The sequence below is a fragment of the Ceratotherium simum genome, chromosome 16, assembly GCF_057802395.1.
Source record: "Ceratotherium simum simum isolate JZ-2026a chromosome 16, ASM5780239v1, whole genome shotgun sequence".
Lineage (NCBI taxonomy): Eukaryota > Metazoa > Chordata > Mammalia > Perissodactyla > Rhinocerotidae > Ceratotherium > Ceratotherium simum.
In genome coordinates, this window is record NC_141915.1 from 37186287 (window position 1) to 37256397 (window position 70111).

At 45.8% G+C, this 70111-nt stretch overlaps 4 protein-coding genes across 10 annotated transcripts; 2 read left to right on the forward strand and 2 right to left on the reverse strand.

Annotated features, from left to right (window-relative positions):
* The first annotated feature begins 428 nt into the window (after window positions 1-428).
* GIP (gastric inhibitory polypeptide) lies at window positions 429-5486 on the forward strand. The gene is made up of 5 exons (XM_004434643.2): window positions 429-514; window positions 2020-2166; window positions 2773-2862; window positions 3586-3687; window positions 5477-5486. The coding sequence occupies exons 1-5, from the start codon at window positions 429-431 to the stop codon at window positions 5484-5486; spliced, it is 435 nt and encodes a 144-aa protein (XP_004434700.1).
* A 6034-nt stretch (window positions 5487-11520) lies between these two features.
* Window positions 11521-24199, forward strand: SNF8 (SNF8 subunit of ESCRT-II). Of its 2 annotated transcripts, none has more exons than XM_004434642.3 (8): window positions 11521-11674; window positions 12043-12093; window positions 14739-14877; window positions 16255-16359; window positions 17205-17277; window positions 18461-18602; window positions 20094-20168; window positions 21231-24199. In XM_004434642.3, the coding sequence occupies exons 1-8, from the start codon at window positions 11621-11623 to the stop codon at window positions 21366-21368; spliced, it is 777 nt and encodes a 258-aa protein (XP_004434699.1). In that variant the 5' UTR covers window positions 11521-11620; the 3' UTR covers window positions 21369-24199. The 2 variants fall into 2 exon arrangements, with proteins under 2 accessions (XP_004434699.1, XP_087297151.1); XM_087441025.1 differs by lacking the exon at window positions 11521-11674 and adding an exon at window positions 11685-11835.
* Window positions 23070-39245, reverse strand: UBE2Z (ubiquitin conjugating enzyme E2 Z). The gene is made up of 7 exons (XM_004434641.3): window positions 38835-39245; window positions 36775-36847; window positions 34666-34853; window positions 32196-32307; window positions 28913-29025; window positions 27608-27698; window positions 23070-25143 (listed from the first exon to the last, which is right to left on the reverse strand). The coding sequence occupies exons 1-7, from the start codon at window positions 39155-39157 to the stop codon at window positions 24973-24975; spliced, it is 1071 nt and encodes a 356-aa protein (XP_004434698.1). The 5' UTR covers window positions 39158-39245; the 3' UTR covers window positions 23070-24972.
* An 8078-nt stretch (window positions 39246-47323) lies between these two features.
* On the reverse strand, window positions 47324-50439 carry ATP5MC1 (ATP synthase membrane subunit c locus 1). Of its 6 annotated transcripts, none has more exons than XM_004434640.3 (5): window positions 50310-50439; window positions 49688-49735; window positions 48472-48549; window positions 47900-48078; window positions 47324-47541 (listed from the first exon to the last, which is right to left on the reverse strand). In XM_004434640.3, the coding sequence occupies exons 2-5, from the start codon at window positions 49724-49726 to the stop codon at window positions 47427-47429; spliced, it is 411 nt and encodes a 136-aa protein (XP_004434697.1). In that variant the 5' UTR covers window positions 49727-49735; window positions 50310-50439; the 3' UTR covers window positions 47324-47426. The 6 variants fall into 6 exon arrangements, with proteins under 6 accessions (XP_004434697.1, XP_014646273.1, XP_004434696.1 ...); XM_014790787.2 differs by having other exon boundaries at window positions 47900-48081; window positions 50310-50435; XM_004434639.3 differs by having other exon boundaries at window positions 50240-50316.
* Between the last annotated feature and the right edge of the window lie 19672 nt (window positions 50440-70111).

Sequence of the window (70111 nt, forward strand, 5' to 3'; positions counted from 1 at the left end):
GGGCTCTGAGGGGAGAATCTTGCCAAACCACATGCCTGTGATGTCTCGCCACTAGAGCTGGGAAGGGGGCTGTCCAGGCACACAGGTTTTTGTTGCTTTCTTCTGCCTGGATCTCTCCCCCACTGCCCCCCTCCTGCCCCACTCAGACTCTACTTCAAAACAAAACAAAAGCAGGGTCACCTCTTGGCCAGGCTCTATGTCCCTTCTAGACACTAATTCTAATGCCAGCACCTCCCACCCTTCCCAAGGTGTTGCTCCAGCCTCTTAGAAAAGCTCCAACCTCCAGGGCTCAGTGCCCCCAGCTTTCAGGACCTGCACAGGCTCTGAGGCGCCAGCAGTGCGCTGCCATACTGGCTGCTCCCTCCGCACAGTATCTCCACCTCAGCCTAGTCCCTTTCTTTCTCAGCTCACAAAATAACTGCTGGAAGATGGTGGCCATGAAGACCCTCTCTCTGCTGCTGGTGTCCCTGCTCCTGGCAGTGGTACTGGGAGAGAAGGAAGAGGGTCACTCCAGGTAGGGGTGAGAAGGGAGGGATCAGGTGCAGGGGACGGGACTGGGGAGATGACTGGGTTCTGATTTTCAAGAAGGAGGTGAGATGTGGCCAGCCCCGTGGCATAGTGTTCAGTGTGCTCTGCTTTGGTGGCCTGGGTTCACAGATTCGTGGGTTCACGGGTTTGGATCCTGGACACAGACCTACATCACTCGTCACCCATGCTGTGGCGGCAACCCTTATACAAAATAGAGGAAGATGGACACAGATGTTAGCTCAGGGCTAATCTTCCTCAGCCAAAAAAAAAAAAAAAAAGGAGGAGGTGAGAAAGGGAGGAATCCCAAGCCAAGAGGAAAGAAGCTTAAGGGAAAAACCTGCCAGCAGTCTGAGTGCAGAGTGAGGACAGAACCAGAGGGTATTTATTATGAGCTACTCTTGCAGCAGTAGAGGCTGTGGTTAGATCTCTGGAAGGACTTCTCAGTGGTTAAGTGTCTGAAATAGATGACAGCATCTTTCTTCCTAATGAAAGCCTTTCTTCCTAATGAAAGCCTTAACCACTCATTTATGCACGCGTTTGATCAAATTTTATGGAGGGCCCCTGCGTGTCAGGTACAGGCGATATTTGCGAAGAGTGGTCCGTGAATGTCTCCTGCCCTCATGGAGCATCTAGGCCCAAGGGGAAAACAGACAAAGAACCACGTAGGCGAGTTGCAAACTGTCATGAGTACTGTCGTGAGGAAAAGCAAGGACTAATAATAGTGAATATAGCAGGGGACTCTGTTTGTGTTTTGAGGGACCAAGAGAGACCTGAGTAAAGAGATGGGCTTTCTCAGATGCAAGGCTAAGCCATACGCCCGTGTGAATTCGGCTATGTAGATTTGAGGCACGGCTGTCAGAGCCACGTGCAAGGAGAGACAACATCATGTAGACGTTGAGAACGTACAGCTGGGCCCAGACTGCCTGGGGGTAAATCCGGGACCTGCCACCTACACTGTGTGCTAAATTAATCTCTCTGCACCTTGGTTTCCTCATTCACAAAAAAGGGATATAAATAGCGTCTACCTCCTAGAGGTGTTGTGAGGATTAAATGGGTTTATGTATTAAAGGGCTTAGAGAGGACCTGCGTCATCGTTAAGTGCTGTTGTATAAGAACTGCTATTGTTCCTACTGACTGGGAACCAAAGAAATGAGTCAGGTAGGGCCAGGGCAAGAGGAGTAAAGGAGGGAACCGTGATTCTGTCCTTTGGGATGAAGGAGACCCCTGATCCCTCTCTGCCCAGAAGCCAGAGCCACACACACTGAGGAACCAGGAAGCGGGCCCTTGAGCTGAGGATAAAGTCCTAGGGGCTTGATGCATAGACAAGAGGATGTCTCCATAAAAACTAACTCCCAAGAAACGAACTGGTGCATTTTCAAATGTCAGCCTCTTGTCAGGGACAATCATTTATCCCAGCATTGTGATTCCTCGCACCCCCTGCCCCTTTCATGGCCTCCTGGTTTCTATCTCTCTCCCCTTCCTGCCCCTCAGATTCCACACTAAGGTCAGTGGCTCCAGACCTCGAGGCCCCAGGTACGCTGAGGGAACTTTCATCAGTGACTACAGTATCGCCATGGACAAGATCCGCCAACAAGACTTTGTGAACTGGCTGCTGGCACAGAAGGGGAAGAAGAACGAGTGAGTCATGCACCCCCTTCCAATTCCCCATACTCTGGCTCTATCTTCCCACATTCAGAGCAGGCACCACATGTGGCCACATGGACCATGTGATGCACAACTCCAGGTGGTGCCTTTCACTTAGGTGATGATGGTAAGCTTGACAACATAGTGGCCCTGGCCAGGACCCTGACTCGGGCAGCAGTCCAGTCTGGGGGCAGGACTAGGGCAATTTTCTAATCTTTTTCTTCTAAGAAGAGGGGTCGGGAAAGATGTGGGGGGCTTACAGAGGATCCCCAGGGGGCTGGGGATGAAGGCAGAGAGAGCTGAGCTGCTGCCAATGACTATTTGATGTTGGCCCCTTCAGACTTTAGAAACAGGATAAACTGCCTTCATCCTTCTTCCTTCTCTTTGCCAAGTCTCTTTCCCTGCCCTTGCTGTTTGGTTAGCGTGGTAGATTCCAGAAAGCTGTTCACTAGCAGCTGAAGACAAGCAGTGGGGAGGTTGGGGGGAGAAGGAGGTACCCTCTGCTCCTTGGGTTGAGGTACCAAAAGACTAGAGGTCTTTGGACTGGAGAATTTCTGGTCTCCCTCAGCCTCACCCACTCCCTAATCTTTATCTTACCAGCTGGAAACACAACATCACCCAGAGGGAGGCCCGGGCCCTAGAGATGGCCCATCAATCCAACAGGAAGGAGGAGGAGAAGGAGCAGCAGGGGTGAGTCAGCCCACAGGGGAAGGGGCAAGGGTGGGGCCTCCTGATCTGCCCCCACCTCACTGTTCCTTTTCCCAGACTCCAGAGCAGGGCAAGGCCCTGAGATAAGCATCCCTTTCCACTCAGAGTTCAAAGAGGGGTCTTTATCGAACTCCTGGAGGTCAGCCCAAGATTAAGGGAGAAGCCTGGGAAGAATGGGGGGTGCGGGCGATGGGGCCCTGGGAGGGGTCTTGGGGCCAGAGTTTCTAAGATTGATGACTTAGTGTGCAGAGTCACTGAGTCAAGGAGAAGGGCAGCAAAAGAGACCTCAGGAACTGCCTTCCCTGCCAAACTCTAGGAAGGCTCTTTGTGGAAGAGGGGGACCCTCCCAAGGCCCTGATATCAGTTACCTTCTCTCTGAGGAATCTATGGCACACATCATTCTAAAGCATGAATGTTCCCAAAGTAATCTCTTGGGTTTTGGAAATTCATTCTGGGATACGTGTAGAGGTGAATGGGCGGGATGCCTCCCACCAGGATTCTGTTTGACTTTGCTTGTATTGAAGAGCCCATATTTCCCTGGCCAACAGATCTGGGTGGAGCTTTGAAAGCTGAGATAACTGAGAGGCAGCTGTATTGACTCCCTCCCACCAACCCCAGTGCCCCCTTAGAGTCCCAGGCCCTGTATTTACTCTCCTGGGTGGGGCCCACGCTAAAACAGCCTGCCTGAGGCTTTCTCCTTTGCAGCTCCCTACCCAAGAACCCCAGTGATGGAGATTTGCTAAAGGATTTACTGATGCGAGAGCTGCTGGCCCGGATAGTGGATCAGATGGAGCTCTGCAGGCTCAGGTGGGGGAGTTTGGTGGCTTTGAGTGTCTTGCAAAGTGGTTATAAGTTTGAGCTTTGGGTTCAGATCTTCACCCCAACAAACACTGGCAAATTATTTAGACTCTCTGAACTTTGCTGTTTTCATGAAAATCAGAGCTATTTAAACCACTTCGTGGTTTGTTTGGTTTTTTTCACCCTCTCTAAAGCCCAAGGACATAGTTGTATATTCTAGTTGTAAGTGGCCGGCCCCATAGTGTAGTGGTTAAGTTCCACACGTTCCACTTCGTTGGCCCAGGTTCAAAGGTTTGGATCCTGGGAGCAGACCAACACTGCTAGTCAGCCATGCTGTTGCGGCGACCCACATATAAAGTAGAGGAAGATTGGCACAGGTGTTAGCTCAGGACTAATCTTTCTCAAGCAAGAAACGAGGAAGAGGGGCTGGCCCAGTAGCGCAGTGGTTGAATTCAGTGTGCTCTGCTTCAGTGGCCTCGGGTTTGCAGGTTTGGATCCCAGGCGCAGACCTACACCACTCATCAAGCCATGCTGTGGCGGTGACCCACATATAAAGTAGAGGAAGATGGGCACAGATGTTGGCTCAGGGCTAATCTTCCTCAACAGCAACGACAACAAAAAACAAATTTAAGTACTCCTAGTTCTTCTGTGTGAGCCGCCGCCACAGCATGGCTACTGACAGATAAGTGGTGTGGTCCCCCTGACCCCTGGCCTGGGAACTGAATCTGGGCTGCCAAAGCAGAGCGTGCCAAACTTTAACCACTAGGCCATCAGGGCTGGCTCTATTGTGGGGTTTAAATAAGACAATGCAAGGAAAAAGCTGAGAGCAACCTCTGTGGAGTAATAAGAATTCAGTTATGTTGGCAGCTGTTATTACTACTTATACTTCTTTCGAAACTTCCTCCAGGTGAAATGCTGCTCTCATCTTCCCTGCCCACCCAAGCTGAGCTGCCCATCCTATTCTCAGCTTTCCCTCTGTACCCTTGTACCATGGCACCTTAGCAGCGATGGAAGCCCTAGAGTTGGAGGCATGTCGTCCTTCTCCTTAGCCACTGCTGGTCTCAATGGTCCTTTTTTTTTTTTTTTTTTTTGGTGAGGAAGATCAGCCCTGAGCTAACATCCGATGCCAATTCTCCTCTTTTTGCTGAGGAAGATTGGCCCTGGGCTAACATCCATATTCATCTTCCTCTATTTTATGTGGGACGCTACCACAGCATGGCTCGACAAGCAGTGCATCGGTGCGCGCCCGGGATCTGAACCTGCAAACCCCAGGCCGCCGCAGCAGAGCGCACGCACTTAACTGCTGCACCACTGGGCTGGCCCCTCAATGGTCCTTGAATCCACCTCACCAGCTAGGAAGTCCTTCAATCTATTATGTCCCAGAAGCAAGGATGGCTAAATTCCGTGGAGAGAGCTATCCACCTAAAGGGTGAGACAGGACACTCGTTCAAGATGCAGATGCCAGACACCTAGGCACAGAAACCAAAACATATTCTGACTTTGATGCTGGGAAGCTAGGGAGGGATTGAGGTAACAAATCTGCGATGGTTTCCTGTAAGAGGGTAAGAAGGGAGAGAAGAATGTGACCAGAACGATGGAGAAGAGAGTATGAGAAAATCTCCGTAGGAAGGTGGGTAACAGTCTCTGTGCTTTTTTGAATCATTTTGATTACCTATAATTAAAAAGGTAATTTGGAGGTAGCAATTGAACTATGGCTGGTTGCCAAGATAAATTTACTTTGCTGACTCCAACCTGAAAATGACCCTCCTCTCTACCACTTCCCCTCCTCTCTCCACAGGTTTCAGTGACTCTGACCAAACCCAGCTCAGGACTGGATTCTGCCCTTCACTTACTCAGCTCCTGTCTCAGCCCCATTCCAGGGTACCCAAGAGAAGCTAAACCAATAAAGTTTAAGCTGAAATAAATCTTTATGCTTATTGACAAAACTCATTCAAATGTCTACTGAGCACTAATAGCATGTTTCTCTGTGTGTGCATGCCCCCCAATGCAAAGGAGATATGGCTCTTAGCCATCTGATAATTCATCTATTTCTTCTGCAAACACTTATTGGAAACTTAACATAGGCAGGGACTGTGCTGAACACTGGGTATACAGCAATGAAGGAAACTGACACAATCCTTGTCCCTGAGGGGTTTACAGCCTAGTGATGGAGACAGATCTTAGTCTTTAAGCACACATCCCCAAATGGGGCCAGCCCGGTAGCGCAGCAGTTAAGTTCCTGCACTCCCCTTCGGCTGCCTGGGGTTCACGGGTTTGGATCCCCGGCACGGACTGGCACACCGCTTGGCAAGCCATGCAGTGGCGGCGTCCCACACAAAGTAGAGGAAGATGGACACAGATGTTAGCCCAGAGCCACTCTTCCTCAGCAAAAAAGAGGAGGATTGGCATGGATGTTAGCTCAGGGCTGATCTTCCTCACACACACAAAATATATATATATAAAAACTTTTTTAAAAGTTAAAAAAAACCACAAGCATATTAATAATCACATAACACGCTACACGATGTGAAGAAAGACTAGGGTGCTATGAGAGAAGACAGAGAAGAAGCCTTATCTAGATGGGGTGGGGAGTCACGAGGGCCTCTCTGAGGAGATGACTTTTTTTGTTGTTGTTGTGAGGAAGATCAGCCCTGAGCTAACATCCATGCCAATCCTCTTTTTGCTGAGGAAGACTGGCCCTGGGCTAACATCCGTGCCCATCTCCCTCCACTTTATATGGGATGCCGCCACAGCATGGCTTGACGAGTGGTGTGTCTGTGTGCGCCCGGGATCCGAACCCGGGCCACCAGCAGCGGAGCGCGTGCACTTAACCGCTACACCATGGGGCCCGGCCCTGAGGGGATGAGATTTAAACTGAGTGAGATTTGAAGGATAAAATGGCCAAATAAAGGATGAGGGAGTCTTAATAAATATTAGCGAGTATTATTATTACACAGCAAAATGGGCAGTGGAGAGAATAGCACAGGTCGGGGCTGGACAGGGAGGCTAAGGCAGGGCTTTAAAGGCCACATTGAAGCTTTTGGATTTCATCCTCTGTGCAAGGGCAAGTCCTCGAAGGATTTTAAGCAGGGGCAGGTCAGAGATCTATTTGCATTCCAAAACAATTCAGAGATGGTAGTGAGGATTATATTGAGATGAACAGGGATGAAAGCAGAAGAGGAAGACCAGTGAAGAGGCTCTTGCAGGACTCCAGGTTTACACTAGGGTGCCGGTAGTGGGGTGAAGGGACGTAGGCAAACTCAGGTTGTCCAAAAGTCAATAGCTTTATCTTCCAGTGTTCAAAGCCTTCCCCGCCTCAGTCTGCTGCCTTCTCTCAATGCCCTGCATCCACAGAAAGCAAGGCTGTCTCTCCTTCTTCCCCTTAGCATGGGTGATCTTTGCCTGGAATGTCCTCCCCTCTTCCCTTGATCTAGTCATATTTTAGCAGACTAGAGTCAAACACGCCTAGACTGAAATCACTTACTAGGTCTGTGACTTGGCAAGTTAGTTCCTCTCTCTGAAGCCATTTCCCGTCTGTAAAAAGATTAAAAAGTACCCACCCCATAGGGTTGAAGTAAGTATTAAGATAAGGCCTAGCACAAAGTAAATGGTCAATAAAAGTTAACTTTGGTTATTATTATTCACATACCTAAACCTCAGTTTAAAAATACAAGAGTATTAGTTTAAAATCGGGGAGTGGAAAGCTGGATTGGCTGAAGGGCTAGGCCAGTAACATAAATGAGCAAAGTAGGGCGGGTGTAAGACAATGGAAGGATGGGCACTGTGAAAATGGAAGAGACGTGCTCGCCTAAAGGCATTCTGGTGACCATGCAAAACTCTTTTGAGAATTGAATTTGCCTGAGGGCTGCCACTTTGCAATCTCTTCCAGCTCTGACATTTTTGGTTTCCTTTCCTCTCGACTTCTGGAGTGTTTACCACACAGTTTAGAGCATGCCTTTGCTCAGAGGATGTATTTTAGTGATTCTCCATGATAGGACTGATTGTCTTGGGGAGAAGTTTGGATTTCTATTTCTGGATTCTTGGGTGTTTCCAGGGATCAGTGAATCAGAAAGCATTATTTTTACAAATTTTGTACAATGTTCTTACTATAGACCAAGTGTGGTGCTCAGTACTTTATAAAAATCATTTTTTTCCAACTTTTGAAATTTTTCATTCTCCTTTTTGTTTTCTTTGTTTCAAATTTATAAACACTATTTAAAAAATCATGGTGGGGGCTGGCCCAGTGGCGTCGCGGTTAAGTGCACGTGCTCCACTGCTGTGGCCCGGGGTTTGGATCCTGGGTGCGCACCAATGCACCACCTGTCAAGCCATGCGGTGGCAGCATCCTATATAAAGGTAGAGGAAGATGGGCACAGATGTTAGCCCAGGGCCAGTCTTCCTCAGCAAAAAAAAAAAAAAAAAAAGAGAGGTTTGGCATCGGATGTTAGCTCAGGGCTAATCTTCCTCACAAAAAAAAATAAAAAATCATGGTGATCTCATTTAAAGCTTCATCACAACCCTTTAAGATAATAACATAATAACTTAACCACGTACTACACTGCCTCCACGAGGCAGAGAATTAACAGCCCAGGTTCTCTGCCACCTTGCCACAAGGCCAGTGAGTCACTTAAAGCAAGTGAGGGCAACTGTGATGGTCAGCATTCATCCGTATACTGGAGCAGAGCACTTCTGAGAGCCATTGTTAAATTGTCAGGAATTTTGTGACCAGACTGTAAAACCATTGATAGCTTGAAATTGGCCGTGGTCAGAGTACTTACACCATGGCAAGTGGCAAATGCTATAAATCAGAGCTCCTCCCTCCCAACGTGGAGAGGTGGTTGTTTTTTTTGTGTGTGTGTGAGGAAGATCAGCCCTGAGCTAACATCCATGCCAATCCTCCTCTTTTTGCTGAGGAAGACTGGCTCTAACATCCGTGCCCATCTCCCTCCACTTTATATGGGACGCTGCCACAGCATGGCCCGACAAGCGGTCCGTTGGTGCGCGCCTGGGATCCAAACCCAGGTCACCAGCAGCAGAGCCCGTGCACTTAACCACTACGCCAAGGGGCTGCCCGAGAGGTGGCTGTTTTTGTTTTTGTGTGTGTGTGAGGGAGATCAGCCCTGAGGTAACATCCATGCTAATCCTCCTCTTTTTGCTGAGGAAGACCGGCCCTGAGCTAACATCTATTGCCAATCCTCTTCCTTTTTTTCCCCAAAGCCCCAGTAGATAGTTGTATGTCATAGTTGCACATACTTCTAGTTGCTGTATGTGGGATGTGGCCTCAGCATGGCCGGAGAAGCGGTGCGGCGGTGCACACCCGGGATCTGGGCCCGGGCCGCCAGCAGTGGAGCGCGCGCACTTAACCACTAAGCCACGGGCCGGGCCTGAGAGGTGGTTGTTAAATATTTACCAGCACATTACTGGTCAGCACACTTTCTCTAAAACTATAAAGGAGAACAAATGTGTCTGAATAAGGGAATGGGCATGTCTGCTTGAGGTGGAAATGAGGTTTGTCAAGGGCCAATGTGTGTACCTAAGGGAGTGAGTATGTATGTTGCATTTGATGGTACAAATAGTTAAATCTGAGGTCATGACTGTGAGTGAGGGACCAGTGTGTGTACCTTAAGGGGTCGTATAGTGAGTAAAAGAGTGAGAAATGAAGCAGACGTGTCTAGACGGTGTCAGTGAATACTTAATGGACCAAGTTTTTGTGTTAGGGAGTGGTGTAGTAGATGAGGATATGAGGTCAGTGTGTGTATATATGGGGCTAGTGTGTTTTGCACAGAAAACGCTGGGTAGGTATATTCGAAGAGGTCAGTATGTATGAGAAGGTGTCTGAAAAGACTAGTATGTGTTGGATGGGACAAATCTGCCTCTGAGAAAGTAAGTCTGTTTCTTTTGTGTGTGTGTGTGTGTGTAAGATCAGCCCTGACCTAACATCCAATGCCAATCCTCCTCTTATTTTGCTGAGGAAGATTGGCCCTGGGCTAACATCTGTGCCCATCTTCCTCTACTTTATATGGGACGCTGCCACAGCATGGCTTGATAAGAGGTGCATTGGTGTGCGCCCGGGATCCGAACCTGCAAACCCCGGGCAGCGAAGCCGAGCGTGTGCACTTAATTTTTTTTTTAATTTTTCCCCCAAAGCCCCAGTAGATAGTTGTATGTCATAGTTGCACATCCTTCTAGTTGCTGTACGTGGGACGCAGCCTCAGCATGGCCGGAGAAGCAGTGCATTGGTGCACGCCCGGGATCCGAACCCAGGCCACCAGCAGCGGAGCGTGTGCACTTAACCACTGCGCCATGAGGCCAGCCCCAGTAAATTTGTGTCTACGGGAGCTTATGCCATCTGAGTTTAGTGTTTAAGGGTACACGTATGAAAGCAAATCTGAAGGTATGACTATGAAAGGCTGAATGATTGTTTTAGCCTTCGTCCTTGCATCCTTTAACAGCGGCTTTAGCAAGACAGAACATTATTTCTCTTTCTCATAAACATCCAGAATCAGGCAGCCCAGAGCTGGTGTGACAGCTCTGCTCCACGAAATCCTCAGGGACCCACGCTCACTGGACTCATGGTTCCATCATCTCTCAAGGCCCAAAATGGCAACCATCAATCTCTACTGCCCTCCATTTTTATCTTTTTACTCGAAACCTCTCTGGTAACATTCACATTCATGGTTTCACCTTGATCTGTAGCCCAGTCTAGCTCTTTCTGTAGAACTTTATACTAGTATATCTAAGTGACAATTGGCCATTTCTCTTGTGATGTCTCACAGAGTTCAATTTCAATATGTTCAAAAACTACTCATAATTATTTCCCCAGCTTCATCCTTGGTCTCCTTCCACCCCCAATGGCACCACCCTGTTGCCCAAGCCAGAAAATTGAGCATCCTGCTGACTTTTCCCACCCACTCTGCCCCCATCTTATCAGTTTTACCGCTTCACTTTCTTAATATCTCCTGAATCTGTCCCATTCTCTCTATCCTTACTGCCACTATCTTGGTTCTGGCCCCTCATCATCTCTAGTTTGGATTGCTACAATTGACTTAATTAAGTCTAGGTTGCCACTAATTTTTCTAAAACAAGATCTTGATCTTATGACTCCCTGACTTAAGAATCCTCCATTAGCTCCTTGTTTGTTAGACTCACTATGCTATCGAAATCACCTATGGAGCTTCCTAAACACACAGATGACTGATTCCACCCCAGACGTGATGAATAACAATCATAGCTGATTATTTATTTATGCACCAGGCATTGCACTAAATGCTTTTGACTTAATCCTCACAACGACTTCATGCGTAGGTATTACTCCTTGACAACTGTGGAAAGTGGGCCACAAGAGATTCGAGACTGCTTGAAGTTACCAGATCACATATAGTGGAAGTGAGCTATGGAGCCGGGCAATCTAACTCGAGTCCAAGTTATTAACTGTGAGGCCTTTGCCACTCAGAATCTCTGCGCATGATTCCAAAAGGCAAACTCCATGAGTGTAGAATGGACTGGGTTTTATGCTCAATACGGAATCCCTGGTGCTCAACTCAGCGCCTGGCACGTAGTAGGCAGCTATTGAGCACCGACTGACCTCCGGCCGGAGGCTGGGGTGGCGGTGGAGCGGCAGTCGCGAGAGGAGAAGAGGGTCCGAGGCGTCCACGCGGGTGGGGAGCACAAGGCCGCACAAATGCGACTGAGGCCCGTCATCCTGACCGCACGGCTTCCCCGCTGCCCGGCTTCGCGGAGCTCTGCCGGCAGCGGAAGGCGGGGCCGCCGGGCCCCTGGCGGTGGGACACCTTCGACCCCGCGGCAGGAAGTCGGCGCATAGCTTCCGGCGCGCGGAGATGACGCGTGGTCCACGCTTCCGCGTTGAGGAGCCGGCGGCTGATCCCGGGACTCGGAGACCTGGGGTCCCGGCAGGGGGGCGCCCTGAGGGCCCAAGGCGGGGATGCACCGCCGCGGGGTGGGAGCCGGCGCCATCGCCAAGAAGAAGCTTGCCGAGGTGAGGGCAAGAAGGAGGACCCACGGCCACCCCTGAGCCGCGAGGCACTGAAGTCTCTCGGAGCAGAGCTCTATACCCTCAGATCGCCTCCGCACAGAATCTGACACGGGCTTCTCGGGTCTCCGGGAACTAAGTTTCTCCAGCTTCCGGTGGATTGAAATGTCAGCATCCCTATGTTCACCAGCCCTTTCCCCCCACTTCCCCAAATTTAACTACAGACGAGTCGTCTATTCTACTTCCTCATCCCTCTCCCTAAGAAAAACCATTTAAGAGAGACCCCCCCTCTTTTCATACTTCAGCTGAGGCAATGCAAGTGGGAGCCTCCAGCGCCCACTCGCTCAACTCATGCCGGTCTCTTTGTCTGACAGGCCAAGTATAAGGAGCGAGGGACTGTCTTGGCTGAGGACCAGCTGGCCCAGGTGAGTCGGTTCGAGGGCTCCAGGCAGGAAGGGAGACCCGACAAGGTTGGACAGGGCGCCTTTGATATAAACTATGTTACCGAGCAATGGGCTCGCTCTGCTCTCCGCGATCAGAGACAATCACAACGAGTTAGGGACTGAGAAACGGAGTTTTAATTCGATTAGCTGCCGTAACCGGAAAGATGGTAGACTAATGTCTCAAAAAACCATCTTAAAAGATTACAGAATCTTGGGCAGTTATATAGAGAAAATGGACAATAAGCAGGGGGTCCAGGGATGTTGGTCTCCAGGCGTGACGGTTTCCAGGCATCACATTCCATTCTTCTGTCAGCTGTGATGGATACCTTGTAGGTGTGTTTCCTGCCTGTGGTCAGCCTGTTCCTGGAGAGAAACTCATAGAACAAAGTCTTAATTTATCAAGCTATTGGGGACTACATATGTAAGTGGAGGCCATAAATCAAGAGAGCATGTGAAGTTTTTAGAGTAAGTGCAGCGCAGTGAGTAGTCACACAGAGGAGGGGCTGGGGCCATTTAGTGTAACAAGATGGCCTCACTTATGCTCACTTACAACTAGATTGTTGGATTGAACTAAAAATAGGGTATTTGGCAAACCTCGATTTCTGGGCTGCTGAGGTCTTTTAGGTGACTTGCTAATAACAATGATAGCTAACATCTTTGAGTGATTACATGGTTATAGCGTCCCAGGCACATGTCCGTTTTCTTTACGTACACTATCTTTCTTCGTTCCTCCTGACAATCATATCAGGAAGAAACTCTATTCTTCCTAGTTTAGAATTGAGGATACTGAGATGTTCAGTTATTTATCCAAGGTTATATGGTTAGTAAGTGGTAGAGCTGTTTGCTTTAGGTCTTTTGGGGTTTTTATTTTATTTTATTATTATTTTTTTTTAATTTTTATTTATTTATTTTTCCCCCCAAAGCCCCAGTAGATAGTTGTATGTCATAGTTGCACAGCCTTCTAGTTGCTGTATGTGGGACACGGCCTCAGCATGGCCAGAGAAGCGGTGCGTCAGTGCGCACCCGGGATCGAACCCGGGCCGCCAGCAGCGGAGCGCGCGCACTTAACCGCTAAGCCACAGGGCCGGCCCGTGGGTTTTTATTTTAAATGCCAAAGAATAACATGAAAATATTGCCTAACCTGTGGCACCCACCGCCACCACCATCATCTCTAGGTGCAGACCAGAAATGCGTGTGAGTGATGGGGGTGTGGCTCCTGCACAGTTTCCTTGTTAACACTTCCCTTTTCTGTCCATGCCCTGAGTTTGCTCGGTTATTGTGACTGGTGAAGGAGAGGGAGGAGGCAGTTAAACCAGGAACCGGGCTCTTGAACTGAGGAAAGATGGTAGACACAGGCTATGTTCTTCCAAAGCTCCCACCCATAGAGGAGATGACATGGAGGAATCAGCTGGAAATGGTGATTATAATAATGTGTAAGTTTCTAATATGTAGCAAATGAGGAGATGTTGGGCCAGGAGTGGTTACTCTTGGGGCAGAAGATAGGCTTTGTTAGTTAGGGAAAGAGGAGTAACAGGACATCAGAAAATCCTCAAACCTTTTGTACTTAGCTTTGGGATGTAATCTGGTAGACCTACACCCCTCCCTCCGGGATTCTCTGTCTGGAGTTGATCCCCAAGGAGGTCCGTGACTCAAAGATTAAACAACCACTGCACACATAATTCATGCCAGGCTTCATTTTTCTCCTATCTAGCCTTTCTGTCAGTGGCTGAAGATTTCCAACTGCGTGAATGCTGCATTCCCTCATTTTTAAGACAAAATGGGGGCCGGCCCGGTGGCGCAAGCGGTTAAGTGCTCGCACTCCGCTGTGGCAGCCTGAGGTTCGCAGGTTCGGATCCCGGGCGTGCACCGAGGCACTGCTTGTCAAGCCATGCTGTGGCGGCGTCCCGTATAAAGGAGAGGAAGATGGGCATGGATGTTAGCCCAGGGCCCATCTTCCTCAGCAAAATAAGAGGAGGATTGGCATCGGATATTAGCTCAGGGCTGATCTTCCTCACACACACACAAAATAATAAAATAAACAATTATTATTATTATTTTTTGCTGAGGAAGACTGGCCCTGGGCTAACGTCCGTGCCCATCTTCCTCTGCTTTATGTGGGATGCCGCCACAGCATGGCCTGACAAGTGGTGTGTTGGTGTGCGTCCGGATCCGAACCCGGGCCGCCAGCAGCAGAGCGCACGCACTTAACCGCTATGCCATGGGGCTGGCCCAAAACAATTATTTCTAAAAAAAAAAAAAAAAAAAAAAAAGGATTATTAGGTGCACCTTCAACTTAATAACAGTTTTTCTGGGAAGAAGAAAAGAAGTACCACATTAGAAGTACACGTTGATTGTTAGATGCTTCCTGACTTTAGAACAGGGACATGTGGAAAAAAATGTGTATTTTAAAATTGAGGAAATAGTACAGCATCTCATTTCTGCTGACAACACTACTGTGAAGGAGAGGCAGGGATAAAAAGAAAGAGAACAGTAAACAGCATAATGGTAGGCCTGAAGGAGATAGGTTATTGCAGCATTTGCCCTGCCACTGAGCCAGGGACCTATTTTTGGCATCTGATTATCACTTGGCCGGGCTGCCCTTAACCTCCCCTTTGTCCATCCTACAGATGTCAAAGCAGTTGGACATGTTCAAAACCAACCTGGAGGAATTTGCCAGCAAGCACAAGCAGGAGATCCGGAAGAATCCTGAGTTCCGGGTGCAGTTCCAGGACATGTGTGCCACCATTGGGGTGGATCCTCTGGCCTGTAAGGAGTTGTCTCTAGGGGTCCAGTGTTCTCCTAGGGTTCCTAAGGGACAGAAGCTCACCTAGTTGTCATTCACTACTGTTGGGGTATCCTCTAGAAGGGCCGGCCGGGAGATCCAGAACATGTTGTCTTTAGGGAGTACCTAGCAGGATGACTGAGTGCCCAGTTTGATGGGAAAGATGGAGAGGCTGGAGTGCAAGCTGAGTAGTCAGTGTACATGATCTTCCCTTGAATGATCTACTGTGGAATTTTTTACGGCTATTTTTTCCCTTTATTAAAAAAAATTTAGGGGCCAGCCCAGTGGCACAAGCTGTTAAGTGCGCGCACTCCGCTTCGGCGGCCCAGGGTTCGAAGGTTCAGATCCCGGGCGCGCACTGACGCACCGCTTGTCAAGCGATGCTGTGGGGGCGTCCCACATAAAGTGGAGGAAGATGGGCACAGATGTTAGCCCAGGGCCAATCTTCCTCAGCAAAAAGAGGATGTTAGCTCCGGGCTGATCTTCCTCACCAAAAAAAAAAAAATTTAGTTTTAATAAAAGTTGTATGTGATCATGTAGTCAATCAACAAAGGAGAAAAAAGAAAAGGAGAAAGTAGAAGTCCCTGACCCTATCCCATAATTGCACAAATAAAGTACTGTTATCAGGTTAAATCTTTCTAGACACCTTCATCATATTTATAAACTTTTTTTTTTTTTTTTTTTTTTTTGGTGAGGAGATCAGCCCTGTGCTGACATCTGCCAATCCTCCTCTTTTTGCTGAGGAAGACTGGCCCTGGGCTAACATCCATGCCCATCTTCCTCCACTTTATATGGGACGCCGCCACAGCATGGCTTGCCAAGCAGTGCGTCAGTGCGCGCCCGAGATCCGAACCGGTGAATCCTGGGCCGCGGCAACGGAGCGTGCGCACTGAACCACTTGCACCACTGGGCCGGCCCTATAAACTTTTTTTTACGTATATGGGATTAAGCTATAATTACTACTCTATAACTTGCATTTTTCACTTAATAAAATATTGTCTGCAGTGGATTTTTGAATGCCAAGTCTGCATATTCTTTCTCTTAGCCTTGTCTAGACCATATGTCTCATTATATTTCACTGTATGCTTTGGGAAAGGAAAACTCATTTTTTATACAATCTTGAGCCAGAATTAGCAGCCAAATAGAAATGCCTTTTAGATTGCTCACCCTTTACAACCATCTGAGCCTGTTCTTTAGCAGGAATTACCAAGAATCAGATTGTATTGAGGCTCCTGAGTAGTCAATGGAGCAGAAAGATTTAAGGCTAGGCAGGGAAGAGTTCCCATAGGATAGATGTTTTAATTTAGCTTTGAAAGAAAAGATGTAACTAATGAATAACCTAGCTTTTGTCTGTCTTTTAGCTGGAAAAGGATTTTGGTCTGAGATGCTTGGCGTGGGAGACTTCTATTACGAGCTGGGCGTCCAGATTATTGAAGTGTGCCTGGCCCTGAAGCACCGGAATGGAGGTGAGAGTGGCTGGGTCCTGTGGCCTGGGCTTTGGACTTCTCTGAGATGAAGAAAATCTTGAAAGATGAGCTCTCCTGTCCTGCAATCTGTAGACCAATGAGGTCTTGAGAAGCTGTTTGGTCTTGAGAAGCATCTTAGCTGCTTCATGCAGTTGAGTCCATGGCACATCTCTGTGGCCAAGGGTAAATGGAATTACCTGAATGATTGTCTTTATTCTCCAAAGACCTTTGGCCAGGAAGGTCTAGCTGCTAGTCATTACAGAAAATAGTAGGGAGGTAGGAAATAGGCCTTTCCCCCTGATTTACGATGTGTCTGGGTTATGATTTGCTCATTAGTAATTATTGGCCTGCCCTGCATCTCCAAGGTATGGAGACTCTCCAGCTGAGTCTCTGTGCTCCCCAAAAGGTGGCCTTAAAAATGGTTATCCAGTGGTCTTATCTTAAGAAGCACATTGAATGGTCTGTGTTGAAGTTAAGTGAGAAAGAAAGAAAACTTAAAACCAGTTATAAATCATTGGCTATAAATAGACACAGCCTTGATGTCAAGAGAGCATTTATGGTTTTTCAAAGCTGATACGGCCTTTTTTTTTTTTTTTGGGTGAGTGAGATCAGCCCTGAGCTAACATCTGTGCCAGTATTCTTCTATTTTGTGTGTGGGTCGCTGCCACAGCATAGCTTGATGAGTGGCTAGGTCCGTGCCTGGGATCCAAACCCGTGAACCTGGGCCGTCGAAGCAGAGCTGAACTTAACCGCTATGCCACCGGGCCAGCCTCTGCCTTTTTTTGTTTGTTTGTTTAGCCATAAAGGTAATCCTTCATCTGCTTTCTGTCCCCCCTCTCCAATAGGTCTTATAACTCTGGAGGAACTACATCAACAGGTGTTAAAAGGAAGGGGCAAATTTGCCCAGGATGTCAGTCAGTAAGTCTTGCCTTCTAGCCCCTTGGAGTATAGAGAGCTCTTTAAAAATCAGCTGGAAATCTTTTCTCCCTACTGCTTGTATGTCTACGCTAGTTTAGGAATCATTTTTATTCCTCTTTATGATCAGAAAAAATGTTTTTATTTTAGAAAACTGAAAACACAGAGAGAGGTATTTCTCAGCTGAGAGATTACAACTGTTAAACATTTTGCCTTTTAGTATATTTCCTTCTAACCATTTTTTTCATGCATACATATATATATATATATTTTTTTTTGATGAGGAAGATTGGCTCTGAGCTAACATCTGTTGCCGATCTTCCTCTTTTTCCTTGAGGAACATTGGCCCTGAGCTAACATCTGTGCCAGTCTTCCTCTGTTTCATATGTGGGATGCCACCACAGCATGGCTTGATGAGTGGTGTGTAGGTCCACGCCCAGGATCCGAACCTGTGAACCCTGGGCTGCCTAAGCAGAGCACACAAACTTAACCACTACAAAATTACCCCATAATTTTTTAACATACTTAGGGCTGTGTACACGCTTGAGATTATTTGAGGTCAAGGAGACTAGAGTAGGCACTGAGAAAGGCTAGGGAAGGGGTTGAGGTCAGAAGATGGGGTATAAATTGACCTAGTTCACCAGCCTTTATGTATGACTCCAATTTTAGAAAAGATGAAAAAGCCTTGTCAGTATGTGGGCTGGAGATGTGGTCTATGCATTGTTTTCTGTGTTTTCTTTTTCCCTAATTTGAGTTAGTTGTCAATTAAGAAATCAGAAAATCTGGCAGTACTGGGCCTGTATTTCCAAATGGCAATAAGCAGCTGGGGTGCCCCCTTTAAAATGGGTAAGCATTCTCTATTTTGCCATAGTTTGCACTACTCTCTAATGTGTCTTACGTTCAGCTCATTCAGTCACATTTCCTGATGGGTTCCTATAGGCATATTTTGACCTGTGTCTGGTGTTGCAATAGTTTGCTGAATGGAGAGCCTGACTCCTATACCCTCTCCCTTGAATGTCCAAGCACCATTTGGTGCCCTTTAACCCTGCCTTTTTACTGACGTAGTTAAATGTTGTGCAGCTTTTTGAGTCTTCTGTTAGGGAATCCTGCCCAGGGCAGAGCTGAAACTGCATTGTTGCTAGGTCTGGTCTGCCAAGGATCTTTAAGCAGCTCTTCCTCACCTCAGAGATGACCTGATCAGGGCTATCAAGAAACTAAAGGCACTTGGCACTGGCTTCGGCATCATCCCTGTGGGCGGCACTTACCTCATCCAGTCTGTTCCAGCAGAGCTCAATATGGATCACACTGTGGTGCTGCAGCTGGCGGAGGTACTGGTGTGCTTTCTGAGAGAGAGAGAGTGCGCACGCGCACGTGTGTGCACGTGGGTGGATGTGCACGTGGGTGTGTGTGCATGCATGTCAGGGCGCCTGGGAGGCGATTCTGGAGCAGCTCTGATCTCCTCCCCATCACTTAGGTCTTGTGCTGAGACTGTCTAATGGATGCATTATCCAAATCTGTGCTTATTGAGCAGACGTTTATTGAGCAGCTACAGTGGAGAGCACTGGGTTAGGCTGTGCGGCATAGAACGATGGATACCAGATAGTTCCTGCTCTCAAGGAGCTTACAGTCTAGTGGAGTAGACAGACATGCAGACAACTAACTGTATTTCCTTGGGTAGACAGATTCTTTGATGTCTTTTTTTTTTTTTTAAAGATTTTATTTATTTTATTTTTTCCCTCCAAAGCCCCAGTAGATAGTTGTATGTCATAGCTGCACATCCTTCTAGTTGCTGTATGTGGGACTCGGCCTCAGGATGGACGGAGAAGTGGTGCCTCGATGCGCACCCGGGATCCGAACCCGGGCCACCAGCATTGCAGCGCGCGCACTTAACCACCAAGCCACAGGGCCGGCCCTTTGATGTCTTCTTAAAACTACTTTATGGATTCTTCAAAACAAATGTTTGATGTTGTTTACCATCCCCCTTTTCCTTAGCATGTCTTAAACATATACCATATTCCCCCAAATTCTTACCATGTATTTAGGGGAAGACATGTTCAGTTTTCTTAATTCTACAATGTAGAACAAAACTAAATAAGGAGGGCTTTTCTGGATTGGGGAATGGGTAGGGTGAGGCAGGGCAAGGGCTGAATATTTAAATATTTTAGATTATGAACAGTTTATGATTATCACCATTCCTTCCTCTCAGTTAATCATTCTGAATCTTCCCTTGTCATACTTGAGAGTTCTCTGAGAAAGTCTAAATTGGTATCTTAGTACCAGGGACTCCACTTTTTTTTTTTGTGAGGAAGATCGGCCCTGAGCTAACATCTGCCAATCCTCGTTTTTTTGCTGATGAAGATTGGCCCTGGGCTAACATCCATGCCCATCTTCCTCCACTTTATATGGGACGCCGCCACAGCATGGCTTGCCAAGCAGTGCATCGGTGTGCGCCTGGGATGCGAACTGGTGAACCCCGCCCCGCTGCAGCGGAGCGCGCACACTTAACCGCTAGCACCGCTGGGCCAGCCCCAGGGACTCCACTTTTTAAGACTGAACCCCTCAACCTTCCTCTGTCACCCTGAAAGTCACTTCTCTCTCGGCTGGAACCTCTAAAACATTCTTTCTCTAGGCTGTCTTAGGCTTCACCCAAGGGGAGTTCTTCCTCCTGTCTGGTTAAATCAGTTTCCTGGGCAGATGCTGGGTTCTAAGGAAAAGAACACTTTTTTTTTTATTGTGAAATTTTTGTTGTACATTATTATTTATCAGTCACCATATAAGCAGCACACTCTTAACGTACTTCCCCTTCCTCCTTCCTTCAGAAAAATGGCTACGTGACTGTCAGCGATATCAAAGCCAGTCTTAAGTGGGAGACTGAGCGAGCGCGGCAAGTGCTGGTATGTGACTGTCAGAATGGCTCAGAAAGAAGGGCCCCAGGTGGGAGGAGGTGGGTGGATAGGTACCACACAGGCAAGAACTTAAGCCTTGCTCTGCTGGCCTCTTGCCTTAAAGGCTACTGCTGCCACACCAGAAGTGACCGCAGCATTTCTCTGAAGATGCCAATGAGAGGTAGAACTCACAAAGGCAGACTTCTAACCCTGGCATGTGTGTAAAACCAGGCTGCCACTGCTGCTGGGGAGTCACCAACACCTTCTCTCTCTTCCTCACCTGGAGAGCCTGGTCACATGGTTAACAGAGTTTGTACTGGAAGTAGCACTATTAGTGCAGAGTGTCAAGAATTATTAACTACTTATGGTAATTACATATCTATAATGATATACTATTATATGGCATATTATATAGCTATAGTTTTATATATACAGATTTCATGGTATTAATGAAAGACGTATGTTGTAAAGAGGGAATAGCATGAAAATGTAGGAGCCCTGGCTTTCAATACCTTCTTCCTTATCCAGGCAATTAAACTATAGACTTAATTTCATCTCTAAAGTGGGGATAACAAACATCTGCTTAATGATAGTGGGCAGAACCAACCCATCTTGAGCATATTTCCAGCTGCAGGAACTATGAATCCATTCTAATACTAATATGGTTCTTCCATTATCTTCTCCAGTAAGGTTTACCCACGTCTGCCTGTTACCTAGTAGATTAACTGAGTGATCTCCATTTTGCTTTAGGGAGCAGGAGCCAGTGATTTGCTCAAGGCCATATAGCAAATATTTCTGTAGCCCCGCATTCCTTCCACATCCCACTTGTCTTTACCCTCTTTCTCAGCAGCACACGTTAAGTGACTTGGTGCCATTTTTCACCTCAGGCAAAGGTCAAGGCCAAAGAGGTCATTCCAGTTTGGTTTTGTTTGTAAATGTGTGAAGGCACTCGTGTAGATTTAGTCTGAAAACCCCAATGAAGCCAAAATAGGTTTGGGGATTGTTTATCTACCCTACTTGTCTGTGGAAACTCCCCTTTCTCAAAGGACTCTCCCTACCTTTTCCCTCCAGGAACACCTGCTGAAAGAAGGGCTGGCCTGGCTGGACCTGCAGGCCCCAGGGGAGGCCCACTACTGGCTGCCAGCTCTCTTTACTGACCTCTACTCCCAGGAGATCACAGCTGAGGAGGCCAGAGAAGCCCTCCCCTGACTTGTGGAGTATGGGAGGGGGCACACAGCAGACAGGGAGAAGAGGGAGGAGCTGTTGGTGAATAAAACCTGGACAACTTTGCTTAAAAAAAAAAAAACAGAAAAAATGTTCCAAGTTTTTTCTTCCCTCAATATTCTTTACCCATTATTTTATTTTTTTTAAAGTGCCTTCGTGGGCCGGCCCCGTGGCTTGGTGGTTAAGTGAGCACGCTCCACTGCTGGCGACCCGGGTTCGGATCCCGGGCTCGCACCGACGCGCTGCTTCTCTGGCCATGCTGAGGCCGCGTCCCACATACAGCAACTAGAAGGATGTGCAGCTATGACACACAACTATCTACTGGGGCTTTGGGGGGAAAAAATAAATAAATTTAAAAAAAAAAAAAAAAGTGCCTTCACATTGCATTTTTATTGGAGAAAACCTCATTTACCCAGTAAGGATAACCTGAGTAACAGATAACAGCGAGCACATATAAAATGACTTGCACAGGTCATCTACAAGTTCATGGTAGAGCTGGGCCTAGAATGAAGGCCGTCTGCCTCCTGGCTAGACAGTCTAGTCTCTCTGTAGCCCTGAGACATCAATTACACCCTCTGTTAATTCAAACCTTTTCCTTATAAAATGTTCCTTATCTCAAGCAGATCCTACTGGACCAGTAAATAACATTCACTCTTTCAGTCTCTTCCAGCTTCCTCTGTAGAGGTTCCAAGTTATGGCAGACTCAGCTGAGTGTGAAGGAAATCGAGGTCAGTGTTAAATGGTGGTTAGAGGAAAGAAAACAATGGAATTTGAGGGGAATCAACCAATAGCAGATGTGGTACTGTTTCTCAAATTCCCTACTAGCTTTCCCTCCTAAACTGATCACCAAGTCCCTCTAGCCTTAGTGGGAAAGGGAATCATTTACTGAACACTGACCCTGTGCCCAGTTTTATGTACACCTCATTTAATCCTCATAGCAACCTTAGAGTTAAGTAGGTATCTTTCACTTTGCAGGTGAGGAATCTAATTAATTTGCCAGGGGCCACCAGCTTAAGCAGAACCAAAGCTGGAGCCTAGGTCCACTAAGCCCAGAGCCCACATTTTCCTCTATCACGGCTGCGCAAGGCACAGGACATTTTGTGTGTAATTTCTTCCTATACACATGGTCAGCCAAGAGGAAAAGCCGCTGCACCAGAAAGCAAGAGCCTTCAATAGCAAGTAGGGAAGGTGGTGATGAGCTGGGAGGCCAGTGTTAAGCCCAGTCTTCGTAGTCTGAATACTAAATTCCTAAGGGCTGCTTTAGTACCAGCAAACTGAAAACCCAATGGTTTGGATTACCCATACTAAGACACCCTTCCCTTAGTGGGGGATACATAGTCTTAAGCCCATCTCTACCTCTACCTGCCCTTGTAGGACATGCTCACTTCCCAGTTTTCTGAATAGGTATTTCTTGTGAAGCAACTGAGGCTAAGATGGCATTCCTCTCCTTGACTGCCAGAGCTACAGCCTCAAAAAAAGGATCCTATTTCTGGTTGGTGGAAAACTCTTATCACCAGTAGTCCTGCTTCCACCTACATCACGTAACCCAAGTTTTCAGCTTCCAGACAATTCACTGAGCACTTTCTTTCTCCCTAACAGTTTCAGGCCTAGGCGAGAGGTGTGATTGTCGAGATGATCCCATTCTTCCTCTTCACAAACCCTCCCACACCCACAGGCACTTCCTCCTTCTGCCAAAACAAACTTTATTGCACCAAAAAGAAAAAAAAAACTTCATTTATGTACAGTCAGATATAAAGACATCTCTTTGACTCCTGTGCATATATTTCCTCAACTCAAGATTAGGGCGTAAAAGTCAGGCCAGTATGCCAGACATGCTCTGTCCATGGCAGGGCCAAGGAGAGGATTGTCACTTGAAAGTGGGAACACTTAAATGGATGACAGACAACACTGGACCAACAGACCAAGGGCATTCTTCTAAGCCCTGTACTAGCTCTGGGAATGGAAGAGGGAAATTGGAAGCAGGGTTCCTTTCTGAGTCTCCTTGTGCGGAGACCCAGCCTTCAGGTATTCGAGATAAGCTTCCGTTCCCCAAGCCTACTTCCTGTCCAGTTTCTCTGCTTCCTGCCCTCCCAAGTAGGACATTCTCCTTTGTGCCTAACCCCCTTCCCAACTCCCCCAGGGAAGTCCCATGATCCACAAGGCAGAGGCCTTCATAGCAGCGGGCAGAGCAGGTACAAGTTATCCTCTCCCTGATGTGTGGCTGGATACTGACTGAGACCCTGCGTCACGTGGATCACCAGTACCCCACCGGGAACCATAACAGTAAGAATCTGGAAAGTACGGGAGAACACATCAAAAAGGGGAACGATGGATTCCCTCAATGCCCTGTATCACAGGGCACCTAAAGCACATTTTTCTGAGCCAACCAGCTAAAGGATCACTGCAGCTAAATACAGATAGATAAGCAACACAGCCAGGCAAACACCCATCAGAGCCAGTGACAAAGAGCAGCTGGGAAGAAGGGGCAGGGGAGGGCAGGGGAGAGCAGGGGAGGAGTCTCTAGAGTCCCAGCCCCAATCCCCTCTGCCATTGGCTACCCTTGCTCCCCACAAGTCCCTGGGCATTGAAGTGAGGAGGGGGGACTACAGGCTGGGGTGAAAATACACAAGGACAGCCAAACAAAATACAATGGGACTAGCATTAGTCTCCCCCCGCACCCACCCTCCCCCAGGAGAAATACCCTCATTGTGACTAGTATTTAGGAAAATCTGTAAGAGACTATTCTATGTAGTGGCTCTAATCCCATACACACAGCAGCTGCCTGTGTTGGGAACTTTTCAAATCAGTGATTGTGGGAACAAACAGCATTTTCAGCTTCTTACGGTGCCTGTGCAGGCTTTACCAAGACCTCAGTTCAGTCCCAGTCACATTTACCTTCTGTCTTAAATCTAAGAAGGGGTGAGGAAACAGGGGGCAGGGGAGAAAGGTGCTCAGGTGCTAGGTAAAGCTTACTGATCAGCAGCCTAGACTCCACCACTGTTCCTTCTCTTTGGTCTGTCTAGAACAGTGACTATAAATTAGGAAAAACAAAATTATGCTGGCCTGTGGGAAATAATGGCGGAAGAGAGGCAGGGAGGAAAAGGGCACTGGGAAGCCCTGCTTCAAGACTGCAGACAGACAGACAGACAACCACCCAGACTGCTTAAATGTCACAGACAGCCCCCCACCCCAAGCTCCCTTCCAGATATTCCCATGAATCATTTGGGCACTCTCCCTCTTGGAATTGCCAATTTCTGCCTCCCACCTATCCCTAAGGAGCTGGCCATGTGGAGAGGTGTGTTGGTTGTTTTGTTTTTGCCAGAGGCCCTCGCCCTAGGTGCTCCTGCATAGGTACCTTGGCCTCTGATATGGGATGAAGATAGCCCCAGATGCTCGAGAGCCGAGGAGGTCAGATCTGGAACAGCCTCCCCACTCCCACACCCTGGGATCCGAGCTTGCTTGGTTCTTGCCATCCTGCAGGATGACGTCACGTCTGGAGGGAAATACACAGTGCCTCTCCATCCCTGGGGTGGGGGGAAGGGACTTTTCTGGGACTCTCAAGTTGGGGGAGGAGAGAGGGGAACAGGGTCTAAACCCTCAGGCTCCCGTGCAGGTCTGTCTCTGTCCCAGACGAGCTGCTATCAGAGTCCATTTCGGTGTTCTCATTATGGAGCCTCTCCAGCACTTTCTGACGAATCAGTCCCAGGCGCATCAAGAGGGACTGGTAGTCAAAGTGGCCGCGCTTCTCTCCAAAAGGGTCCTGCGGGGGAAAGGAGACAAGCAGGATGGAAGATTCAAGTCTGGGTGGCTCACCCTAGAGACAGCAGCTTTGGGCCCATGTGAAAGGCATGCTCAACCTCTGAGTCACGGGAATAGAGGAGGGCGTGGCATAGATAGCTCCGAACAACAGACAACATAATCCTTGTTGAAGAATATTATGGCATGTTTACCACCCCAGAGAGGTCTGACTTGGGCTGACATTAAAATGTGTTTGCATTCCTCAAAAGCAAGCCAATGTGGAGAAAGGGGCACAGTAAAGGCATGATAGATAGGGAAGAGAAATTAAAGACCGGCAATGTAATCGTTACGTGTGCCTGTGTTTTCAATTACCTCATAAAAACCATAAAAGGGGAAAATTATCCTTTATTCCCTATACTCAAAAAGCATAACTTGCTTTTCTAAGGTCGTAGGTAGGTCTAGAACTCAGGAGTTCTGACTTCCACATAAGCACCTGTAGTCTTCCCCAGGGACCATCACCAGATTCCTGTCCAGGTTTCTGGGTATCACTCCAGGGCGACCTAGCCTCAATCCTAGTCCTTGTCATTAGATCAAAGATCTCCCAACATTAGGCAGAAAGGGGTTGACTGTCAAAGTCTCAAAAGTAACTATGGATGAGGTGGAGGATAAAAAACGAATTTAAAATGCTATACAGGGACTGTGGCAGCAAAGGAGCATTGCCAGGGTTCAAACAAGTGGAGACCTCTTTCCTTGGCAGTCACAAAAAGTTACACTATTTTTCCTCTCACATTCTGTCTGCTTCTCCCACATAAACTCCCTCCACACTTCTGCCCACCTATTACCCTCATGATCAAGGGCCAGTGGACACAAGTCACAGTCACTGTGATTACAGCCTGCATTTTTCACTTCTGAGGGTTATATTCCCCAAAGGCTGAACTCCACACTTACTCTGGAGCTGTCAATTTTCCAATCTTCCTTCTTTCATCATTGGCTCCATTTCCACTCACTCTCTTCCTCCCCAGATACTGCTCCTCCCTTTCCTTCCCTCATTGCGAGTTATTTTTCCTTCACAGACTGAATACTGCAGATGCTGCTGGATACCAGCAATGAGAATTCCTGATGGGGAACACACTACAGCATGCATCATCTTTGATATACTCTCAAAAAAGGGGCAGGCAACAAGTTAACCCTGAGCCGGCCTTGCCCTTTGGGTTTCAGTGTGGTAGGTAGGTGGAAAGTCCTTAAGGAAGAATAGCGAAACTACCATTTCTAAGCAGCACCCAGGCAAACAAAACATTTACTCCTACTGCTGGTGGTGTTGGGTGGGTGGAGGAAATAGTCCAAGAAGAGCTGGAGAAAACCTTAACAGGTCTTAGTCACTTATCCAAGTCACCACATTTCTAAGCAAGACCACCCAGAAATGATCCAAAAGACATAAGAACTGGTCCTTCAGGACAGGAGGGTTCTCACCTTCTTACTAACCAGGTCATTTATATTGGAGCTTCTTTACAATTTGGTTTAGTAAGAATCTTTTATTTTTTTATTTCTTTTAATTATTTATTTATTTTCCCCCCAAAGCCCCAGTAGATAGTTGCATGTCATAGCTGCACATCCTTCTAGTTGCTGTATGTGGGACATTGCCTCAGCATGGCCAGAGAAGCAGTGGGTCGGTGCGCACCCGGGATCTGAACCCGGGCCGCCAGCAGCGGAGCGTGCGCACCTAACCGCTAAGCCACGGGGCCGGCCCAGAATCTCTTCTTTAAAAGAAGCTTAAATTCTCCATTTTTATTGGAAGGGGAAGCGTACCTCCCCAGTAGAAGCACAGAATGAACAACTGGTTACCATCCTTCTAATAGGAATCTTTCAACATAGAACACTGCATACCCAATGCTTCCCTAAGCCTTCTTTCTCTTAGCACCCCTGTGCTAGGGATGGCATTCCAATAGATGACTCATAATCCCCAAGATTCTGAGAGGGCTGAAGGTTCTTGGTTTGAAAAGACCACTGAAGGGTCGGTCCAGTGGCTTAGCAGTTAAGTGCATGTGCTCCGCTGCTGGCGGCCTGGGTTCGGATCCCGGGTGCGCACTGACGCACTGCTTCTCCGGCCATGCTGAGGCCGCGTCCCACATACAGCAACTAGAAGGATGTGCAGCTATGACATAGAACTATCTACCGGGGCTTTGGGGGAAAAAAATAAATAAATAAAAAAAATTATAAAAAAAAAAAAAAGAAAAGACCACTGAACAAGAAGGGAAGGAGTTGCAGGATGATTCAGATTCCACTCATGAGTATCTACTTTCTGCCACGAACTTAGAACCAACTCCATATGACTTTAGGCAAGTCAGTCTCCTCTCTGGGCCTTAGCTACTCAAATGAACCAGGTTCCTCTGGCTCTGAATTCTAGGACAGATGTGGATGTCACCATTATGGGGGATTTTACATGGTCTGCTGTAAGCCTCTGAGGTCAGCAGCAGGGGCTGCATTACCTGCATAGTCTGGCCTTGAAGGTGCAGGCGATCTTTGCAGGCCACCTCATAGAAGTCATAATACTCCAGGAAGGACTTCTCCATCACCCCTCTGGAAAACAAGCAGAGAAGCTTATGTTAGGAACAAGGTGGGGAGGGGTCACCTCTTCACTATCTAACTTTAATGCCAAACTAAACAGCTAGAGTTCCCAAGCCAGATTTGGTTTCCTACAGAAATCTTTCTATGCAAAAAGGAACAGCTGACCGCCCATAGTCGATTTCCCTTATACCTTAGGGATTATCAAATGAGAATGACTGTTAATACTGATCATTCGAATTCCAACTTCAACTCATGACTTGCTCAATCTCATCTGTTTGCCGTAGGCCATCCCTAATCCCAAACTTTAATTCAAAATTCTCCTGGGAAATCTGTTTCATTAACTCTGTTCATCTCTTTTTTTTTTTTTTTTTTGTGAGGAGGACTAGCTCCGAGCTAACATCTGATGCCAATCCTCCCCTTTTTTCTTGAGGAAGATTGGCCCTGAGCTAACATCCGTGGCCATCTTCCTCTACTTTATATGGATAGACGCCGCCACAGCGTGGCCTAACAAGCGGTCTGACGGTGCGTGCCCAGGATCTGAACCTGTGAACCCTGGGCCGCCGCAGCAGAGTGCGCGCACTTAACTGCTTGTGCCACCGGGCCGGCCCCTGTTCATCTCTTTTTAATACTCAGAAATAAACATGAGGGGGCTGGCCTCGTGGCGTAGCAGTTAAGTGTGTGCACTCTGCTGCTGGTGGCCCGGGTTCGGATCCCGGGCACGCACCAATGCACCGCTTGTCAGGCCATGCTGTGGTGGCGTCCCATATACAGTGGAGGAAGATGGGCACAGATGTTAGCTCAGGGCCAGTCTTCCTCAGCAAAAAGAGAGGAGGATTGTTAGCTCAGGGCTGATCTTCCTCACCCACAAAAAAGAAACAAACATAAACACTAAGAAATGGGTTTACTATGAAGTGCTCTACACCTCATTTGGCTGTAGAACAATTAAGTGTCTTTACTATGTCCAGGTCCTCATCAAACTGGGTGCTCCCTGAGGCATGGACTACGTCTTTCCCATCAGGCCTGGCACTCTCCAAGAACAAAGCAGCTCTCTGAACTTCCTCTTGGGTAACCCTCAGCCACTTGCTCTTGAAAAGGATGAACCGCATCTTTCCTTCTTCTCTATCTCCCTCTGGTGCCCAACACTGGACTTTGCCCCAAAGGTTCTCAAAGGTACAAACCAGCTAAACCTCCAAAAGAAATACCAAGTGGGCTCTCTTGACACATACCGTAGGGGTTCAGGGCAGGGACACTTTCCTTCCATCATGTCACAGACTGCCACTCTGATGGTTTCATGCCGAATGCATTCATTGTAATTTTTGCTGTCTCCTGGATGTCTCTCCTGTAATGTGACACACACCACAGCATCCAAGTACAAAATTTATGCAAAGAGGAAAGCCAATGGGAAGAGACTTCAGGATTAGTATGGGGTACGTGACCTGAGCTAATGAACTGAAGGGATACCTTTCCCACTGTACGGCAGATGCATGAAGAGCAACTAAGCCTTCATTTTTGAGACCATTCACCTCCCCTGGTGCATACCAATACCCATCTTGTGTTATGGGTCATTCGATCTATAAACAGCGAACTAGATCCATGAAATTTTGCTAAGTCTGAAGATAAAAGGCCTCTCAGGTAAGGATTAAATGGAAGACAACCAAATATAAGAATGATGGTGGGACAAAAAGGTATAAATGACACTAGAAGTGTCAGTGTGGAAAACCTATAGATGTCAGGATGCTTCCTGGTTAACTCCTTTACATGTCTGCAGGATTCCTCCATCACTGAACCAACTATTACAAATCTATCAGTAGGAGAACCTGAAATTTTCAAAAGAAAAACTCCAACTTTGGTCTATAAAGCTAATATGAGCATGCGGGTGTGCACAAAAGGGAATACAGTCTCCCATCCTTTAACTCTCCCTTTGCTCTTCAACGCTCCCCCCTCCCACCAACCCCAGGCAACCAGAGCCTTGGCCTCTGATAAAAACAGATGATGAACAGGAAAAGATATCTATCTTCAGCCTATCATCATAGTTCCCAAAATGCACCACAGCAAAATCACAGGGGTGCTGTGGGATATTTTAAACTTTTTGAGTATTCAACACCCATGAAACACCACAAGAACCACTAGCTGGAAGTAGTAGTTCAGTTTTAACGTTAAACTGCATTATATTCTTTCTGATGACATATTATCTTTGTGAAGCTGGATTTTCAGTCACTATGATAAACAGCAAGAAGCATATGACAACAGTAGGCATCAGAAGTGGGTGTTGAGTCCAATCTGATTCTAAGATTTTAAAAAGTTGTGTGGCGTTCAACAACTGTACACATCCTATTATTAAATCATAGTTATTTTAAAAAGAGGGCTGGCCCGGTGGCATAGATGTTAAGTTCACATGCTCTGGTGGCCTGAACTTGGCGGGTTCAGACCCTGGGTGCGGACCTATGCACCACTCAACTGGCCATGTTTTGGTGGGCATCCCATATATAAAAGGAGAGAAGGACTGGCAACAGATGTTAGCTCAGGGCCAGTCTTCCTCACCAAAAGAAAAAAAAAGAAAGAAAGAAGTTGTTTGGACCTAACTACTTAACAAATGGAATAGTTGGGCATTTCTTTCTGCCTGGGGAATTGTGAAAAAACTACCAAGATGACAGGGTGCTGTGAACAAAGAACATTGGGAGTATTAAGAATAGAAGTCACATTTTTTTTGTGTGTGTATGTGAGGAAGATCAGCCCTGAGCTAACATCCATGCCAATCCTCCTCTTTTTTTTTGCTGAGAAAGACCGGCCCTGAGCTAACATCTATTGCTAATCCTCCTCCTTTTTTTTTTTTGTGAGGAGGACTAGCCCTGAGCTAACATCCAATGCCAATCCTCCCCTTTTTCCTTGAGGAAGATTGGGCCTGGGCTAACATCCGTGCCCATCTTCCTCTACTTTATATGGGACGCTGCCACAGCATGGCTTACCAAGCGGTGCGTCGGTGCACGCCCGGGATCCGAACCTGTGAACCCCGGGCCGCCGAAGCGGAATGTGCACGCTTAACCGCTTGCGCCACTGGGCTGGCCCCTCCTCCTCCTTTTTTTTCCCTTTTTCTCCCCAAAGCCCCAGTAGATAGTTGTATGTCATAGCTGCACATCCTTCTCGTTGCTGTATGTGGGATGCCACCTCAGCATGGCTGGACAAGCAGTGTGTCGATGCACGCCCGGGATCCGAACCCGGGCCGCCAGTAGTGGAGCACACACACTTAACCGCTACGCCACGGGGCCAGGCCCCAAAGTCACATTTCTTGAATTTCCAAACAAGGAGAGACCTAGAAATCAGCTCCTTGGTTAGCCAGTGGGTCCATATCCATTTCTACCTACTCCTGAAATCAAATACACTATTTGGAAAGGATGGTTTAGGGAATAAATTTTGTTCATTCTTAAAGGGTATTTTCCTTTGTTCAGGTCTATAAAAGAATCATCAATGTTAGTGTTACAGTTTCAAATGAATTAAACTGTTTTAATCGCTTAGACTAAATTATCATCTTTTGGGAATATCACTGAAGTCTTTTCCTGTGCTCTTGAGTAATCCTGGAAGGCACTCTGGAATGATGGAAGAACTCTGGGCTCCAGGGCAAATACTGGGTCCTACCCTGATCTGTGTGTCCTTTCTTTTGTTGTGAGGAGGATCAGCCCTGAGCTAACATCCACTGCCAGTCTTCCTCTTTTTCCTGAGAAAGACTGACCCTGAGCTAACACCTGTGCCCATCTTCCTCTATTTTGTATGTGGGACACCTGCCACAGCATGGCTTGATGAGCAGTGCATAGGTCCGCGCCCGGGATCCAAACCTGTGAACCCTGGGCTGCCGAAGTGGAGCATGCGAACTTAACCACTATGCCACTGGGCCAGCCCCTGTGTGTCCTTGTGAAAGTTAATCAACCTCAGAGAGGTTGATTACTTCACTTGAAAATGGGGATAACAATATTTACCTCACAGAGTTAGTACGAGGATTAAGTGAGAAATTATATATATAAAAACTTGGCAGTGTCTGGCATATAGCATACTCTTGGAAAATATGAGTTTCCTCTGCTTTCTCTTGGGCAGTGTTGACTAAAATATTCTTGCCCCACCTAGCTCCTTTGGCTCTGCAAGTAACAGTACTTCATAACTCCAAAAGAATGTCTGGCTCAGCAGCAGTTACTAGGGAGCACCTTAAGGTGATACTCGAGAACGGAGGCATATAGAAGAACCCAAAGCAGGCTCAGAATTAATTTCCAAATGACTCTACTGACTTCCACATGGTAGATTAATCCAAGTAAAATGGATTTAACTTGACAGTGTTACTGTAACTTACAAGGAAAAAAATTCATTATTAAGGAGCACACATGCCAGCTCCTTTTTTCTCCTGTGACAAATTTAATACATGGGGCTGAGGCAGCTCAAGAAAAAAAAGTCCCTTAAGCAGACCTCTCAGATCTCTTAAAACCCAATGTTCCACACCCCAGAGCTGGGCGCACCTGGCCTTACCTGCTCAAAGCCAGGCTCATTGTGATAGGGATTCTCAGTCATCAGGGACTGGATGGAGATGAGCACGGAAGAGATGCTCTGGGCTGGGCTCCAAGCAGGGCCAGTCCATGTACTGCAAAACACATCAGAGGGAAGGGAAGAGGATGAGGCAGAGAGATGGGAAAGGCCCTCACAGAAAGACCAGTGCACAAGTACCCTGGGTCCTGACAGCACCAACTTAAGTGACTCAACGTTTCTCTTTCACTATTAATACTCCGGACTTTCCCAGCCTCTGTCTCACCCTCATTCACCAGAAATCAGTCAACTGCCTAATCCTCTTATCAAGTGGGACAAAAGAAAAGAGGGTAAAGCAAGCAAGATAACTTTGAAGGGATTTTCTTTGGGCTAGGAAAGAAACAGTAGCCAAGGAAGGTTCCGTTCATCAAAATGAAAGGAATAGGGTAAGAAAACAGTTCCAAAGGCAGTTTAAATGTTAACCTCTGTGGATGTCAAAGAGCTTATTTATTTATGGGTGGTAATGGAGTGAGGAGAGAGAAGCTGAGCACAGAGGCACAGAGGGCACTGAAGCTATCTGGTTAGAGGCCATGTGGTGGGGTTGATGTTCAGGGATCCAGTTCTGTATCAAGCCCCCAAGGCGTGTTAAATTCTCTGAAAACTACAGAACTCTGCCAAAGGACAGGAAGGGAATAAAGGGCATTTCTAGATTGTGGGGGGTCTAAAAATGATATACGGAAAATATCTTGAACGTGACAGAAACGCCAAAATTGCTTCTCTCTTTCATAAACCTAATCGAATCTTGGGAGGAGGGCAGCTTGGATATTAATGACATTTATTTTTAGCTCAATTAATTGAAGAGATGGCACCTGAGCTGGAAGCTGAACACACCCTGAGCCGGGACTGGCTTGTTGAAGTTAACCAGCCACCTCCCTTTCCCTGCTGGACTTGAGGAAAGCCCAAGTGAGTGATGCCGAACAGAACCTCCATCAGAGCCTGCTCTTCATGCCTCTCAACCTGCTCTCTCCTCAGCTCTGCTCTCCGAGGAACTCCAGACCCTGTGCTCACTAAAGCGTCACATATTCAGGGATTCAAGTCAACAGGGTAAACTTCTGCTAAATTTCCTTTGTCACTAAGTCAGCCCAATATTTTTTCCTAGGTAGGGAGAAGAGGTATGAGGCTGATAAAGTGAAGATACTCAACTAAGAATGCAAAGGAACCTTCTACTCTGTGATTCCTCATGTCAAATTTTCAATTTCAAGGTAGCTTCTCCTTTTCCAGTCAACACACTTTTCCCACTTTTACCCCACCGTCTTACTTCCCGTTTCTACTGTGAGCTGATGTATGCTCAAAATAGTTTTATATTGGCCTAATGAAGGAGGACCTAATACAAAAACACTTTCATGAACAAATTTCATACAGAAACAACTACTAAATTTCCTCACCATTGTGGGTTATATATACCACTATCCTACCAGCAAAGACAATTATATACACTAATGAGATAAAGAACTTCTCTAAGGACAACCTCCTTTAAAGGACTTCCTCACTGCCACAATCACAGAACACATCCCTGGATCTGAGAAATTAGAAAAAAAGAATCATGTCTCCAGTTTGTTTCAGCTGCCTTTTCCCCACACAAACCTGGAAATGTACTGGACAGGAAGAAAGAAAACAGGGTCATCAGTTTGGACAACTTTCTCAACTTCAACCTGCATTTGTTCTCTGCCCCAGCGAAATTCAGACCACACTAAAAAGACCAATCCAGAATATGCTAGAAGACATTTCCATTCTGAATTTTTAACCCCCAAGGCAATTAAAAGGGAATGGATGAGAACTGCATGAAGTGAAATCTCAGTAGCACCCAGAAACAAAATATACTTTAAAGTTCTGTGTTTCATATCTGATGTGATTTCTAACTTCAGACATTTTTCATTCAGTTGTTAAAATATCATAATCATCATCATCACCACCACCGCCTCCAAAGCCACTCATTGAGAGACTCAGAAATAAGCCACCCACAATCTTGAATGGCACAGATCTGCAGCCTTTCTCAACCTGTTCGGAAGAGAATTAAGCCCTGACGCCCTAAGCGAGTGGTTCTCAAACTGGACTGTGCACCAGAATCACCTGGAGGCTTGTAAGACACAGATTGCTGGGCCCCACCCCCAGAGTTTCTCATACACGAAGTCTACAGTGGGGCCCCAGAATCTGCATGACTACAAGTTTCCAGGTATTGCTGCTGCTGCTCAGGGGAGCCACTTCACTAAGGCATCCATTGTATGTCATGAGTTAACTTCTGTTTTGTATCTAGAATGATACTAGTCGTGTACCATCCTGGGGAGAATTAAGGAAATAGTCACTCCAATCATCTTCTGTGTTCTGTGGTTCAGATGAGGAACGCTGGTTGATAAAGGCTGGCCTAGAGTAATTATTTGCTGACAACCAACTTGGCCACTTAGAAGTCTCCTCTTACCCTAGAATACTCAAGCAGACTTTCCCATTGCGGTAGAAGTTGGGGTTAAACCTCACTGTGTTATTGCCCGTTGTCATCAGTTTGACCCGAGGTGGGTGGATGGGATAGTCGGGCGGACACCGAAACACGAACAGGAAGAAACCCCCTTCATAAGGAGTGTCAAATGGGCCTGTGATCAAAGCATGAATCTGCAAAATAAAACCCCATCTCAAAATTGTGAGGTGATGTCCCATCCCAACCCCTCCTGGCTTCCACTTGCTACCCATGCCAGAAGCAGGACTCTCATCTGGTATCCATATTCCACATCCTCACCATGCAGAATGAACAGCCTGTACTCACTGACACTAATAAATATGTTTGGAATTTGAAGAAATCCCATTACAGTGGAGTGGCATCTTACTCATGGGTTACATTCTAAAGTTAGAGCGCAATGTGAAAAACCGAATCTAGTCAAAAATCACCCTCGAGTGTCCCTGAAAACTCCCTTAAAGCACAGTTGTTGTTCAGACTTTCCTGATTGGTGTTATGTATAACAAAAGGATAAAACACCAATGTGCAAAATATAATATGCATCTGTAAAATATTACCCTAGCATGCTTAATTTTAAGAAATATATACACATTTTTACTGAGTACCTATGTTTGGATTTGCCTAGGTTAAACATGCGGATGATGGAACTCCACCCTCCATTTATGTGGCACAAAGAGGAGGGAAGATGAATGGAAAAGAAGAAAGGGATTGGAGGCCACAGCACCAGTGCCAGTAAGGTGCAGAGCTGAGGGCTGTGATGGAGGCCTAGGGTGTCTGCTTTCTCTGCAGAGGATCAAACCTACTCTGGAGGATGTGGCTCAGGCAGCATCCAGCTGTGTCAAAGATATAAAGAAAAATGGGGAAAACTCAGGGTCCACTCGGAGCCATTAGACCACCCCTAGAACTTTCCCCAACACTGTAGGTTAAAAAAAAATCAGCAGCACTTACAACAGACCACTAAATTCTCTTCCTCCAGCCATGATTATTAAACAAGATTTTCCTTCCTGAAGGGTGGAAAACCTGAACTGACTCAGTTATATTTCTTCTACAAAGGCTCCTAGCTTAAGTCTGCTCAGAACTTAAATACAAGAGGAAATGGACCTGCAGTCCAAGGCCTCAGTCTACAGTCCCTCCCTGGCCCGGTGGCACTCTGGATGATCTTTTAGCCCTCAATCATTTGGAATAGCCAGCTCAAATGGTATCGACATGACATCAGTTCTGGGACCCCAGGGACTAGCAAATTAACACTGATACTTGACTGAGGACAAGATGTCCCAGGAAAAACATTTCCAACCACATAAAAAGAAAAAAAATCAATTTAAAGGGAAACCTACTCAAAACAAAATAGATATACCAACAATACAAAGTCTGAATTTTTACTGTAAGAAATTTGAAACTATGAGTTTTCATTTAAACAACACTAGATTTAGGAAATCTGATTTCTTCCTAACACCAGTTTAAGTGAAAATTCACTTCTGAGTGCAGAGCGCTCAATGACAGAGAAGCCTAGGTATCTGTATCAGGGGAATCGAAGCTTTCTCTGCGTTTGTGTGTGGAAGACAAGAGGGGAATGGTCTTTGGGGTGGAAGGGATATTCAAAAGCAACCAGCACAGACAGGAGCCTAAACAAGGCCCTTTAACTACAACACTGTTCACTCAAGCTTGCCCCATGCCCAGCCTTCTCTGCATCTGATTTACAGCACCATACTTAAAGGTCAAGAGTGGCAGGATGGGGGAAGAGTTGGGTAGTAGAATCAGTAGGGCAACCATATAATTTATGATCCAAACTGGAGCATTTTTGAGAGTGAAAAAGTGCCCTATTAATAGTAAGGCTCGGACGATAGGTGGAAACTGGGATTTTCCAAGCCAACCAGGACCTACTGGCACCCTCATGACAGACACCTGTTCAAGACTCTGCTCCACCTCACTGTGTGACCCTGGGCAAGCCACTTACTCTCCTGGGAACTTGATTTCTTCATCTATGCAATCGGAGATGTGAGCTGGATAATCTCTTTTAGGCTCTTCGAACTTTATGGGCCCGATTTCCCAATAACCCCCGACCCCCATCAAGTTACATACCTTAGTCATGTCAACAGTATCAGGTACAACGAACATTCCTGGAGGAGGCTCCTTATAAATGGACATGATATCCCTGTATAACACCAAGAGGGGGTGGGGGAGGGAGTGAGGGAGAGGAGAAAAAAGGGGAATCCCTTGAGCAGAACAGTTGTTATCACCTCAATGAGGCCAGGGTTCGAGAAAGTGGTGCTTGGTACCACAAATGTTTGCACTGTCTTGTTGGCTGAAAAATCTCAGCTGAGTACTTGTCAGGCGAGCAGAGAGCAAATTATTATCAAAAGGGCATTGTTTCTTCAGGGGGAGGGTAGGGAAAGGGGAAAAAAAAAAATCAAGAGATCCCAATGGCATCAGATGTCACCCTGGAAAAGCCACATCCCATTCACTCTCACTTCCTCCCACAAGGCAATTCATTCACTCCCCACCTCCAAGATCCCAGGTAGTACGGCTGAATGCTAAACGAACAGTTTTCAGTAACTGGGAAGGCATAATCAACTCCACTAAAACACTAATTCCATAAACCACACAGTGGACCATTGTTGGCAAGGGGATTATATGAAGCAAGTGAGCTAGCAGGGAGTAGTAATGGTCTTCTTGCCCAAGAGACTAACAGTGTAGAGATCTCTTCAGGCTGCCAAGGGGACCCTCTGAAATTGCTGTGAATCTCACATCCAGGAGATGCCATGTAGCGACAACTACAGAAGATGAGAGGATTTCGAGGCGATATCTCACAAACTAGAATGGATCAGCTGGGAGTAAGGGTCTAAAGAAGGACATTCTAGGTAAGAAAAGTCTAGGGACTTGCTAGCATACACAGGGACATAAAAAAGTGCAAATAAGGGACAGAGCAAAGGAAAGAAGTACTGGCAGAACTCAAAGGTATGTCAGGATTGGAAGACTGAAATGGCTGAAGGAGTACCAGTTGAGAAGGAGTGCTGAGTTTCTTAAGTTAGAGCTGGCAACCCTGATGGAGCTGGCGTCCTGTGTCAGGCACTGGGCCTGGTACTTTACACATAATGGGCTATTTAATTTTTATTACAACCTTGAAAGGTACGTAGAGACACCTGAAGACACCTGGAACTGGGGAATGAGATTACCTAGATGAGGATGACAGTGATGGGGGCATGGGGAGAGAAAGAGTCTGGTCACCAGGAAACAGGTTTCAGGATTAATAGCAGCTAAAAGACATTACCCCTTTCCTATCTGATAGGTACTATGCTAAGCATTCTTGCTAAAATATTATCTAATAAATGATATGATCTAAGATCAGTCACCCAAGAAATAAGCAGAGAAAGGACTTGGGCCTTTGTTCCTCTATTTGAATTGGGTATATTCGCTTCAGAAAAGTAAACCAGATGGCCCAGAGGAAAAAATACCGGAGAGTCCTGAGTGGGATATTACAAACCAGAGTGAGACTGGGAAGAGGAAGCCTGAGCTCCTGGAACAGGTGTGAGAGTGGATAGCTTTGGGGTTCTAGAAAAGTGGTTCAAGGGAAGATTGCGGGTATGTGATGGGAGCGATCAAGACTTGGGGAGGGGACCATGTGAAGCGGGTTTAAGGAGAAGGGGAATAAAAAGGAGGTTGGCCTCGAGTTTGAGGCCGGCAAAGCAAGCTGTGTGTTACAAACGGGGCTCGGGAGGAGACGACGAGGGGGACCGAAGGGTGGGGCCTCGGGCAGCATCTAGCAAGGCTGGGGTGTGTAAGTGGGGAAACCAGCGGCGCGGAGGGCGGGAGGGGGTGTTACTGAAGCGCGAAAGGGTCGGGTTTCGGGCGGGAGGTATGGGGGAGGGTGTCCGGGCCGGAGGTGGAGGGCTCACGGGAGGTGGCCGAGGGGCGGGGTCGGACCTGGGCACGCGAGGAGGGCTTTGGTGCGTGTGGGGCTGGGGGCGGGGGAAGAGGGGACTTGGATCCCGACTCTCCGGGCTGGCAAGACGTGGGCCTTGGAGCTGGGCCGCTGCGAGGGCAGCGCGGAGGCAGCGGGGGGACTGTAGTGGGAAAGGGTGGGGGGCGGGGAAGGTCGAGCCCCGGAGCTCCAGGCTGGGGGAGGAAAAACCCCGGCTCACCGCTTGATCCGGAGTAGACACTGCGGCGCGGTTCGCTCGCCGTCCCAGTCGGAGCTGAGTGTGGGGTCCCAGTGGCTAAGCAGCGCGGCCCCATGGGCAGCGGCCGAGGGCGGGAGCCCGGGCAGCGGAGCCAGGCCGCTCCCCGGCCCCCCGGCCCCGCCCGCTGCCGCCGCCGCCGCCCACACATCCGGCAGGAAAGGCGGCCCGAACCCGCCGCCGCTGCTGCTAACGCCAACAACACCAGCGACGCCGCTCGCCCCGGGGCCCGCCGCCCCGGCGCCCGCCGTGGCCGTCGCCGCCTCCTCAGTCGGACTCTCCGCCATCGCTGCTTCGCTTCCGGGACTGCTCCGCAGCACGTCCGCCGACCAGAGCGGCCGCTGCTCGCTCCCGCTCCCGCACCACCGAGAGCCGGGCCAGAGTGTCCCCACCCTCCGCTTCCACAGCCTGGGCCGCGCTGGCTCCGCCCACCCGTGCCCCGACCAGCGAGAGGCGCTCTGCAAGAGCGTCCACCCACGGTCCTCCAGGGCGGGCGTCGGGGGAGGAACTAGCGGACCGCGCGAGGGTTCTGGGCCTGCGTTGGTCCCGCGATTTGCTGGGGAGGTTCTGAGGCGTGTCGGGACGCCTGGGTGCAGTTGAGAGCCCGATTCCGTGGGATATTTTATTTTCAGGTGTTGAAAGGGGAGGAAGGGAGGGCCATATCCCTCCTTACGGAGAACGACCCGCAGATGTGCCCATGGGGATCCATCCACCTTCCTTGCAGGGAGGCGCTGAGGAGATGATGAGTTGACTCGCTTAAGGCCCTTCCTGTCCGAAAGGCTCTGATTTCTCTCTGCACCCTCACCCACGGAGGGCATGCTGCCATTGCCGCTGCCTGCAACAGGATCAAGAGGAAGGAAGGAAGGAATCAGAACCTGCGAGTGAAAACTACCTCGTTTTAGAGTTTATCCAATATATGTTTATGAAGGGCCTACTAAATGCCAGGCAGTGTTGCTAGGCGTTGCCATAGGGATAATGCAATAGACGTAGAGAAGCTTGGTAAGGGGAAGTCAGACCTCTTAACTCCAAACTCAGTATTTTTGCTTCCCACAAGTCCTTGAATATACAAGAATAAAGGGGAAGTGAGTTTAAATCCTGGGAGGATTCCTCAGGACTTTCCTGAGATTTGTAAGGTGAAAAATAATACTACGGACTAAGTAAAACAGAAGCCTTCTAAAAAAAGCTTTCCCTTTTCTCCCCAGTAAGAATACAGGCTTATGTTTTTATCCGGAAAGCCTTGGGGCCAGATGTGTTTCAGAATTTAGAGTAACACTCCCAGGCAGGGCCTGGGGCAGCACCCAGTCACCAAACATAGATATTTTTGCAGCAAAGTCTATGAATATTCATACTAATGCGGGTACATTTATGAATATTCATACTAAATAGGACGAATAACCTGGCTTTGGATTATATTTTGCCACCAAATTTGTTTTTTAAAAAAAGAAGCCCAGTGGGGCCGGCCTGGTGGTGTAGCGGTTAAGTGCAGGCGCTCCGCTTCGGTGGCCCAGGGTTCACAGGTTCGGATCCCGGGCGCGCACAGATGCACTGCTCGTCAAGCCATGCTGTGGCAGTGTCCCACATAAAGTAGAGGAAGACAGGTATGGAAGTTAGCCCAGAGCCAATCTTCCTCAGCAAAAATGAGGAGGATTGGCATAGGAGGTTAGCTCAAGGCCGATCTTCCTCACAAAAGAAAAAAAGAAGTCCAGTTTTCACAGCTTTGTGAATTTTCCAGTAAGGGACTGTGGACTTGAATGATAATGGCCCACATTTATTGAGAGCTAAAAATTTATTGTTTTAGCTGACATTTATTGAGTGCTTAATATGTGTCAAGCACTTTGTATACTTTGTCTTATTTATTCATTTCAACAACCCTATGAAGTAAGTACTATTATTAGTCCGTTCTGACAGATGGATAAACAGAGGCTTACAGAGGTTCAGTCACTTACACGGGTCACACTGAGAGCAAGCGGCAGAATTGGGGCTGTAAGCCAAATCTGTCTGACTCCAGAGAAAAAGTTTTAACCACTATGTGATACCGTCACAGCTTGGAACTCTCCCACACTTATCGCAGTTTACCTTGTACTACTTATGGTCCTTTGGCACCTGTTGCTCCCACCCCCCAACACACACATACACACACACACACACACACACACACACACACTCTCTCTCTTGGGGATCGAGACTATGTATTATTTATGAATCCAGCACAGGGTCTTGGTACAGCTTAGGTACATAAAATGAAGCAAAATGAATTAATGCAACATTTTATGCAGATTTTGTATTTTGTTGGTATAGTGTTTTACCACTCTATAATAAAGATGCCAGAATATCTCTGAAAGGATATGCAAGCAACTGGTAACAGTGGTTGCCTCTGGATGGTTTGGCTGTTGATGAGGTGGGCCAAAGGATGTGTATCTTTATATATATACCTTTTGTGCCTTTTAAATGTTGTGCTCTGCATCTATTGCCTATTCAAGCTATATGTGTTATTCATTTTTAAGGGATTCTAGAAGTTTGCTTGGGTATTATTTATTAAGATGGTCAAAAGTCGGGCTGGCCCCGTGGCTTAGCAGTTAAGTGCGCGCGCTCCGCTGCTGGTGGCCTGGGTTCGGATCCCAGGCGCGCACTGACGCACCGCTTCTCCGGCCATGTTGAGGCCGCGTCCCACATACAGCAACTAGAAGGATGTGCAGCTATGACATACAACTATCTACTGGGGCTTTGGGGGGAAAATAAATAAATAAATAGGTCAAAAGTCAACTTGCTGGGTAACCTCACACAAAGAAAAACACTACTCCGTAGCTCCTCCGTGGCTACAGTCTGCAGAGGCCCAACGATGGCCCATTGGGTAAGAGGGTTCCTCAGTGCATCCCGTCCTCACGACTGGATCATTGTTTTCAAGTACAGGGTCCATTAGCAATGGGGCAACGAACAGACAACACTCACCTTAGAGTCAGATAAAGGAGGTTCAAGCTTTTGATCTGTACTACTCTGCAAATATCCTCTTTGAGCCTATTTCTGCATCCACAGAATGGTGATAATTCCTACTTCTCAGGGTTTTTCTGAGGATTAAGTGTGACATTTCCAGAAGTGTTTTGCAAAGTGGCAAGTACTGTCCACATAATTGGCACCTCACTTGCCCATGTACCCTCTCTCCTCGAGGCCTTTGCTCCTATTTTCTCTACCTGGAATACCCTTTCCCTCTAGTCTGCCAGGGGAAATCCTAGCTATTTAAACTCTGTGAGCCTCTGTTTCTCAATCAGTAATATCGGTAAAATAATAGTAGCTATAAAGAAAAGATAATGTGATAATGAATATGCACAATACCTGGCCAGAGTAAATGTTCAATAATTATTAACTCTTACTATTCTTACCATCTTCAAGGCTGGCTGGAATATTACTTTTTCTGCCAAGCCTTAACACCTCCAGGCATATTATTATTTATTCATTTTTAATTACTCCATCCTTTGGAGTAATTCATACCTTTATTATAGCACATACTACTTTTTATTTTAGTGGTTTGGTTACTCATCTGTCTAGCTACTACATATAATGTCCTCTAGGGCAGGAAGCATGGAGCACCTATCTTGTGTCTCTAAAACCTGACATTCAGTTAGTACTGCAAGATTGGTGAACAGAATGGAAATGAAGACATGTAGCCAGTTGCCCTTCCCTGGCCATGGGTCTTTAGGATTTCATCTCCTCCTCAGATATGCCTATTTTCTTTCCAAAGGGCTGAGCTAAGTTTGCACAAAGAATCTGCAAATCAAGGCCTGAAGGGCTGCAGAGGGTGGCAGCTGCTTAAAGGACTGGCTCACCACCTCCCAAGGGGACTCCAGGGCCTCTAAGCTGGGGAAGAGGAAGCACCAGGGAGAGGTTAGCAGAACATTGTAAGTTGGCATTGCTTAGTCCAGTGCTCACTGACTTTCTCAAGGCAACACCTGGCTGCTTTTCACTGGCAGCTTGGCCAGAGGGCAAGAGTGTGCCTTCTGGAGGCACTCCCATGCCCTCTGTGGACGGTTGACACAACTGAAAGGTCTTCCTTCAGGAACTTGGATCCAAGCCTCTCTCTCCCCAGCACCGGACTGCCCTTCACTGAACCATCTCTTAGTGCAATGAAGTTTGGTAGCACCTTGCTCATGGCAACTAGGCAAGTGCCCTCCCCCAAGGACAGAAATCAGCAAGTGTCCTAGACTTCAGGTCACTGTTGTGCCTCAACCCTCTCTAAAAAAGATACATCGTGAGGAAACTTCTCCTCCCCTTCCCCAAAGTCCTGTGTCCCATTGCCCTCTGGAGTAGTCCTTTCCCTCGAGGGCCTCCTAGCCTTTTGTCTTGGGCTCAATGCCAGGGATAGATGAAGAGTTCCCATCCAGGTCATAAATCCTGGACTAAAAGGAAAAATCAAATCTTGGACTGGAGGGCTGGCCCTGTGGCCTAGTATTTAAGTTTGGTGTGCTCCACTTTGGCAGCCTGGGTTTGTGGGTTAGGATCTTGGGCGTGGACTTACTCAACTCATCAGCCATGCTGTGGCAGCAACCCACATGCAAAATAGAGGAAGAGTGGCAACAGATGTTAGCTCAGGGTAAATATTCCTCAGTTAAAAACAAAACAAAACAGGGCCGGTCCCGTGGCTTAGTGGTTCAGTGCACGCGCTCTGCTGCTGGCGGCCCAGGTTCGGATCCCGGGCGCACACCGATGCACCGCTTCTCTGGCCATGCTGAGGCCGTGTCCCACATACAGCAACTAGAAGGATGTGCAACTATGACATACAACTATCTACTGGGCCTTTGGGGGAAAAAATAAATAAATAAAACAAAAAAACAAAACAAAACACCTTGGACTGGGTGATTATAAATAATGTTATATTAAAAAATTTAATAATGCATGTATTATGTGTTATCTCATTATGTGTCTCTCAGCACATCTTTATATTACATATCTCATTGATACTGTACATGTATATATTACATGTATTAGCATTATTTGCATATATTTACCTGTATTATCTCATTTTGTTGTCACAACCACCATGAATTGCTCTTATCCCCATTTTAGAGATGAGGAAATCAAGGTTCAGGGGAGATAATTAACTTCCCAGTTAGGAAATGGCAAGGCTGGGATTTGCACTCCCCTCTGACTCCCAAGTCCATGCTCTTTGCTACCATGCTGAACTCTTAAGGTAGTGGTTACTAATTGTTTTTTGGTCATTACCCCCCTGAGACTATAATGAAAGCGATAGACCCTCTCCCAAGAACAATGCACCTCTGTATCCACTCACAAATATTTTGCACTAAGCAAAATGGACCATAGACCCTAGATGAAGAACCTCAGTGGTAACGGATGAACTAGCCTGATTGGCGGTAGGGGAACAGTCTCTCTTGACTCTCTAGGGTTTCATAGGCCCACACATTCCCAACCCTGCTGATTTGGATTTTTTTTTTAATTAATTAATTAATTTTTCCCCCCAAAGCCCCAGTAGATAGGTGCACGTCATAGCTGCACATCCTTCTAGGTGCTTTATGTGGGACGCGGCCTCAGCATGGTCGGAGAAGTGGTGCGGTGGTGCGCGCCTGGGATCCCGTGCCGCCAGCAGCGGAGCGCGTGCACCCAACCGCTAAGCCACGGGGCCGGCCCTGATTTGGATTTTTTTTTTTTTTAAAGATTTTATTTATTTATTTTCCCCCCAAAGCCCCAGTAGATAGCTGTCTGTCATAGCTGTACATCCTTCTAGTTGCTGTATGTGGGACGCCGCCTCAGCATGGCCGGAGAAGTGGCGCGTCGGTGCGCGCCCGGGATCCGAACCCGGGCCGCCAGCAGCGGAGCACGCGCACTTAACCGCTAAGCCACAGGGCCGGCCCTGATTTGGATTTTTAAGTCCAGCAATTCCAAGGCTGTTTGGAGCCCAGGATGAAGGGGAATTCTTACCAGCCCCTTGGCAAAAACTAGGTTCCTGAAGCTTCACAGGAAGGAAAAGGCAACCACCTTCCCTGGGGGCTGCTCCTTGATTACCACCAGAGGGTAGTGACCTGGCAAGGACGCCAACCTGACATCCCAAGGAGTTACTGCATTCCGTTTGTATAACAGCAATACCAGTTAATCCACTGCTCCCTTGGTGACACCTCAGCTGCCAGTTGAACCTCAGGCCCATTCCTTCTCTTTGGCTCTGAGATTCCTGGGCTCTGCTTCACGTTCTATCACTGGCTTGCTGTGGACAACCTTGAGTTATTTAAGGTGAATAGGCTAAGAGGACAGGCAGCAGATTATGGTAGACCAGTAGTTCTTAAGTGGGAGTGACTTTTGCCCCCCAGCTAGGAGAGGTTTGTCAATATCTGATATTTGGCAATTGGTTGTCACAACTGGGCGAGGGCAGGTTGCTACTGGCATCTAGTGGGTAGAGGCCAGGGATGCTGCTAAACATCATACAATGCACAGGACAGCCCCCCACAACAATGAATTATCTGGCCCCAAATGTGTCATGGTTGAGAAATCCTGTATCAGAAAACCATGACTATTGAATGAATGTTAGATGAACGTGGATGGAATTGTTGGCTGCTATATGATCTTGAGCATGTCACTGAACTTGTACAAACCTTAGATGATTCAGCACAGTGATAAGAACACAGGTTCTGGAGTTTGAATCCCAGCTTTAGTAACCAGCTGGGTGGCCTTCAGAGGATGCCTCACCTCTGAGCCTCCCTCTGTTTCCTTATCTATAAAATGACTTATTTCATAGGGATGTTGAGTTATTCGTAGAAAGTACTTAGCACTGTGCCTGACATACAAGCACTCAAATGTTCGCTGATGTTATTACAACTAACACTAGCCTCCTCACTTTTCCCCTCCTACAACACATAGCTTCTGTACCCACATATTCGATAATGTATAGTATCATTCACTATTGTTTCCACTCTGTTGATGCCCCAAACTTCTTGAGGGCAAGAACCTTAGATTTCTTTGCCTTCCCCAAGACTCCTAGGAGGATGCTTCGCACCTAAATACCTGCATGACTGTCTTTAAATTGCATGTAAATTGAATCAATTCTTTTTTTTTGGGGGGGGGGCAAGGAAGATCAGCCCTGAGCTAACACCTATTGCCAATCCTCCTCTTTTTGCTGAGGAAGATTGGCCCTGGGCTAACAGCTGTGCCCATCTGCCTCTACTTTATACGTGGGACGCCTGCCACAGCATGGCTTGATAAGCAGTGCATAGGTCCATGCCCGGGATCCAAACCTACGAACCCCAGGCCATCGAAGCGGAGTGTGTGAGCTTAACCACTATACCACTGGGCTGGCCTTGAATCCATTCTTATTGACTCACATTCTTTGGTGTTTTAACCCTCTTTGCTAGCTGCCCTTCAGCTGGAAGGTGTTCTTAACACTAATTAGGAATGTTCTTGATTTCACTATTTCACAGAAGTTTTGCAATAAGTTAAGGTATAAGGTTTTCATAAAATGGGTCCCACTTATGTGTTATTACTCCTTTTGAAACCATCCAATTTGAGACAGACCATGTCTATCAGCATCTGTGTTCATTCTGTCCCTGTGTTGCTCCTGCTAGGGCTTAGAGAAGCAGCAAATGAGGTTGTATCAGCTTAGCTTTCTCTCACCTGGGTTATCAGCCCCACTTTAGCCAAGTGGGGGGGAGCCTGCTGAGCACAGACTGAGACCACAAGGAGGACGCTGCGTGAAGCTCTCTAAGCATTCATTAGTTGGTTCACCGCCCCAAAACACCCTTTTTATCCCTAGCAAAGCTAAGATTGTAAATTCTCCAGGAACAGAGACTGTGTACCTCATCTGCATTACTCAAGAACATCTAAGAAAGGCTAATTGAGAATGAAGATGAAACTCACAAGTGGGGCTAAATGCAACAATTGGAGGCCTACATCCACCACTAACGCGCTATATAACTTCTTTGGGACTAAGTTTCCCTATCTTTGCTACCTCGATTGTGTGGCCAGAATGAAAATACATTGCTGTGGGACATAAATGCTGTGGGATAGCACAGCAGTTAAAGGTTTAGGCTGGCCTGAAGGGGAATTTCCACGTTGCCACATACCAGCTCTGTGATGTTGGACAAGTTATTTTGCTTCCTTAAGCCTCGGTTCCCTCATTTGCAAAACAGGTATAATCACTGTACTTATAATTCATACGGTTGTTGAGGTACCAAATGTAAAACACTTGATACAGAGCTTGGTGCAAATCAAACCCCATCAAAAATGTTACACATTATTATACTAAATTTGGAAAAAAGCACCAAATATCATTATTTAGACAGATCCACACTCCTCCTGAGAGACAGAGAACCCTCCACGTTCTTACAGTCATGGCCGTGCTACTTCTCAGCCCTGAGGAGTTCCTAATCACCAACGGCTGACCCAATCCCACTTCCCTTGTCCCATCTTTCCACCAAGGCCCTCCCCAAGGGGAAAGGACAGAGGCACAGGCACATGGGTTTAGAGAAACGTCGTGTTTAATGGTAAAGCTTAGCACACTCCAGCACTGGGCAGGGCCTGGAGTCGAAGCAGCAGGGATGGGTAGGTGACCCCCATGGAGCCTCACATGGCGAAGAGGATGAGGAAGGCGACCATCAAACAGAAGAGCCCCATGGCCTCAGACAGGGCAAAGCCCAGAATGGCATAGGAGAAGAGCTGCTGCTTGAGAGACGGGTTCCTGCCAGGGACAGAGATCGATACCAGCCCAGGGAAAGGAAGGGGTGAGGGCACAGGTGGTGGTGGACAACAGGTAGGTTAGGTGAATGGGCAATGCTCAAACTGGGAGAGGACCTAGCCTGCATAGTGGGGGGTGCTCACACTGGGAGAGGGATTTGGACAGGCAAGCAGAGTACCAACATGGTAAGTATAAGTGAGCCAGGTTGGAAACATATTTAAATTCTGATTCAGAGGTCACTGGAGAAAACAAGAGGTGGGTGGAATCAACCTGAAGCTATAGGGAGCTCCTCCTGCTGAGGCTTCCCCCAAATAGGGTGGAGTTTACGGTGGGAGATGCTCTTGGCCACCCCCAAACTTACCTGGCATAGCCAATGATCAAGCTGCCAAACACTGTTCCAATGCCAGCCCCCGAACCAGCCACACCAACTGTGGCGGCCCCAGCACCAATAAACTTGGCTGCGGTGTCAATGTCCCGGAAGACAACACTGGTCTGGAACTCACGTCTGGCCACTTGGAGTGGGGAGCTGCTGCAGGAAGGCTGCTAGAAGGAGGAGGAGAGAGAAGGAAGTAGGGAAAGAGACAGCAAAGAGATAGTGAGGCACAAAGATAGGTGCTGACTCCACACCCTCACCCACCCACCTGAGCTCTCAAACTGTTGGCAAACTGCCTGTCAAGTACAGAATGCTCGGACTGCAGAGCATGCTGGGAATTAGTCTCAGGGTCTGTTTCCAGACGGGGCTAGGGAAATTTCGTGGTTAGGGAAACCTCACTTTTATAAGTTGCTCACCCACAGTGCTCAACTTGAGGAACTTAGAACTATTAAAGCACCTCGGCTTCTCTAACGCTCCTCCCACTTTGGCCTAAAGGCAACTCAGCTAACTTGAAGGACCCCTGCCTGGGGAAATTCATCAGACGGTCCATACTCCTTTACCTGTTCAGATGGGATCTCTGGCCTACTCAGGAAGGAGGCAGACACAGGCCTGATTAGACCCCTGGTACAACAGCGGATCTGTAAAATCAGAGAGACACATCCCCCCAAATCAGGTGAGGAAAAAAAAAAAACAGTACCTAACTGCTGATCTTCAGTCAAAAATGACTACAAATATTATAAACAGAAAAGTCCAATGTATTTCAAGGTCAATTAATGTATTCCTGTTTCTACCAACTAGACCTGCACCAGAGACAGCTGTCCTGAGCCCCTGGTGTAGTCAGCAGCGGCAATATTCCCGTTTGAAAAACTGGGTACCGGGCCGGCCCCATGGCTTAGCGGTTAAGTGAGCGAGCTCCGCTGCTGGCGACCCAGGTTCGGATCCCAGGCGCGCACCGACACACTGCTTCTCTGGCCATGCTGAGGCCGCGTCCCACGTACAGCAACTAGAAGGACGTGCAACTATGACATACAACTATCTACTGGGGCTTTGGGGGGAAAAAATAAATAAATAAAATTATAAAAAAAAAAACAAAACTGGGTATCAAAGTTTACTTCTATGGGCACAGCCCTAACATCCAGTATCCCAGAATGGAACAAGAACCCACACTACTATCAAACCAGGTACACGAAGGGTTTTGTACCCAGATCACCAAAAGAATCAGAAGGGGTAAATCTTATTTTGCTAAAATGGTACTCACTGTTACATACCCTGAATGGAGTGGACTAGTAAGCCTGGTGAGGCTCCTGAAACAGCCGTCTGAGCAGAGCCCTTTGTAACATGGCTTTCTTGAAATATTTTTTAGTGCAGTGGTTCTCAAACTTGGCTGAACATTGAAATCACCTGGGGAGTTCTAAAAAACACAGATGCATGGGTTCCGTCTCCATTCTCAGAGTCTGTGCATCCTGGGCATCAGGATTTTTAAAAGTTCCCCAGACGATTCTAATGTGCAGCCAAAGTTGAGAATCACTGCTTCAGTGGGCTGACTACTGCCCAGCCAGACCGGGAGTAAAGGTCAGATCCAGATTCTCGGACCACATTCCAAAGCCAAGACAGCTTGGTTTACAGGTCCAAATAAACAGGGGTTAACTGCATCACATCCTACAGCCTCCCCAAAGAGCCAACATCATCAGGGTGCCAAGCTCCTCTCAGTTCATTCATTAAACATTGATGGCTCCCACAGCTGGCACTACAGATCACCCCGGAGCCGCAGCTTACCAGAGCAGGAGGAATGAGTAATGCCCCGGTGGTCTGCATTTTTTCAGTCTGCACAGGAAAAAAAAAATTCCATTGACAGCCTGGTTGTTTGCTTATAGTGGCGACCTTCAGTCGTCCCCTTCACCCCCGCCCGTCCTCCCTGGACCACGCTCTTCCTGCACTGTGCCCCAGCTGAGGAGGGCATTAGAGGTCAGTGTGTCCGCGCGAACTTCCCGGTCCACTACTTTCAGTGCAGCGGGTCTGCAAAGGAAGGTCACGGAGATGGGAAGTAGAGGAAGGAGGCCCGAGCGCCAGAAGGGAAATGTAGCGATAGGACGGTCTCTTGGAAAGACTGGAGACAGATACTGGGCAGATGCCGTGCAGGGTCCTGCCCATTTTACATAGCAGTCCCCGGCCCGCCTCAGCCGGACAGTTAATCGCTCATTACTGTTGGTAATTAACATTGTTAAGGCTATAGACGCCCATCGCCTCTCCCGGCCCTAGGGGCAAATGCCCCTCCATACAGCCCAGCCCACACCCCTGCCGATCGCTGGCTTCTTGGCCCCAAGTCACCTGCACTCCCACTGCCCTGCTGCCCCTGCTCGGACCACAGCGCTCGCCCCGCTCAAGGTGACTGACTCACCTCCCAGCTTTAGCTCTAGGTCCCAGCGCTCAACTCCCCCACCCACGTGTTCCGGGGTTCTCCCACGCTTATTGGCCGCAAACCCTCTGAACCCCCATTGGTTAACGTCCTCAATTCCTCCTTTCTTATTGGTTTTCCGCAGCTCCTTCCTCTCTCTCCACGGGAGCTTCGTGGCAGTTCCCGCCTCCCTGAGGGTAAAGGCGGGATTTTCCTCCGAGATCTGGCTTCCGATTGGTCGATCCCTGAAGTGCTCAACCATAGAGTCGGCGGGACTCAGAGGTTCCGTAACCTCCCGCACAAAATGGCGGCCAAGGTGGAAGCTGCGGAAAAGGCGTGGGAGAGATGATCGGAGGGCTTACGCAGACAGACACATGACCTTGGCCCTGAGCCTTCATTCGGGCGCTCGAACCTTGAGGCGCGTTGCATGTTGGGATTTGTAGTCTGGTCGGAGGCTGGAGATCCCGCGAGACGTTCCTCCAGAGGCTGAGAGAGGCAACGCCTTTGCAGCAGTTCCCGCCCTGGTGATTTGTGCAAGCGTTGCTTCCGTGTTGGAGAATAAAGGCAGCTCGCTGGCCTTGGAAGTTCGCTAGTGAGTGAGCGCGCCTTTGTGGCCCTCTGCGGGTGTTCAGCAGTCCTGGACGGCCAACCGGACTTTTTTAAAAGTATTTTTTCCACTTTTTTTTTTTTTTGTGAGGAAGATCAGCCCTGAGCTAACATCCATGCTAATCCTCCTCTTTTTGCTGAGGAAGACCGGCTCTGAGCTAACATCTATTGCCAATCCTCCTCCTTTTTTTCCCCAAAGCCCCGGTAGATAGTTGTATGTCATAGTTGCACATCCTTCTAGGTGCTGTATGTGGGACGCGGCCTCAGCATGGCTGGAGAAGCGGTGCATTGGTGCGCGCCGGGATCCGAACCTGGGCCGCCAGTAGCGGAGCATGCGCACTTAGCTGCTAAGCCACAGAGGCGGCCCTAAAGTATTTTTTATATTGTAAAAATAACTTTCTAAAGATAAAACACCTTAATACCCCGATAGAAAAACGGGAAAGGATAGGAACAAGCAATTCACTAAAGAAAAAATATAAATTAAAGGAAAGAATGTTCAATTTCACTAATCAAAGGAATAGAAGTTTAAAGGCAACATTTCGCATTTATCTAAAGAGCAGTTTTTATTTATTTATTTTTTATTAATGTGAGCCAGGCACCCCCTTAAACTGCTGGTGAGAATGTGAATTAGAAAACCTTTCTTGAAAGCAATTTGACAATGTTTATGTATTGAAAGGCTTTGAGTGGTCCATTCTCTTTGACCCAGAAATTCTTAAGGAGTTGAGAGCCTTTATACTACATCCTCTTGGACCCACGAATATCACTTCTTCAGGAATCTATCCTGAATTAAAATCAGAAATGCAAAGATTCTCTTCAAAGGATGTACGTTGCAGAGTTTATCGAAATTGGGAACAAGTAAGTGGTTAATAAATTGTGATATCTTCACTTGATGAAATAAGCTGATATTTAAAATCATGTTTCTGAAGAGTATTTTATTTTATTTTTTTTAAAGATTTTATTTATTTATTCCCCCCCCCAAAGCCCCAGTAGATAGTTGTATGTCATAGCTGCACATCCTTCTAGTTGATGTATGTGGGACGCGGCCTCAGCATGGCTGGAGAAGCGGGGCATTCGTGCAGCAGCCGGGATCTGAACCCCGGCCGCCAGCAGTGGAGTGCGCGCACTTAACCGCTAACCGCACGGGGGCGGCCCAAACATTTTCTTTTTTTTTTTTGTGAGGAGATCAGCCCTGTGCTAACACCTCCTCCTCTTTTTTGCTGAGGAAGACTGGCCCTGGGCTAACATCCGTGCCCATCTTCCTCTACTTTATATGGGACGCCGCCACAGCATGGCCTGACAAGTGGTGCGTTGGTGCGCGCCCGGGATCTGAACTGGCGAACCCCAGGCTGCCGCGGTGGAGCGCACACACTTAACCGCTTGCGCCATCGGGCCGGCCCCTCTGAAGAGTATTTTATATTGAGAAAATTTGCATGATGTAAGACATGAAAAATGCAAAACTATGTAGCATTGTGAAAAAAATATGGAAAAAAGATTGGAAGAAAATAAAATAAAATTTTAATTGCTCTGGACAGTGTAATAGGTTGATTTATATTTTTATGAGTATATATTAAATTTATAATAGAAAAATATTAAAAATTATACTAATCTGGAAATTCAGAACTCTGGACTCAGAAAAATACTTTTTTTTAAAAAATTTTTTATTTATTTTTCCCCCAAAGCCACGGTAGACAGTTGTATGTCGTAGTTGCACATCCTTCTAGTTGCTGTATGTGGGACGCAGCCTCAGCATGGCCGGAGAAGCGGTGCGTTGGTGCGCGCCCGGGATCCCAGCCCGGGCCGCCAGCAGCGGAGCGCGCGGCACTTAACCGCTAAGCCACGGGGCCAGCCCAGAAAAATACTTTAAGATTGAGACTTAAGGGCCGGCCCCCTGGCTTAGCGGTTAAGTGCTCGTGCCCCACTACTGGCGGCCCGGGCTGGGATCCCGGGTGCGCACCAACGCACCGCTTCTCCGGCCATGCTGAGGCCGCGTCCCACAAACAGCAACTAGAAGGATGTGCAACTATGATGTACAGCTATCTACTGGGGCTTTGGGGGAAAAAAAAGGAGCAGGATTGGCAATAGATGTTAGCTCAGAGCCGGTCTTCCTCAGCAAAAAGAGGAGGATTAGCGTGGATGTTAGCTCAGGGCTGATCTTCCTCACACACACACACACACAAATAAAACAAAAGAAAACTATTTAAAAAAAAAAAAGATTGAGACTTAAGATATCCTGCCAGCATAGTATAATAGAAAGAGTGTGGAGTTTTGAAGTCACATGGATCTGAGTTCCTGTCATGGCTCTACTATAACTGGATATGTGTGTCTCTGAGCAGATTACCAAATCTCTCCTGGCTTTAGTGTACAAGCTACCATTTATTGAGGCCTCCCCATATGGCAAGCATTGTGTTAGGTGCTTTCACTGTAAAAGAGGGTTAATTCTACTTACCTTACAGAAATATGAGATAAAGTAAGTGCCAGGCATAGGTTGGTGGTTGATGAATGTTCCCTTTCTGTTACTGCTCTAGGACAAGTTATATTTTTATGTGGCTCATCCCTGACTTTGTCTACATGTATTAATTTTTTTTTCACATACAGATTTGTCACATAGCTCTACTCATAGCACACATTCAAAGTTGTCAAGTTTATCCTGTGACCTACTGGAAATCAGGCAGTTCAGTGTCAGGTTTAGAAGAATTTTGGAGTTCAACAAGCAGGATTCAAGTCCTGGCACTGCCACCTACCGCTGGATGATTTGGGGCAAGGCTCTTAACCTCTCTGACTCTGTCTTCATCTCTAAAAGGGAGATATCCCTTTTTCAACAGGATTGTTATAAGGAGTAAATGAGATCATATATGTGGAGATGCTCTTTTAATTATTGAAGTGAAAAGTGCTGGTAAACCAGGAGAGGCTGTGTGAAGTGCAGGGTAGTCGGGAAACCTCAAATCCAGACCTACATCTTGAGGGGTTGTACCAGCTGGCTTGGAGGAGGCCACAAAACTTCTGTGGGAACTCGGAGAGAACTCCTGAGTCAGGAGAAATGCTTTTGATGAAGGCTGCAAAAGGCAAACGTGGATAATAAGCCAGCACATCCCTCTTTCCAAAGGCATTTCTGACTCTTTTCAAAACTCAACTCAGGGGCTGGCCCCGTGGCCTAGCGGTTAAGTGTGCGCACTCCCCTGCTGGTGGCCCGGGTTTGGATCCCCGGTGCGCACTGATGCATTGCTTGTCAGGCCATGCTGTGGTGGTGTCCCATATAAAGTGGAGGAAGATGGGCACACCTGTTAGCCCAGGGCCAGTCTTCCTCAGCAAAAAGAGGAGGAGTGGCATGGATGTTAGCTCAGGGCTGATCTTCCTCACACACACACACACACACACACACACACACACACAAAATAAATTTTAAAAAACCCCACCTCTTCCACCTACAGTCTTTTTTTTTTAAAACTTTATTTATTTATTTCCCCCCCCCCCACAGCCCCAGTAGATAGTTGTATGTCATAGCTGCACATCCTTCTAGTTGCTGTATGCGGGACTCGGCCTCAGCACGGCCAGAGAAGCAGCGCGTCGATGCGCGCCTGGGATCCGAACCCAGGCCGCCAGCAGCGGAGCATGCGTACTTGACTGCTAAGCCGTGGGGCCAGCCCCACCTACAGTCTTATCTCAGATCTTCTCTCTTTTCCTTCAAGCCCAGTCCTCACTCTTACTTTAGGAATTTAATTCAGCAAACATTTTTGAGCACTTAACCGCTCCAAGCTCTGCACTTGGTGCTGGGAGTACACAAATGGATAAGACCAGTTTCCACCCTGAAGAAACTCAAAATTAGCAGGAAAATAAATATGTATACAATTAATTAAAACATCTTAATGAGCACCACAAGAAAACTACCTGTAAAATATAAAGAAGGGAGGGAATAACTCTATCTGGAGAGAACCAAGGAAGACCTTTTGGGAAAAAAAAGATTTCCGGGCTGAGTTTTGAGGATAAATATAAAGTTAGCTAGATATATCAAGGGAGAGGGTGAGAATGGATGATGCTATTCCAGGCAGAGTGGACAACATGTATAAAAAGACAGGAGAGGGCTGGCCTGGTGGCTTAGCGGTTAAGTGCGTGTGCTCCGCTGCTGGCGGCCTGGGTTCGGATCCCGGGCGCGCACCGACGCACCGCTTCTCCGGCCATGCTGAGGCTGCGTCCCACATACAGCAACTAGAAGGATGTGCAGCTATGACATACGGCTATCTACTGGGGCTTTGGGGGAAAAAAATTAAATTAAATTAAATTAAAAAAAAAAAAAAAAACACTGGAGAGTTGGTGTAGCCAATCTTAGACCAATCAGCCATGGCCAGGGGACAGCTCAAATATGGTGCTGCACTTCCATTTCTGGCAGTACGGCTAGACTAAATATTCTGAAAATCCTCCTGCCACAACACCTAAAAATGCTACATAAAATGTCACAGATATATTTTTAAATGCATAGCCTTGTTTTTGACAGGTAAAAGAAAATATATTCTATGTTATATCCGAATTACCAATTTCCCACAGTCTGAAAAAAGATCTCCTCTGCCAAATGGCCCAGCCGGTAATGATATATTCTGTAATAACAATAGTAACAAATATAAAAGGAGGGGTTTTTTGGGGGGGGAAGGATGTGGGGAGAAGGGTGTGGGAGGAAGGGGATAGATGGTTCATGGTGATAAATACTAGCTTTTAAGTGCATAGCTGAGCTCACAAGAAAGTAAGGAAAGTCCTTCAGGTCCCAAAACAAAGAGAGAATATAAAACCAGACCAGTAAATATGTAATATTAAACTGAAGCCACCATGGCTGGGAATATAGTGGGACAGATAAAGGGGTGTCAGTCACAGAAATGAAGTGGCTTGAGTTTTAATCCTCCGTGGGTAGAGAAGGGTTTGGGGCCTGTGTAAGACAGGGAGTTGGAATTGAAATTTCCAAATAAAGCTAAGATCCTCAAAAGGCTACACCTTTTCAAGGGTGGACCTAAAAGAATCCATCCACAGGGAGGTAACAAGGAAGCTTGTCTGCCTATTCCTGGCTCTGGGTGGAACAAAAAGCTTTCCTGAGAATTTGTAACTACTAACTTTATGTCGGTTTTGGATTCAAATCTATACTCTGTGGTCTGGGAATGTCCAAGCTAAGGAATCGGCATTAAAAGTGGTTCTAGACCAGGGATGTCCCTGGGCTGAAACAACGTAAAATACCTCTGGACCCATGCAGGATTCCCACAATAACTGAAAATTGATCTCCGTAAATAAACAATCCACAATGAGCACGGATCAGCAAACATAACAAACAGCAAGAATTTCAGGTAACACAATTTTCAGATGGCAACTCAACTATAGGAGAGGCAGTAAAGGGCAGTGATTAAGGGTATGGGCTTTAAAGCCAGACTGCCTGGATTCCAGTCCAGATGCTCTACTTACTCTCCAGGTGATCTTGGGCAAGTTGATTAACTTCTCTGTGCCATTTCCTTATACAGAGTTGTTATGAAGATTAAATGAATCAATATTTATAAAGTATCCAGAACAGTGCTTAGCACATAGTATCATAGGTGTTTGTGATTATTTAAAACTAAGTATGTTTACAATGATTACAGACATAAGGAGTAAAGGGGGGAAAAAAAAGGACTAAGATGGTGTAAAAAAGAACTTGCAGGTTTGAAAAAGAAATAAATGAAACTTTTAAAAATGAAAAATATAGTAATTGAAATTAAGAAAAAACCTTAATGGATAGGTTAAACAAGAAATTAATGACAATTGAAGGAAAAGTTAACAAACTGGAAAGTAGGTCTGAGGAAATTAATCCGAATGTAGCACAGATAAATAAAAGATCAAAAATGTGAAAAGGTGGTTAAGAGACATGGAGGGCAGAATGAGAGCCAACATCTGTCTAATAAGAATATTAGAAAGAGAGAATAGAGAGAATGGGAATGAGGCAATATTTGAAAATATAATGGCTGAGAAATTTCCAGACTGATAAAAGACCTGAATCCTCTGATATAGGAATCTCAGCAAATCCCAAATAGGATAACCATAAAAACAAAAATCTACCTCTATCCTCATTTTAGTGAAACTACAGACCACTCTACAAAGAGAAGATGTTAAAAGCTATCACAGAGAAAAAACAGTTTATCTACAATGGAAAGTTTCACTGAGAAGGTAACATTTGAACAAAGACTTGAAGGAGGGGGAGTAAGATATGAAGATATCTGGGGAGAAAGTGTTCCAGGCAGAAAGAACAGCAAGTACAAAGGCCCTGGGACAGAAGCATGATTAACACATTCTAGGAATAGCAAGGAGCCAGTTTGAATAGAGAGGAGGGAGCAAGAGAGAGAGTCATTGGGGATGAAGTCAGAGAGATAATGGTGGTGATAGTGGGGTGGGAGGGATGTCTTGTAAATGGTGGCCTTATAATGATTTTGGCTTTTACTCTGACTGAGATGTTGACTCATTAGAGCATTTTGAGTAGAGGAGTGACATAGTTTAACTTATATTTTAAAAGCATAACTCAGAATAGAGTATTGAGGTGGAGGTGGGGAGACAAGGGGACAAGCAGGGACACCAGTTGGAGGTTATTGTAATAATCTAGATAAGAGATGATGTGGCTTGGACCAAGATGGTAACAGTGGAAGTGGTAAGAAATGACAGGATTCTGGTTTTATTTTATTTTTCTTAAATTATTTTTTGTTGAGGAAGATTCTCCCTGAGCTAACATCCATGCCAGTCTTCCTCTATTTTTTAGTATGTGGGCTGCCAGCATGGCATGGCCACTAACAGAGTGGTGTGGGTCCACGCCCAGGAACTGAACCCAGGCCGCCAAAGCAGAGCATGCTGAACTTAACCAGTAGGCCTCCAGGGTTGTCCCTCAGTTTTATTTTAAAGGTAGATGCAATATAATTGCTGTTAATGGTTGAAGAGGATAAGAAAATGAGAGGAGTTAGAGATGACTCCAAGTTTTCCAGCCTGAGCAGTGGGAATAATAGAGTTGCCATTAACTGAGATAAGGTTTGATTATGATTACAGCAGGATTTTTTTTGGAAAGTGGGATTAGTATCTCAATTTTACCGTATTAAGTTTGAGATGACTGTTAGAAATTCAATAGAAGATGACAAGTAGGCATTTGAATATATGAGTGTGGGGTCCAGGAGAAGACTGGGCTTGAAATATATATTGGAGTCATCAGTAAATAATTAGCATTTAACATCCTGAGACCGGATGAGATCATCAAAGAAAGAGTGTATCATACCTAGACACATCATAGCCAAACTGTCAAAAGACAAAGAGAGGAGGCCAGCCTGGTGGCGTAGTGGTTAAGTTCATGCACTCTGCTTTGGTGGCCTGGGGTTCACAGGTTTGGATCCCAGGTGCAGACTGATGCACCACTTGTCAAGCCATGCTGTAGTGGTGTACCATATAAAGTAGAGGAAGATGGGCATGGATGTTAGCCCAGGGCCAATCTTCCTTAGCAAAAAGAGAAAGATTGGCATCGGATGTTAGCTCAGGGCTAATCTCCCTCACAAAAAAAAAAAAAAAAAGACAAAGACAAAGAGAGAATCTTGAAAGTACCAAGAAGAAAGTGACTTATCGTGGACAAGGAATCCTCAGTAAGATTAACAGCTGGTTTCTAACCAGAAACTATGGAGGCCAGAAGGCAGTGGGATGACATATTCAAGTGCTGAAAGAAAAGGGCTGTAAGCTAAGAATTCTATATCTAGCAAAACTATCCTCCAAAAACCATAGGAGAAATTCCCAGATAAACAAAAACTGAAAAAATTCATCACTAGCAGAACTGCCCTACAAGAAATACTAAAGGGAATCCTTCAGACTGAAATGATAGGACACTAGACAGTAACTCAAATCTACATGAAGAAATAAAGAGCACTAGCAAATGTAAATACATAGATAAATATAAAAGGCAATATAAATGTATTTTTGCTTGTAACTCTTTTCCTCTTCTATCTGATTTAAAAGATAATTACATAAAGCAATAATTATAAAGCTGTGTTAATGGGGTTTATACCATCTAAAGTTTTAATTTGTATGACAGTAAGAGTAAAAAGGAGAGGGGAAAGAATGAAGCTATATTAGAATAAAGTTCTTGTATACTATTGAAATCAAGTTAGTATTAATCTGAACTAGATTGTTTTAAGTTAAGATGTTAATTGCAATCCCCAGGGCAATCATTAAGAAAATAACTAAAAAAATACAGTAAAAGAAACAACAAGAGAATTAAAATGACATACTAGAAATATCTATTTGACACAAAAGAAGAAATTCAGAAATATGTAAAAATTAAACAATATGGTCCTAAATAACAAATGGGTCAAAGAAGAAATCACAAGGGAAATTAGAAAATACTTTGAGATGAATGAAAATGAAAACATAATGTACCAAACCTTATAGGATGCAGCTAAAGCAGTGTTTAGAGGTAGATTTATAGCTATAAACACCTATATTAAGGAACATCTCAAATCAACAACCCGATCTGCCACCTTAAAAAACCAGAAAAAGAAGAGAAAACTAAACCCAAAGCAAGCAGAAGTAATAAAGATAGCATGGAAATAAATGAAACAGAGAATAGATGATAGAGAAAATCAATAAAACTAAAAGTTGAATTCTCTTCTTTTTTTTGAGGAAGATTGGCCCTGTACTAACATCTGTTGCCAATCTTCCTCTTTTTTCCTTTTCTCCACAAAGCCCCAGTGCATAGTTGTGTATCATAGTTGTAGAGTTGTAGCTCTTCTGTATGGGATGCCACCTCAGCATGGCTTGATGAGCGGTGAGTAGGTCCATGCCCAGGATCCGAACCGATGAACCCTGGGTTGCTGAAGCAGAATGCGCGAACTTAACCACTATGCCACCAGGGCAGACCCTAAAAGTTGAATTCTTTGAAAAAATTAACAGTATTGACAAACTGTTAGGTAGACTAACCAAGAAAAACAGAGAGAAGACTCAAATTACTAAAATCAGGAGTGAAAGAGGAAATGTCACTACTGACCTCACAGAAATAAAATGGATTATAAGGGAATACTATGAATAATTATATGCCAACAAATTAGATAACTTAGATGACATGGACAAATTCCTAGAGAGACACAAACTATTGAAACTGACTCAAGAAGAAATAGAAAACCTTAACAGATCTATTACAAGTAAAGAGATTGAATTAGTAACAAAAATTTTCCCAAAAGAAAAGCTAAGGCCCAAATGGCTTTACCAGTGAGTTCTACCAAATGTTTAAAGAATAATTAACATCAGTCCTTCACAAACTCTTACAAGAGGTAAAAGATGAAGGAGCACTTCTCAACTCTTTCTATGAGACCTGTATTACCCTGATACCAAAACCAGATGATAGCATCACAAGCAAAGAAAACTACAAATCAGTATCTTTTATGAATATGGATGCAAGGGCCCTCAGCAAAATACTAGCAAACCAAATGCAGCAACATACAAAAAAGATTATATGTGAATGGGACTATATCCCAGGCATGCAAGGTTGGTTTAACATACAAAAACAATTAATGCAATACAGCATATTAATAGAATGAAGAACAAAAACCACACGACCATCTCAATAGATACAGAAATGGCATTTGACAAAAGTCAACATCCTTTCATGATAAGAACATTCAATAAACTAGAAATAGAAGGGAATTTCCTCAACTTGATAAATGTTATCTATGAAAAACCCACAGCTAACATCACACTTAATGGTGAAAGACTGGATGCTTTCACCCTAAGATCAGGAACAAGACAAAGATTTCTGCTCTCATCACTTCTATTCAACATTGTATTGGAGGGTCTAGCCAGGGAAATTAGGAGTGAAAAAGAAATAAAAGACATCCATATTAGAAAGGAAGACGTAAAACTATCTCTATCTGCAGATGACATGATCTTGTATATAGAAATTCCTAAGGAACCCCCCAATCTATTAGAACTAAGTAATTAACAAGTTCAGCAATGTGGCAGAACGCAAGATCAATATATGAAAATCAACTGTATTTCCATACACTAGCAATGAACAATCCAAAAATGAAGTTAAGGGGCCGGCCTGGTGGCACAAGCAGTTAAGTGCACGTGCTCTGCTGCGTGGCCCAGGGTTCGTCAGCTCGGATCCTAGGCGCGCACCAACGCACCGCTTGTCAAGCCATGCTGTGGCGGCGTCCCATATAAAGTAGAGGAAGATGGGCATGGATGTTAGCCCAGGGCCGGGCTTCCCCAGCAAAAAGAGGAGGATTGGCAGATGTTAGCTCAGGGCTGATCTTCCTCACAAAAAACAAAACAAAACAAAAAAAAACAACCAACCAAACAAAAAAAACAAAAATGAAGTTAACAATACAATTCCAGGGCTGGCCCTGTGGTGTAGCCGTTAAGTGCATGCACTCCGCTGCTGGCGGCCCGGGGTTCAGATCCCAGGTGTGCACTGACGCACTGCTTGTCCGGCCATGCTGTGGCAGCATCCCATATAAAGTAGAGGAAGACAAGCACAGATGTTAGCCCGGGGCCAGTCTTCCTCAGCAAAAACGAGGAGGATTGGCATGGATGTTAGCTCAGGGCTGATCTTCCTCACAAAAAAGATAAAAATAATAAAAAAACAACAAATAACTCTTTAAAGAATACAATTTCATTTACAATAGCATCAGAAGAATAGAATTATTAGGAATAAATTCAACAAAATAATTATAAGATTTGTACACTGAAAAGTATAAAAAACATTGAAAAAAATTAAAGAAGATGAATAATGGAAAGACATCCCAGGTTTGTGGACTGGAAGACTTAACATTGTTAAGATGACAAGACTCCCCAAGTTGATCTATAGATTCAATGTAGTCTCTACCAAAATCCCAGCTGGCTTCTTTGCAGAAATTGAAGAGCTGATGCTAAAATTCATATGAACAGCAAAAACAATCTTGAAAGAGAAAGACAAGGTTGAAGGACTCACATCTCCCAATTTCAAAACTTACTACAAACTACAATAATCAAGACAGTGTGGTACTAGCATAAGGATAGACAATAGGTCAATGTAATAGAATTAAGAGTCCAGAAATAAATCCTTACACTTACAGTCAGTTCATTTTCAACGAGGGTTCTAAGACAACTCAATGGGCGGGGGGGAGAATACTAGTAGCAACAAATGGTGCTGGGAAAACTGAATATCCACATGAACAAAAGGATGAAGTTGGACCCCTACCTCACACCATGTACAAAAATTAATTCAAAATGGATGACAGACCTAAAAATAAGAGCTAAAACTGTAATCCTCTTAGAAGAAAAATAAATGTAAATCTTCATGACCTTGATTTAGGCTATGTTTTCTTAGATATGATACCAAAAGCACAAGTAACAAAAGAAAAAATAGGTGTATTGGACATAATCAACATTAAAAACTCTTATGTTTCAAAAGATACCATCAAGGAAGTGAGAGGACAACTCACAGAAAGCAAGAAAATTTTGCAAATCATATATTTGATGAGGGACTTATATCTAGAATATATAAAGAACTCTTACAACTCAATAGTAAAAAACAAATAACCCAGGGCCGGCCCCCGGTATAGTGGGTTGATTTCACGCACTCTGCTTTGGTGGCCTGGGGTTCCCAGGTTCGGATTCTGAACGTGGACCTACGCACCACTTATCAAGCCATGCTGTGGCAGGCATACCACATATAAAGTGGAGGAAGATGGGCACGGATGTTAGCGCAGGGCCAATCTTCCTCAGCAAAAAGAGGATTGGCAACAGACGTTAACTCAGGGCTAATCTTCCGCACCAAAAACAACAACAACAACAACAACAAGAAGGGAGCTTTGGGCACCCCAATATTAAGAGGTCAGGGAAATGAGAAGTACTAGCAAAGGAGTCTGAGAAGGAACAACTTCTCAGGAAGGAAGTAGGAGGATAAGTAAGGCCAGGTGGTGTCTTGAAAGTCAGATGAAGAAAGTGTCTCAAGGAGGGAGTCATCAACTGTCCTAAATGCTGCTGATAGGTCAAATCAGGTAAGAACTGGACTTGATTTCTGGATGTAGCAACCTGGAGGTCACTGGTGAACTCAACAAGAGAAGTTTTGTGGTTTGGGGGGAGTGAAAGCTGATTAGAGCGGGTTTAAGAACATAGTTATTTGTCACCATTTTATATGGCTGTTTAACTAAAACTTACTTTGAAAATTGGTAATGAAAGAAAAATAAAAAAACATTTATCTTGCCTTTCTAGTAGGAACTACATTTTAGCATAATCAAATAGATTCAGTTGATAAGGAAAAATTTTACTGAATAGCCTAGAATTTGAAAATCATCATTTTGCAAACACTATGATATTATTCCTTCATGCAAGGATTATTAATTGGTTTAAAACATCAGGAGAATGAGCAGAGAGGGAACCAGACATTCAGGTATTGCCAAAGTAACAACACAGGGATTACTTTCTAGTCACAAGGGGGAAATGTAATTTCCAGTGGAGGGATTAGGCTGTCCTTACTCTGAACCCAGTGTCCAATAGTACTGTCACCATTGGTGTCACCAGATACTGTGTTTTATGATGAGATGCAATATGAAGTATACATGATATATCATATATCTACTCAAACCATTAAGCCTTTATAATTTTATGTATTTATTTTTTTTTCCACCAAAGCCCCAGTAGATAGTTGTATGTCATAGCTGCACATCCTTCTAGTTGCTGTATGTGGGACGTGGCCTCAGCATGGCCGGAGAAGCGGTGCGGCGGTGCGCGCCCGGGATCCTAACCTGGGCTGCCAGCAGCGGAGCGCGCATGCTTAACTGCTAAGCCACGGGGCCGGCCCCCATTAAGCCTTTAGATCTAACTTTCAGTTTACAAGAAATTCAGGTGATAGATGAACAAGTTAAACAATACCATGAGGGAGCAACCAGACAAATCCAGAAGATTGGATATCTGGGCTAGTATCTTTGACAAGTTAGTGTCCTGAAAAAGAGGATTGTGCTAGAAGACCAGATGTAATGTATGGCCATAGGTTGAATACTGATATGGACACGTCAGTTATATAGGGCATTTTTGGGATAATTGGGAAAAGTTGATTATGTTTAGGTATTAGATAGGATGAAAAATTTCCCATTTGGAAAGGCAGGGATGATTAATTGATAAAATGAGGTTATAAAATGATATGTACAATATGATATCATGCTGATTTTTAAAAACCCATACATTAAAAAGAGATATGTATCATAGGTAGTACGCTCTTCGACATCAGCCTTAGCAACATATTTTCAAGCACCATGTCTGACAGGACAAGAGAAACAATAGAAAAAATAAACAAATGGGTCTACATCAGACTAAAAAGCTTCTGCATAGCAAAGGAAACCATCAACAAAACGAAAAGACAACCTAACAATTGGGAGAAGATATTTGCAAACCATACATCTGATAAGGGCTTAATCTCCAAAATATATAAAGAACTCATGCATCTCAACAACAAAAAAACTACCAACTCAATTAAAAAATGGGCAAAAGACCTGAACAGACATTTCTCCAAAGAAGATATACAGATGGCCAACAGACACATGAAAAGATGTTCAAAATCATTAACTATCAGGGAAATGCAAATCAAAACTACAATGAGATATCACCTCACGCCCGTCAGAATGACTATAATTAACAAGACAGGAAACAACATGTGTTGGAGAGGATGTGGAGAAAAGGGAACTCTCATACACTGCTGGTGGGAGTGCAAACTGGTGCAGCCACTATGGAAAACAGTATGGAGATTCCTCAAAAAATCAAGGATAGAACTACCATATGATCCAGCTATTCCACTGCTGGGTATTTATCCAAAGAACTTGAAAACACCAGTGTGTAAAGATACATGCACCCCTGTGTTCATTGCAGCATTATTCACAATAGCCAAGACTTGGAAGCAACCTAAGTGCCCATCAAGGGACGAATGGATAAAGAAGATGTGGTATATATACACAATGGAATACTACTCAGCCATAAGAAACGATGAAATCCAGCCATTTGTGACAACATGGATGGACATTGAGGGTATTATACAAAGTGAAATAAGTCAGAGGCAGAAGGTCAAATAGCGTATGATTTCCTTCATTAAGTAGTAGATAATAACAACAATAAACAAACACATAGAGACAGAGATTGGATTGGTGGTTACCAGAGGGGAAGGGGGGAGGGAGGAGGGCGAAAGGGATAATTCAGCACATGTGTGTGGTGATGGGTTGTAATTAGTATTTGGTTGGTGAACATGATGTAATCTATGCAGAAATAGAAGTATAATGATGTACACCTGAAATTTATACAATGTTATAAACCAATGTTACTGCAATAAACAAAAAATTAAAAAAAAAAGAGATATGTATCTAAAAGATCCAGTTATTACTGGAGTACTAAGTTAGTAACATTACTACTCTCAGCATGGTTAGAATATGACATTTTCATTTTATTATTGTTGCTCATCTACGTTTTCTAAATTTCTACAATGCTTGTATATTTCTTATGAAATAATAACAGGTTATTTAAAAACATAATATAAAATAGTGAAAAAAACCTGAAAATGACAAAAATAAGAGAATGAGAGGAAAAAACTAAATATCATCTTTTTGAGGAGTTTTGCTGTAAAGGGGAATGGAGAAATGAGGCTGTATCTAGAGGAGGAAGTGGGGTCAAGTGAGTTTTTCTTTGAGATAGAAAAAATAGCATCATGATTTTATGCTGATTGGAATAAACCAACAGAGATGCAAAAAACTGATGATAAAGGAGGGAAATGGGAGGATTTCTGAAGCAATGCTCTTAAGTAGCCCAGAGGAGCTGACTTTAGATAACTATATTAGTATCAGGCATAATATCCTTTAAAGCAAAAAGCACTACTACAGAAAAGAGGATCATGCATACATTAATAAAGGGTTCAATTCATGAAGAGAGTATAATAATTCTAAACTGTATGCATCTAATTGACATTGACAGAATTATAAGGAGAAATTCAGACATTCTCCATCATGGTGGGAGATTTAACACATCTCTGCCAGTAATTGACAGATCCAGTAGACCAATAATTAGGATATAGAGGATTTGAAGGACACAATTAACCACCTTCATTGATTGAACTTACACAGAACTCTCCACTCAGCAATTAGAGAGTATACATTCTTTTCAAGCACACATGGAACACTTATAAAAACTGACCACTTGCTAAGCCACAAAACAAGCTTCAATAAATACCAAAGAATCAATATCACAGAGACCACGTTCTCTGACCACAATATAATTACATAAGAAATTAAAACATTGAAAACTATGCATCTAGACATTTAAAAAAAAATTTCAAATAAGACTGTTAGAGTCCATACCAGGAATTGAGGGTTAGTATCTAGAGTAGGGGAAGTGAAGACTCATGGCCAGGCAGACACCCCAAAAGGTCTCCACTACATTCTAGGCTGTGTTGCCTAGTGCACGTGTGCACACGCACACACACACCTTCTCCCAATGCAGCCTAAGATGACTCCACCAAGCATGACACAGCAACCTCAAGGACAGCCACAACTCCTCCTCTTCTCAAAGTTAAAATCATCCATGTCTGGCTAGTATCCAGAGGCGACATCATGAGGCAGCTGTTCCCCAAGTACATAATCTCCTGTTGTCTAGTCTTCTAGTTCAGGCTCAGGGTGTGCGACTCCACATCATCCTGTCATCTATGGACTAAAAGATAAATATATTGCCCCATCCTATGCTCACTTGTACTTCCTTCCATGCAGCAAAGGTCTCAGATGGTGCAAGGATCAGGACAGACTCATGGACACTGGTTCATTTACACAGGTGTAGTGCCAACACCTTTTTGAGCCTAGGTTTATTGTATTTCTTTTCTTTTCTTTTTTTTTTCTTGGTGAGGAAGATCAGCCCTGAGCTAACATTCGATGCCAATCCTCCTCTTTGTGCTGAGGAAGATTGGCCCTGGGCTAACATCCATGCCCATCTTCCTCTACTTGATATGGAATGCTGCCACAGCATGGCTTGACAAGCAGTGCGTTGGTCCGCGCCCGGGATCCAAACCTGCGAACCCTTGGGCCGCTGAAGCAGAGCGTGCACACTTAACCGCTGCGCCACCAGGCCGGCCCCAGTTTATTGTATTTCATTTTATCCACAACTTACACCTTCAGCCTAAGGATCTCAGTCATTATCTTTGCACAAAGTTCTTCTAAGTTCCAGCCCAATTCGTCTCTCTCTCTTATGATTTAAAAAATAAATGGTACAATCTATTTAAATCAATTTTGCATCTCCCAGCATTTTGCTGATCAAGACATGTTGATCTATTTTTTTTTTGAAAATTTCTTATTGTGTTAAAATACACGTAGCAAAATTTACCATCATAACCATTTTAAGTGTACAGTTCAGTAGTATTAAATACATTCACATTGTTGTGCAGCCATCACCAGTGTTTATCTAATTTTATTGAATTTTTCCCAACACAAAATATTCCTAAATATCCATGGTCACATTAGCATCAATTATAAGGTACATTTCCCTATATAATACTGACCATAACAAAATCTCAATTTTATTTCTGATTAGCAGTACCTACCATTAATCATTACTTGTATATGATAGTGGGAAAGAGAAAAAAAAAAAAAAAGACAATCATAACAGCTACCCTTAAGAAAAGGGTTTAGTGGGCCGGCCCCATGGCTTAGCGGTTAAGTGTGCGCGCTCCGCTGCTGGCGGCCCGGGTTTGGATCCCGGGCGCGCATCGACGCACCACTTGTCTGGCCATGCTGAGGCCGCGTCCCACATACAGCAACTAGAAGGATGTGCAGCTATGACATACAACTATCTACTGGGGCTTTGGGGGAAAATAAATAAATAAATAAAAATTAAAAAAAAAGAAAAGAAAAGGCTTTAGCGGGAGGCCTCTACAAAAGCACCGTGCTTGGCCATTGGTCCAGAGGTGGTGCTGTATCTTGCTGAGTAAGTCTGTACAGGTAAATGATAGAGCCAGCAAATCTCAAGGGCATCATTGTGTAGCTCACTCTGTGGAGGGAGTTCCTTGGTCCCTATGATCTACCTGCTTGGAGGACTTCTCTTGTATATCCAGCATCCTTCAGGACTGCTCCGCTCCTGTAGGGAGCCGTGCAGGTTGGGCCATCGGCTTCCTCCCGTTGCTGGTATGCTTTTTATTTGGTTGGGACTGAGTCTTCCAGCAACATTGGTTGAAGAAAATCTCAGGCCTCTGTTTACCAGCATTATATATTTTTTCTGGTGCTACAATTCCTATAAAACCTTGAGGGCCTCAACATTTCATTTGGGGATCTCTGCTATAAAGCCCAAACAAGGAATCTTTCTTTCTTGGATGATTCCCAGGCCTGGTAAAGAATCAGATCTGGGCATGCCTAGGGGTCTCTGCTCATCTATACCAATTCCTCTCCAATTAAGGGTCTTAGTTGCAGGGTATGGATGGGGAATACTGGGGGTAGAAGTGTCTGATGGGAGCCTTTCCCCTCTAATCTGCCTTGGAAGGTTAACCCTGCGCTCGCTTTCCACAACTTTCCAGGTCTTCAAAAATGGGAGGCAATTTCATATTTGTCCAGCAGAGGGGGCTCAATGGAAGACACTTGGGAGAAACCCAATGTTTGGTTTTTTTTTTGACAAAGCTGGATTCTCTTACAGCCTTCATTCAGTACCAGGATACCATGCTGGTTCTGCCTTCCAAATGCGTCCAGGATCTGACCACTTCTCCAGTGCTACGGTCTAGCCTGAGCCCCCTTCATTTTCTCCTCTGGGTTGCTGCACAGACCTCCAAACACTTGCGCTGCATTAACTTACTTCCTTATCATTTGTCCCCGTCCAACCCAGCAGCCGGAGAGGTCCTTTTAGGATATGAGAACACTAAGTCACTCCTCTGCTCAAAGTCCTGCAATGGCCTCCCATTTCTCTCAGGGTAAAAGCCGACATCCTGAAACTCTACCCGACTTGGTCCCCTACTGTCTGTCTGACCTCTCCTACAACTCTCCCCCAACACTCCCCTCCTGCCCCGCTGCCTTTTGGCTGTTGCTTGAACACCCAGGCGTGTTCTTGGTCTTCTCCTTTAAGTCCACATAGCTCACTCCCTATTTTTTCATGTGTTTGCTCAAATCTTGCCTTTTCTATGAGGCCTGCCCTGACCTCTCTGTTTAAAATCGCAACCACCACTTCCCTACTTTCTCCAAACTTCTTACCCTGCTCTATTATTTCCTCCATAATATTTAGCACCTTCTAACATACCATTCTATTCTCACTCTCACAAACAACTGTAATTGTTTGTTACCTTTACTATTTATCATCTTTCTCTCTCCTACAATTTGAGCTCCCTGAGGTCAGAGATCTTAGTCTGTTCGTTCACTGTTCTTAGAACAGTACCTGGATCAGAGTAGGTACTCAATAAATATCCGTTGAGGGGCCGGCCCCGTGGCTTAGCGGTTAAGTGCGCGCGCTCTGCTACTGGCGGCTGGGGTTCGGATCCCGGGCGCGCACTGATGCACCGCTTGTCGGGCCATGCTGAGGCGACGTCCCACATACAGCAACTAGAAGGATGTGCACCTATGACATACAACTATCTACCTGGGCTTTGGGGAGGAAAAAAAAAAAAGAAAGGGAATAAAAGGAAGAGAATTGGCAATAGATGTTAGCTCAGAGCCGGTCTTCCTCAGCAAAAAGAGGAGGATTGGCATAGGTGTTAGCTCAGGGCTGATCTTCCTCACACACACACACACAAAATCCATTGAATGGATCAATCAATACCCTTGTTCCAGCAGCTAAAATCTTACGTTTTCTAATCAATGCTCTTGGGTGTGGGGAGGTGTAGAGAATCAGAGACTCTGACACCGCAATCCAGCAGGATTCAAGGCTGATTCTTCGTCTGACTGCAACAATCTCTGGTAGATCATCCTGGGGTTTACCATCTTTTGCCAACTGGGCCATTGTTGGTTAACAGCTTGTCTCTGGCTGCACCTTACTGAAGTCCACAAGCAATGACCAACACACTCTGTCTTGCTATAAAGTCACCTGAAGCCTTGGTCTCAGTGGACACATGGACTGAGCACCATAAGACATCAGGGAAGAGGCAACTAAGCACTTCACTGCCACATAGCAAGGATGGCTGGCTTCCCTTTTTGTGGTCGCATATTCCTTCCCACACCCCTCCGCCCAACCCAGCCAAGTCCACAGTTTCTCTCAAG

Bases quoted from the DNA above. Each gene is read 5' to 3' on its own strand.
- GIP (XM_004434643.2), top strand. From the start codon at position 429: ATGGTGGCCATGAAGACCCTCTCTCTGCTGCTGGTGTCCCTGCTCCTG. The intron at 515-2,019 runs GTAGGGGTGAGA...CCTGCCCCTCAG, and splicing joins AAGGAAGAGGGTCACTCCAG to ATTCCACACTAAGGTCAGTG. The intron at 2,863-3,585 runs GTGAGTCAGCCC...TCTCCTTTGCAG, and splicing joins GAGGAGAAGGAGCAGCAGGG to CTCCCTACCCAAGAACCCCA.
- SNF8 (XM_004434642.3), top strand. From the start codon at position 11,621: ATGCACCGCCGCGGGGTGGGAGCCGGCGCCATCGCCAAGAAGAAGCTT. The intron at 16,360-17,204 runs GTGAGAGTGGCT...CCTCTCCAATAG, and splicing joins CCTGAAGCACCGGAATGGAG to GTCTTATAACTCTGGAGGAA. The intron at 18,603-20,093 runs GTACTGGTGTGC...TCCTTCCTTCAG, and splicing joins TGGTGCTGCAGCTGGCGGAG to AAAAATGGCTACGTGACTGT.
- UBE2Z (XM_004434641.3), bottom strand. From the start codon at position 39,157: ATGGCGGAGAGTCCGACTGAGGAGGCGGCGACGGCCACGGCGGGCGCC. The intron at 29,026-32,195 runs GTAAGGCCAGGT...GTCACATTACAG, and splicing joins ATGAGCCTGGCTTTGAGCAG to GAGAGACATCCAGGAGACAG. The intron at 27,699-28,912 runs GTATGTGTCAAG...CTTGTTTTCCAG, and splicing joins CCCTGCCCTGAACCCCTACG to AGGGGTGATGGAGAAGTCCT.
- ATP5MC1 (XM_014790787.2), bottom strand. From the start codon at position 49,726: ATGCAGACCACCGGGGCATTACTCATTCCTCCTGCTCTG. The intron at 48,550-49,687 runs GTAAGCTGCGGC...CTGATTTTACAG, and splicing joins TACTCATTCCTCCTGCTCTG to ATCCGCTGTTGTACCAGGGG. The intron at 47,542-47,899 runs GTAAGTTTGGGG...TGTCCCTGGCAG, and splicing joins TTGATCATTGGCTATGCCAG to GAACCCGTCTCTCAAGCAGC.